At 36.1% G+C, this 72089-nt stretch overlaps 3 protein-coding genes, 5 non-coding genes and 1 pseudogene across 8 annotated transcripts; 6 read left to right on the plus strand and 3 right to left on the minus strand.

Moving 5' to 3' along the window:
• Positions 1-4074: 4074 nt before the first annotated feature.
• Positions 4075-4167, plus strand: LOC148546557 (small nucleolar RNA Z223). The gene has a single exon (XR_015901705.1). It is a non-coding gene; the product is annotated as a small nucleolar RNA Z223 (small nucleolar RNA).
• A 56-nt stretch (positions 4168-4223) lies between these two features.
• LOC148546558 (small nucleolar RNA Z278) lies at positions 4224-4338 on the plus strand. The gene has a single exon (XR_015901790.1). It is a non-coding gene; the product is annotated as a small nucleolar RNA Z278 (small nucleolar RNA).
• Positions 4339-4478: 140 nt separating this feature from the next.
• On the plus strand, positions 4479-4598 carry LOC148546559 (small nucleolar RNA Z278). The gene has a single exon (XR_015901791.1). It is a non-coding gene; the product is annotated as a small nucleolar RNA Z278 (small nucleolar RNA).
• A 20697-nt stretch (positions 4599-25295) lies between these two features.
• Positions 25296-27822, minus strand: LOC107619068 (DNA topoisomerase 6 subunit A-like). Its single transcript, XM_016321275.3, has 2 exons — positions 27156-27822; positions 25296-26222 (listed from the first exon to the last, which is right to left on the minus strand). Exons 1-2 carry the CDS (start codon positions 27745-27747, stop codon positions 25561-25563), a joined length of 1254 nt encoding a protein of 417 aa, XP_016176761.1. The 5' UTR covers positions 27748-27822; the 3' UTR covers positions 25296-25560.
• A 1814-nt stretch (positions 27823-29636) lies between these two features.
• On the plus strand, positions 29637-29709 carry TRNAK-UUU (transfer RNA lysine (anticodon UUU)). Its single transcript has one exon. It is a non-coding gene; the product is annotated as a tRNA-Lys (tRNA).
• A 7709-nt stretch (positions 29710-37418) lies between these two features.
• Positions 37419-39487, minus strand: LOC148546560 (uncharacterized). The gene is made up of 3 exons (XM_088499252.1): positions 39389-39487; positions 39050-39280; positions 37419-37997 (listed from the first exon to the last, which is right to left on the minus strand). The coding sequence occupies exons 1-3, from the start codon at positions 39485-39487 to the stop codon at positions 37419-37421; spliced, it is 909 nt and encodes a 302-aa protein (XP_088355378.1).
• A 6866-nt stretch (positions 39488-46353) lies between these two features.
• Positions 46354-46461, plus strand: LOC148546561 (small nucleolar RNA R71). Its single transcript, XR_015901342.1, has one exon. It is a non-coding gene; the product is annotated as a small nucleolar RNA R71 (small nucleolar RNA).
• Positions 46462-61035: 14574 nt separating this feature from the next.
• Positions 61036-61654, plus strand: LOC107619212 (putative histone H2B.3). Its single transcript, XM_088497767.1, has one exon. The coding sequence runs from the start codon at positions 61107-61109 to the stop codon at positions 61515-61517; it is 411 nt and encodes a 136-aa protein (XP_088353893.1). The 5' UTR covers positions 61036-61106; the 3' UTR covers positions 61518-61654.
• An 8452-nt stretch (positions 61655-70106) lies between these two features.
• Positions 70107-72089, minus strand: part of LOC148546562 (F-box protein SKIP1-like) — a 9599-nt pseudogene continuing 7616 nt past the window's right edge.

A 72089-nucleotide genomic window follows, 5' to 3' on the forward strand; every position in this document is an offset into this window, starting at 1 on the left:
TTTTTCTTAGTGTTCATTCATAATGTTTGCATCAGCATCTGCATTCTGCATTCTGCATTTCAAAAAAAAAATAGGGATGTGACGCGTACGCGTGACCCACGCGTACGCGTCGATGCAAATTTAGCTCTCAGTAAAAAGTTACAGAAAGTTGTGTTGGAGGCGTGCTGGAAGGGTCCCTGACGCACAAGCCCACCCATGCGCACGCGTGGGCGACGCGTACGTGCCACCTGCAGTTTTGCCAATCCACGCGTAAGCATCAGCGACGCGTACGTGTGGATGAAAAATCGGCGTAAGAGAGTGTTTTGAACAGAGAGTTGCACTGGAAGGAGGCTGGTGTCGTGCGTCTGGCACGACGAGATGTCACGCGTACGACCGATGCTTACATGTTGCCTCTTCTTCTACACACCCACGCGTACGCGTGGGCGACGCTCACGCGTCGTGTCGCAGATTCCACTCCTCTCATTTTCTCCCCTTTCTTATTCTCTCCTCCTCCTTTTCCACTCTCTTCTCCTCCCCTCTCATCCTTATTCCCTTTCTTTTATTCTATTTGTTACATTTGCATACTCACATTCATGGCATTCTAACTTTATTGTTTCTTCTCCTTTTCTTTTCTATATTTGTTGTTTTCACTTTGGTGTTCAAATTTTCTTACTCAACTGTTGCATATTTCTTGCATTATTTTGGATGCTTCTTAACTTGTTTGCTATTTAGTTGACATGCCATGTACTTCCATTATTCTCTCACTTGCATGTTGTAGCTACCATGTAGTTGAAAACCTTATTGTTTGGCAATAGCCCACATATACTTTATTTCTTTTCTCTTTCAGGATGGCCACCAGGAAGAGGGAAACGGAAGACTTTTACATGGGGCGACAAACAAGTTCCTACGCACATTCTTTGGAGAAAAAGCGTCAGTTGGAGTACCCGTCCACTTGCACATCTTAGCATGCACCGAGGACGGTGCAATCTTTAAGTGTGGGGAGGTCGATACCGACTTCCGTGGGTTAGTTATTTTCTTCTGAACACTAATGTTTAATTTTCTATGTTAATTTAATTGTTGCATTTGCATGTTTGATTGCATGTTTGTTTGATTTTGTGCATTTAGCTACTACTTGGTTAAAGTAATAAATTTCTTTTCAAGACTCTATTTTATAATATTTCACTAATTTAAATTAAAATTTTTTATTTTTGTTAAACTTGTTTGAGAATTGTAATTTGAAACATAGGTTATAGCTAAGAACACACAACCTGTGAGATTTGAGCTTGATTACATGGTTATATTATTTAACCATAATTTTTATTCTTGTGTGTTTTCTTCTCTATGATTGCAATCCCTGCTTTGTTCTATTTTATATATCCATTGTTTAGTGTATTTACATGCTTGCATATGATTGAGGCCATCATTTGTTATTACCTCACTTATCCCAAATAGCCTACCATTCCAATTACCTCTGTTAGCCACTTTGAGCCTTTTAATCTCCCTTCTATTCTGTATTTTACCACATCACTAGCCTTAAGCGGAAAAACAATTAATTACCTCAAATGAATCTTTGGTTAGCTTAAGTTAGAGATTGTGTATCAATTAAGTGTGGGGAACTGTGGGAACTTGGGTTAATGGGAATGTATTATGTTTCTAATTTATTTGAATATTGGGAATTTGGGTACTACTCATGTAAGACCAGAAAAATTAAAAATCTACGTGCATTGATATGTTATGTTGCTTTTATGATTCAAAAAAAAACCAAAAATATTCAAATAATTAATTAAATAAATAAATAAGGGGACAAAATTACCCCAAATGTTAAGTTTGATAAAAGATCAATGCATATGTGATAAAATTAAAGAAAGGTTGATACATGAGTATGTAATGCAAAAGTGGAAATTTTGGGTAGTTAAGCATGATTTTAGAGTTATATAGAGTGTGTGTGTGTGTGAGTAAGTGAGAGCTTAGGTTACTCAAGGATTCAATTTGTAGCTCACTTAGCCATACATATATTCTCTCCCTTACCTTAGCCCCATTACAACCTTGAAAAGACCTCATGATGTTTGCATTGATACATTAAATATTTGTTGATTGGTTAGATGAAGAACAAAGTTTTAGAAAGCATGACTAGAGAAGAGTAGAGTAAATTAACCCTAGACACTTGAGAGATCAGAGTGCATATACACTTCCTGTGAGGGTTCAATGCTTAATTCTACGTTCCTTGCTTTCATGAGCTACCTTCTTACAAGTTTACTTGCCTTTTATTGTGTGATTTGAATTAGTGAAATCGGATTTATGTTTGTCTTGGAGAACTTGTTCACTTTTAACCAAGTAGGTAGAAGTATTTTTGCATTTAGTTGCATTCATATAGATAGCTTGCATTTCATAATTTCTATCATTCCTCTTCACTGCTTTGTAGCTTCTCTTGAGCTTAGCATGAGGACATGCTAATGTTTAAGTGTGGGGAGATTTGATGCACCACTATTTCGTGGTACATCTTGTGCTTAATTGAGTGGATTTTATCCACTATTCTCACCCTTATTCATTGAATTTGCATGTTTTACATTTTCCTTCCTGATTTTGTGTTATGATTGAAAACATGCTTCTTTGGCCTTAATTTCACTATGTTTAATCCTCTTTTATTATCATTCGATGCCTTGATATGTGTGTTAAGTATTTTCAAGGTTTATAGGGTAGGAATGGCTTAGAGGATGGAAAGGAAGCATACAAAAGTGGAAGGAATATAAGAAACTGAAGGAATTGCTGAGCTGTCCAGCCTGACCTCTTCGTACTAAATCGACCATAACTTGAGCTACAGAGGTCCAAATGAGGCGGTTCCAGTTGCGTTGGAAAGCTAACATCCGGGGCTTCACAAAAATATATAATTTACTATAGTTTCCATGCTGTTAGGCGATGCGCACGCATGAATCATGCGTACGCGTGACCTGGCGAAAGCTCAATCCACGTGTACGCGTGGACTACGCGTATGCGTGACAGAGCGACGTGTTGGACGTATCGGAAATCACTGAGGACAATTTCTGGGCTATTTTTGACCCATTTTTTGGCCCAGAAAACACAGATTATAGGCTATAGAGTGGGGAAATCCATTCATTCATTGATACAACATTCATTATTCATAATTTTAGGTTTTAGATGTAGTTTCTAGAGAGAGAGGCTCTCTCCTCTCTCTAGGTTTTAGGATTTAGGATTTTTTCTTTCAATTTCTCCTTTGGTTCAGGTTCAATATTCTTTTAATTTAGTTTTTCTTCTACTTTTATTTATTCTAGCATTCTAGTTTATTTATTTTCTCAATTTGGTTTATGAACTCCATGTTAGATTTGATTTCTTTATTTAATACAATTAGAGGTATTTCATATTTATGATTTTAATCTAGTTTTTTACATCCTTAGCTTGAATTGATCAATTGGAGACACTTGAGTTATCAAACTCCTTTGTTGATTGATTATTGTGAATTTGCTGGTTGATTTGGATCCCTCTAAAGCCAGTCTTTCCTTAGGAGTTGACTAGGACCTGAGGAATCAAATTGATTGGTCCACTTGACTTTCCTTTATTTAGTAAGGGTTAACAAAGTGGGAGTAAAAGCCAATTCTCATTACAATTGATAAGGATAACTAGGATAGGAAGTCCAGTTCTCATACCTTGCAAGGGTTTTCATGATAATTAGTTTACTTTCTTGTCATTTACATTCCTTGTTAAAACCTTTCAAAAACCCAAAAAGATATTTTTCTCATAACCAATAATAAACACACCTCCCTGCAATTCCTTGAGAGACGATCCGAGGTTTAAATACTTCGGTTTATTTTTGTTGGGTTTACTTAAGTGACAACCAAACTTTTGTACGAAAGAATTCTTTGTTGGTTTAGAAACTATACTTTCAACGAGACTTTATTTGTGAATTTCTTTACTAGTAGAAATTCATTCGTCAACATGCATGCAGTTGTAGTTGATATTCTGAAGGAAGTTGATAAAATACTGTAAGTAATGACTTCTATAGTAATCAATCTTTTTTCCAAACGTTGAGTTCTGATTTAATAAACATTTGATTTTGGGTTTTCTGATTAATGTATTTCTGGTTAGCTATGAGGATAATAATTCAGCTTCAAATGCCAGTTCTGCTTTTGAAAAAATTGTGATTGATGAACCTGTTATATTTCTGAGCCTTTCTGCATTTATTATTTTTTAAGCTATTATTAATGGATGTTAATTGAGTGCCAAACATAGCCTGTGATGATTCAACCCAACTGTTTAAGGTGTTGTGGAGCCAAGACCCTGTTTATAGGGAGAACATACTTGGTGAAGCTATATTCATTTGACTTCAATGGGTTCAACTGAGGCTTTCTTTTGTAAATTAATGTTCCTATTTTGAATTAACCATTTAGCTGTATCCTAATCAAATTGCCTTCACTCGTACTTGAGTTAATTGACTTAGTATTATTATTTTTTTGTTTTGAATCCTATTTTTTAATGTTTCCACTGCCGATGATGTTTTCAACCCAACGTGTTCGAGGTTGTAGTGTATCCAAGTTCCTGTTTTTTTAGGGAGAACCTACTTGGTGTTGCTACAAGTCAATGACATTAAAGACTAAAACTGAGGTTGCTCATCTTTTTTTTTTTTTGAGTTAAAGTATTATTTTTCTCATTGGATTCTTCAAATCTGGGCTAATGAAACCAGAATATCTCTCATTATTTTTCCCTTTATTTGTATCTCATTATAAATATTTTTTTAATTACTTTTCTATATAATTATGCAAGATAATTTTGAGGATGTTGATGAAGATTAAGCTATTTATCATTATGGTTTATTGGCAAAGATGGTGCATTGATTAATGACTTCTATATTAGAAGATTTATTAATGATTTTGTGCAAATTCTACAAATCTTCTAATTATTAAGCCCCTCAAAATTCGCTTTATTAGAAGATTTATTAATGATTTTGTGCCGATTTGCAATGGAGGGCACTAATGGTTGTGGATTGCGGATGTTCGGAAAAAGACATTCTATGTGCTTGACCCCATGAACAAGAACAAATTTGAAATACCTAATTTGAGAATTAAACTCAATAAATTTGTTGTAAGTTATTTAAATATTTCTCTTGTTGATTCAATGTTTATGACGTTTTATTCAAGTCATGATTTGTGTTCGGTTCAGTGAAGTTGCTGATTTTGATTCACCTAATTTTAAGTCACTGTTTTTATCACTTTTAGGGATTAATAATATCCCAGTTAAGGGTTTACACTGGGGCGAAACCCTTAATGAAGGATGGAGATGGAGAAGAAGCTGAGTATATCAGGCTGAATGGTCAACGTACAAGGTATAACTGTTTCTCATCTATAGTGTTATTTTTAATGTGTTTTATTTTGTATACTATTAATTGTATTTTACTTAAATTCTTGCTTAGCTATGATTGTGGTATATACGTCATGAAATGGCTTAAAACAATTGATCCTCAAAAGATCAAAAGCGAGAAGAGGTATCAATATAAAGCTTGGAAACAAGTAAGTAGTTTCTAAATTAATAAAATAAAATTATTTCATTTCTTCTTGAGTTGGCTTCATTTCTTATGTAACTAATTTCTTTCAATTAAAATGTAGGAAGAGATTGATGCTTTCAGGCTTGAATATGATCCAAATATTATCTTCCACAAACTGAACAAAATGAGAGACCAAGTGATTCGGGCATGTGAAGCAATAAGACTCCCGAAGCCATTTGCTACCCTCTCCAACCCTTTTTGTAAATTCACGTCTGAGGATATATATAGTAGTAAATAGGATATACTTTGTTTGACTAGTTATAATTAACATTATTTTGTTTAAAAAAATATTCTTTCAATGTATATATCTGAATATTAATGTAAATCTTAATGTATATATCTAATATTAATATTTATATCTGATTCAATATATATATATATATATATATATCTTTTGGAACTCTCTAGCTACGGTTTTGTTCCAGAATCACAATGAATGAAATCAGGGTGTTTAACAAACATTATGAACCCCAAAAAAATAAATGAACCGAAATTAATACACTTAGTGAACCGAAAACGTGCATATATCAATATAGCAGAGAGATAATTTGAAAAAAATGTATATATCAGTAATAAATTTAGATGCACCTGAAATCTCTGACATAGTACAATAAATTGACTATTCAATAAACAAAAAAAGTGACTATTGAATAAAGAATTTCACAAAAGCTAATATCAAAAACAAAAAAAAAGTTACTATTCAATAAAAACTAACAACAGTAAAAAATTAACCCTCCTATAACTTCAGTGAACCGAAATATGCTCATAGATGAAAGGAAATTTATGTTAATAAAAACTTGTATAATCCTCTCCGGGATAATTCATAACCAGTGCATTGTAAAAGCTTGAACTCGGCTGAATCATTGGTCCACCGTCTAAAAGATTCAACTGCAAAAAGAGAAAATAAATTGTATATTAGCAAAATGCACAAATGAATGTTTGCCTAATCGAAAGCAAATCAATTTTACCTCACTTGGAGCTGGCTTTTTCTTTTTCTTCGTGGCGTTTGAGATCTTTTTTTCAAGTTTGATCCAAGTTTGTTCTTGGGTTAGCCTCTTGTTCTGACACGTGGCGGGCTTTGAAGGTCATTCACATCGCTCAATGTCGCTTTTTCGTGGGATAATGAACTTTTTCCTTTGCTTCTCTCTTGATATTCTTGCATCTCGACAATGACATCTCGGATGCAAATTCGCATATATTGTGCGACTGAAATACCAAATCGTCGAATCTCTTGCTTCTCGGCTCCAGAAGAGGCTCGTCTTGGCTGCTCTTGATGTGTGTGTGCTTTCTATTTATGTTCTTACTCCAGCGCTCCAGTATATATTTTGGTGCCACGTTATCCACTCGCTCGAAGCTTAGAACACTTAGGGAATGGCGACACAGTATGCCCCTTGACTCGAACAACAAGCACTAACACTTTACCTCTCGTGATACTGTATTATAGGTGACTAAAAACTTGTTGAATGTGTAGTTGGACTTTCCCAATTTGCTACCAACTTTCCTTCCCCTGGTGTCGAGAGCCCCACGTCGTTGCGTCATAAGACTAGGTCGTTTGGCTCAAAATCTCTCTTTAGCACTTTGGCGTTGTAACGCAGGGCCATTCTTTGTTTCAACATCATCTCTAACAAGTGGGTCATTTCTCTAGTCTCGTCTACCAAGTCCTTCTCCATGTCTTCCTCAACTCCTCCCAAGAGTAGTCGTGGGCTTGGTTCCCTAATCTCCACGGGTATTATCGCGTCAACCCCATAAGTGAGTCGGAAGGGCGTCTCCCCGGTAGATGACTACTGCGTTGTGCGATAAGACCACAGGACCGACGCTAGCTCGTCTATCCAGGCTCCCTTCTTCTGGTCAAGTCGTTTTTTAAGACTTTGTAGGATGACCTTGTTTGTTGCTTCGACTTGGCCATTAGTTTGGGGGTGCTCGACAGAAGAGAACTTCTGCTTTATCCTTAAACTGGCGAGAAATTTCCCGAACTTTTTGTCAGCAAACTGTGTCTCGTTGTCCGAGATGATGACCTCTGGGATTCTGAATCTGGCTATTACTTGCCTCCACATAAATTTTTGGCAGTTTTCCAAAGATATGCTGGCCAACGGCTCGGCCTCCACCCACTTGGTGTAATAATCGATGGCAACAATTAGGTATTTGACCTGCCCAGGTCTAATCGGAAAGGGTCCTAACAGATCAACGCCCCATTGAGAGAATGGTCGGGAGGCCATCAGTAGGCTAGTTCAGCCGCCGGTGCTTTGTGAAAGTTGGTGTTTTTCTGGCATCTCCTGCATTTCTTCACGAACTCTTTGGAATCCGACATCATTGAGGGCCAATAGTAGCCGGCCCTGACGAGCTTTCGAGCTAAGACCTTTCCTTCGATGTGATGGCCGCAACACCCCTCGTGGACCTCGCTTAACACGTAGTCTGTCTGGTCGGGGCATAGGCACTTCAATAGAGGTGGGTTCAGTCCTTTCTTAAATACCTGGCCCTGTATTATTGTATATTTGGCCGCTTATCTCCTTAGTGCTTTTGCTATCTTATCGTCGTCAGAGAGCTTACCATTTTCCAAGAAATCGGTGATTGGATCCATCCATGAGGGGAAGTCGGTCGCCCGAGTTATATGCAGGGTTACTATTGGTTCCTTCACTAAACCTTGAATCAGAGATCGGTTCCCCACTCCTAGCTTTGTGCTTGCCAGCTTTGATAGGAGATCGGCTCGGGTGTTTCTCTCCCTCGGAACGTGTTGCACCGTGACCTCGTCGAATTTCTCACTCAGCTTTTTGACCTTCTCCAAGTATTTTTGCAGCAATGAGTCCCTGGCCTGATATGTTCCATTAATCTGTGATGTGATAACCTGAGAGTCGATGCATACTTCCACTCTGGTGGCCCCAACCTCTCTTGCCAGGAGTAGGCCACCAAGAAGGGCCTCATATTCTGCTTGATTATTGGACACCGGGAACACGAACTTGACTGATTGCTCGTACACAACTCCAGTTGGGCTTTCTAGCATGATCCCCACTCCCCCGAACGTTTAGTTGGAGGCTCCGTCTACATGGAGTTTCCACCGTGTGCTCGGTGTCTCAGGAGGATTTCCTGTTACCTCTACCAGGAAATCGGCCATTGCTTGGGCCTTGATTGCATGTCTGGGTTCATATTGTGGGTCGTACTGAGACAATTTGATTGCTCAAGTCATCATCCTACCCGCTAGGTCGGATTTTTGTAGTACTTGGCGGATCGCTTGGTCCATCCTGACGATTATCTGGTGTCTTTAGAAGTATTGTCGCAACCTACGGGAGGAGGTCAGGTGCGCATATGTTAGCTTTTCCAACTTACTGTATCTCAACTCTGCCCCTTACAACACCTTGCTCACAAAGTAGACCGGCTGCTGGATCTTTCCCTCTTCCCGTATCAGGATGGTCGTCAAAGCCTCATCAGTTACTGCTAAGTACAAGAACAGCGCCTCACCATTCCTGGGTTTACCGAGGATAGGGGGTGCCGAGATTATACTCTTGAAGTGATTGAAGGCTTTCTCGCACGCCGGGGTCCACTCGAACACTATCCCTTTTTTCATCAAGTTGAAGAACGGAAGAGTTTTGGCAGCCGACGCGTCGAGGAACCAGGATAGCACTGAGTCTTCCCGCTAGTCTCTGCACGTCTTTAACACATCCCAGGCTCGTCATCCGCAAGATTGCTTCACATTTCTATGGGTTGGCTTCCACTCCTCTTTGGATTATCATGAAATCCAAGAATTTCCTGGCTTCCATGGCGAAGGCACACTTGAGAGTGTTAAGCCTCATGTTGTGCCGCCGAAGAGATGCGAACACGGTCTCCGGATCACTAACGAGGTCCTCGGCCTGGGTGGTCTTCACCAGGATGTCGTCTACATACACTTCCATTGTTTTGCCGATAAAACTGGTAAATACCTTTTTCATCAGCCTTTGATATGTAGCTCTTACATTTTTTAGTCCAAACGACATCACCTTGTAGTAGTACGTACCCCCTGGCGTTATGAACGCCATTTTTTCCTCGTCTGGTCGGTGCATTGGTATCTGGTTGTAGCCATAGTATGCGTCCATGAAACTCAGAAATCGATATCCCGCGGCCGCGTCTACTAGAGCATCAATGTTGGGGAGGGGGAAGGAATCCTTGGGGCATGCCTTGTTGAGATCGGAATAGTCTACGCACATTCTCCACTTCCCATTGGCTTTCTTGACCAAGACTACATTTGACATCCAAGTTGAGTAGTCCAGTTCTCGGATGAACCCCGCTTCTAGTAAGTTGGCCGTTTGCCTGGCCACCTCGTCAACTCTTTCCTGGGACATTTTTTTTCTTCTCTGTGCCACCGATTTAGCTTCTGCCTTCACAGTTAGGTGGTGTGACATGAACTGGGGGTCAATCCCCGGCATGTCGTCTGGTGTCCAAGCGAACAGATCGCCGTTTTCTTGAACCATTTCCACCAATGGTTCTTTCAAGTTGTGAGGAAGGTTTCGGTTCAAGAAAGTGAACTTGTCTTCTGAGTCACCAACCCTGAACTTCTCGAGGTCTCCTTCAAGTTCTAGTCTTGGCTTGTCGTTGACCCTGGCGTCTAGATCAGCTAGGAAGACCCCGGATGCCTCTTTGGACTTCTTTCTCAGGGAGAGACTGGCGTTGTCGCACATGACCACCATTTCCAGATCTCTCCTGATGGATCCAACCAACCCATCATCAGCCACAAACTTCATCATCAGTAGCTTGGTACATATTACTGCTCTGAACTCATTGATTGTTTTCCTTTCCAAGATGAGGTGGTAGACCGTGGAGTCCCTTAGAACAACGAACTCCGCCATTACCGACCTCTTCCCTCGACCTCCTCCTATGGAGACTGGCAGGGAGACTATTCCATCAGGCTTGATAAAGTTATCGCCCAAGTCGACCACACCGTGTTGGTGGCTTTTCAGGTCGGTGTCTCGGAGGCCCAGAGCATCAAACACGTTTCGGAACAAGATGTTCGAATCGGCTCCGGTGTCCACGAGGATTCACCTAACCAGACCAGTTCCCACTTTTGCTGTGATCACCATTGGAGGGTTCTCTGGCAAGTCATCGAACCACTGGTCCTCCGGTCCGAATGATATTGACAGGACTCTCCTGGAGGAAGGCGCAGGACTAGACGACGACACAGCCAAGATTTTAGCATCTTTCCTGCATGCCGATTTCGACCTAGGGGCAACGTCTCTCCCGACTACAACGTTCACAATGGTGAGGCCGTGTTCATTGTCCTCCTCGGGCTCTTGCCTTGGTCTCACGGTGCGGCTCCTGTTATTGCCAGGTCGGTCACGATCTTGCCTCCTGGGTTCTCTTATGAGGTGGGAGAACTCTGCCAGCTTACCTTCCCGGATCGCCTGCTCTAGAGCATCCTTCAGGTTGAAACAATCTTGGATTTTATGGTCGAATCCCTTGTGGTAGTCACAGTAGAGGTTTTTGTTTCCTCCAGTTCTATCCTTGAGTTGTCGGGGCTTTGACAAGATGCCTTTGTCGGCTATCTGCTGGTACACCTCGATGATCGGGGCTATCAGGGGAGTGTAGTTAGTGAACTTCCCTACCCGGGGGAACGGCTTGAAGGCTTTAGCTGGCCCTCCGTCCTTGGAGTGCTCCTTAGGCCTTTCCCCGTTTCCGGGCTGATGAGCAGGGTGATAGGCAGGCTACCGCTTGTTGGCTGCCATGACTTGGCTAACTTCCTCATTGTTGATGTACTCCCTAGCCAAATTTTGGATTTCTTGCATCGTCCATACGGGTTTGGTGGTAAGGTGTTTCCTGAAATCTTCGTTCATTAACCCGTTTGTCAAGCACAAGCTGGCCACCGAGTTGGTCAGGCAGTCAATCTCCAGACATTCATCATTGAACCTATCCAGGTACTTCCTGGTCGGTTCCCCGCTTCTCTACGTCACCCTTAGCAAGTTGATCGGGTGCTTAGCTTTAGCAATACGCGTGGTAAACTGAGCCAGAAAGGCGCGGGTTATGTCCACAAAGGTTATCACGGAGCCTTGGGGGAGAGCGTTGAACCAACAAATTGCCGGTCCTGCTAAGGTCACGACCTCATCACCTACACCTTCTAGATTCATCTGGCCTCAAAGGCCGTTAGATGTTCCTAGGGGTCCTGGGTCCCGTCATATCTCATGTCCGTCGGCTTATCGAAATGTTTCAGTAGCAGGACCTCAAGATTGGAGTGGTGGAAAGGGGTTGCCCCCATGATCACAGGGTGTCGTCGCCTCCTCAGTCTTTCTCTGCTATCTTCTTGGTTTTCCTCTTTGGTGTGTCTTCCTGGAGGTCGGGTGTATATTATAGGCTCTTGTCGTCTCCTCGGCACCTCTCTACTTTCCCCTTGGCTTTCTGGCTCGGACCGGGGGGTCGGTGTGCGTCTGGGGCGGTCTCTTCGGGGATTTCTCCCTCTGGTTTCCCCCTCCTTTGAGGAGACCAGGCACGATATTGTCTCGGGGCAAGCTGGTAGCGCTCTCTGCTCGCTAGCTCCCGCTCCAGGTTCTGCACCCTGTGGTGCAACTCCTGCATTATTCGAGCGTTGTCGCTCCCGTCCCTCCGAAGGGACGCCTTTCCTGGGAACGGGTGGGGAGCTCACCTCGCCGAGGGGGGATCGCGTTCGCTCACGGGAGGAAGCCAAGGAGGCTACCCTACTGGTTCGGTGAACCACTTCCTCCCCACGTGGCTCTCCTTCATCATCTCCTTCCACAGGACCTAACAGAAAATCCATTCAGGCCAGGTCCCCACAGATGATGCCAATGTTCAGTAGCTGGGTACCAAACGGGTCAGGTAAAAGGAATGGGCGAGTGAGATGAAGGGGATCTGGAGCTGGTTGGCGAATGGACGGATCTCCCGAGTTGTGGTGATGGAGAGTGGAAGGCTGAGACCTCACGACCCCCCAAGCTGTGGTGTTGGAAAAAAGGGGGGAGCCACCTGCAAAAAGGACTCCGACGCTTAAGTCAGAATCCGTACAAATGGCAGTAAAAGTGAGTGGATAGTGACGTACCGTGGGAGAGGGGTAGGGCCCTCCCCTTTTATACTATGTGTCCTAGAACGGGTCCCACAGGAATGTTGGTACCTTTCACGAAGTTTCCCCTTCCTAGCTGTCATGAGCCCTGCTGGAGGAGAGGGAAGGTCCAGGCGCTTCCCTCGGGTCGGTTGTCAGCAATTCGCCAGGTCGGCCACTCGGGCCGGGATGCTGCATCAAGCGGACTGGGCCGGAGCATAACATATATAAAAATACATCAATTTTTTCATAAAGGAAAGTACTAGGTAAATAATGACTATCTTGAACAATATGAACAATCACCAATCAAATAAAAACACATTACACCTCCAAATTAACCATCTAAATTTTAATATTAAAATAACCATACGTACACCTAATAAAATAAACATTCGATATATCTATTATTCACATTGTTTAATATTTTCATTGTCTACTTATACTTTTCCTTTCATAAATAACCTTTTACAAAATATCTTAAAAGCACTTCTTAACTTGTTTGCTTAATGGAAGTTTATATATTATTCTTCCAACATTAATTAGTGAATAAATTAGTAACAGAAACTTTGACAAGTTGGGCTATGGCTGAATCAAGCGTTGGCGTTAAGAAAAAAAATTTGCCGAATAAAATTATGAGATTGACTTCTAAATTCTGATAATGAATTTGAATCTAGCACATCTGAGAGCACCATTAATTAAATAACATTATCTCCCAATTGGAGGAATTTAATTTAATTAATCACTCCACAATCATTTTTGACAAATTGAGCCAACGCACGTTAACATTTTGACTTTCATCGATTTCCGCTTAATTAAAAAATAATATTTATATAAATATTTGTGTTAAAATTTAAAGGAGGAAATTTTTTTCCAATTTTGGTATTGTTTCAAACTTTCATTGAAAATACTATAAGATTTGAATGAAGTAGTGCAACTCCATTAGAGTTATTGATTAGCATGTGTACTAATTACCTTTTCAATTATGACTTTTGGGACTTCTAATTAAATGTAAATTAAAATGTGATTAAATACAAATTAGTTTAATACAAGAAAAAAATATTTCATGAAGGTGATTGTCGAATAAGCTGAATTTCAAGCTACAAAAAATTGGGTTTAACAGAAGCTAAGCATATACTAATCGTTGGTAATATGTTTTAGATGTAAAGTAACTATACATGGGATTGTGTGTTAGTTTTTAATTAAAGTAATGGTTGTGTGTACCACCCTATTTAGTATTTATCTTGTTCCTTATGAGTTATGACAATACTGAAAGAGACAGGGTAATAGGAGAAATATTTTTCCTCTTTTTAAGTCAAGAAGCTACAAAATAAATGGTAAAAGAAAATCAAACTCTTTTTACTAGTAATAAATTGAAATTAATATCAAATTAAGATGGCATAGAAATAAAAGGTAAAGTAGCCATAAAATGGACAACTAAAAATTAGCAAAAAACCAGTGTCTTATCTAGTTGTTTTTTTTTTTTAAAGTTAAGAGTGAGATTTGAACCATAATTTTTAGATGAGTATAGAGAGATTATATTATTTAAATTATAATTTATTAACATTTTATCTTATTTTTTATGCAAACGAAATACGTTTAATGTATTATTTTATCTGCAAACTAGATACGATATTATTTTTTTAAATTTATCTCAAGGACGAGATACATATATAGAAAACTCATTTATAGTGAGAATGAAATAAGTAATAAAGTGTATAAATATAAAAAAAAATTTGTGGGTGTCTATAACTATAATTAAAATATTTATTTTACTTATTGAAAAGAATTCCAAAACTTGAGTATGTGGTCTGAAAAATAAATTAGTACATTCGAAAGGAAAATATTGAGTTAATTGTTGTCTCTATCCCAATCGCCTTCTGAGTTGTGTTTTCTTGTCACTCGTTTCATTTTAATTTTGATATTGATTTGTCTTATTTTCTTTTTTCGGGAAAAAATAAAACGTGCACTGTTTGAAGATATGAAAACTCGTAGTTGAGGAAGAATGGTGTGCCACGAAGCTTTTTTTTTTTAAATTGCTAGTCCTGTCTACATCATGCTTCAATAATTTAATTAATTAATTAATTAATTTCATACGATTTATTATTATTATTATTATTATTATTATTATTATTATTATTATTATTATTATTAACAATTAGCAATTTCATATGAAATTCAATTTGCAAGTGCCTTTTAATTATGCTTAAGTAATAACTGATAAGCTTCTTCTATTTCATAATAACAACTTGCTAAGCTATAGCCCCCTCCCCCCTCTCTTTTTTTTCAATTCCTATACTAAAATTTAATATGTGATGATCTAAATTAGTTTTAAAAATTTAATTTGATAGTCTAAACTAATTTTATAGATATATTTCATTACGTGTTATTACATTAGTAAAATTACTTTTTATAATTAATACATAAATAATTATATAAAAAATAAATACAATTAAACAATTATATAAAACAATTTATATCAACAATACATAAAAAGTAAACATTATTTTTATTTTGTTTTGAGGAGAGGCAAATGTAAATATTTTTAAATTTAAGGGTGTTTAAGTGAATTATTCACCCGTCATCACTCATGAGTTATGAGAGATGAAAAGAAAAGTTCGAAAGGTATTAGGAAAGAGAAAAAAAAAACTAACATAAACAAAATATTTTAAGTGTTTTTTTTATTTATGAATTTAAGATATATAATAAAGACACGACGAAGTTTATATAGTATATTTTTACTATTTTATCTTTTATATAACCTATTTTAGTTAATATATTTGGATTTTTTGCTTATATAGATATTTAAAACATATTAATTCTTAACTTTAGAAATATCTTTATGTCATTTTGCTTAAGCACCCCTAAAATAGGTTTGACAACCATTTGTAAAATGGTTTAGAAAAAAAAGATTGTTGTATAAGTGTGAGGAAAGTAAATTTATAAAGTGAGAGTGGAACAAATTGAGAGTGATTTTCATATAATTGTTTTTCATTCCTTAAAAAAAAAAAGTTTAACAACAGTAGATTAGATTTAACAAACTTAGGAGGTACAAAATGAATATGATTATTGAAGCAAATGTAAAGACTACTTTCAATTGATTAGATCATTTTATTATTTATTATCGATCAAAATATTTGTCTAATGCACACATCAAATAATAAAAAATATTATAAATAAATATTTGAATTCAACGTATATTAATTAAATATAAAACATATATTTTAGGAGTTTGACATAATTTAAATATGATAAGTAATCATTATATTATTCTACAACGGGTAGTATTCTGGCGTCAAAAATATTGACGTGACGTGTTCTAGTGTCAGTATGTATATCTCTCTCTTCTCAACTTATTTTAGATTTGTAATTTTTTTATAATTATATATATAAATCATCATTTAATGCATAATTAGACTAATTATCAATTGTTAATATTTTCAATCATTCTAATTGTCAATTATTATAATATAATTTTTAATCAAACATAATCAGTAACAATTTGACATTCACTACAAGAAAAACGTTGAGTACCGTCAGATTTAATAAATCTACCCGTAATTAGTTTACCGTCGGTTTGAATTTGACAGTATAAACGATGCTGGAAAATTTTTACTGGCGGATTATTTCATCCGACACTAATTACCAGAAAATTTTGCGTCGGATTTTGTAATTAATGAGACAAAAATAAGCGGTTGGATACTGTCAGAGAACTTTGGCGCCATATTATGTTTTGTGGCACCCAATTACCGTCGGATTATTCCGTCGGTACGCTTTTTTTATTCTTTTTTTTTTTGCACAATTGGCGCACAATTAGTAGTCAAATTAAAATTTTTGTTTACAAAATTAGGACACAAATTCAAAATACCAGAAATCAACTAATGATTTTATTAAATATCAAGGGTCTGAATATAATAAATGGTCAAAAGAAGTAAAATACAATGAAATAGACATAAAATAAATTAAATTCCTAAATCCTACATATCCCAGTAATCATCATCGTCGTCTTCCCCTGCTGAGGCGGCGGACTAAGTGCTGATATCGATGCCACACTAGCAGCGCCGCTACCTCTAGCGTGCATCTGGTCGTTGTATATCACCATCTGGTCTTGCAAATGCTCTAGCCGCTCCATCTTTTCCATCAGCTCCGATATGATGGCAACGGTGTCTCCCACGCATATGCAAGAAGCTTGTTGTACCTTTATTCAGACTGCTGAGCTTGTTGGTGAAGCTCCTATGTGAGCTTCTGCACCTCCTCCCTCAAGTCGACAACTTCTTCGGGATTGGCAGGGCTGGTGGCAAAGGCAGAGGCAGATGAAGCTGCCAATGTGGAGGTCCGGAGGCCGCTGGTGAAGAACAACCCTAATCCATAGACGCAATTCTTGTAGGGCTCAGAAGTAGTCTCACACCAAACCCTATCAAGATCTACGACTGAGGCATCAGAGCTAGGATTGTCCCCACTAAGTTGAGATTGCTAGGTTGCGACCTCCAATCTCTGCGTGTAGTCGTTCTGTGTAACATACGTTGTGATTAGGATGACAGTTAATTGCTTTAAACCGAATATATATTCAAATATAGAATTAATTAAAACTCACATAATGAGCCACAGATAGCTCATCATCAAATCTCTCCTTGTTGGCCTTCAATGTATGGGTATACTTGAAGGTCTCCGCCAATGTCGCCTCACGCTCCAACGACTTAGACTATACATATTGAAACCAACTAATAAAATAAATTAAGTAACAATTAATTCAAGTAATAATTAACAAAGATTAGCAAACTACATACCAGTCTGCTTTTCGTCTTCATGAAAGTCGCCGACCTACGTACCGGTATACTTCGACGACCTCGGCGAAGTCCTATTAGTTCTGTTCGTCAGACGATGACGCTTGAACCCCTCATCAGTACTAAAGTGGACGTTCAGTTCCTTCTTAATATCTGAACGGAGCCAAATCATGAGGCCCCTGACGAACGTCTTGCATCATCTGCTAAAGTCGCCTAACTATCCGGTGGTCGTAGATCTTCCAGATCAAGATATCATATTCCTTATCCCATATAAATTTCTCCCACACAAAGTAATTCAATAACATTAGTTATTTGAAATAAAATACAGTTAAAATACAATTAATTCAACAACATTGGGTTCTTATTACTGCCCACTTCTGAAACCATCGCTCTCTGGTCTCAGTAGGGATCTTCGTGTAGCTCGATCATGGGTTGTCGTACATGGACTTAATCATATTGGAGATCTCCTGTGTACATGCATTGTTATTTGGTACAAACCTATCAATGAAAAACTTAAGATTAGCAAACACATAAAAATATAAAAAACTTAACAAATTCAAAAGAGATTGCAGATAAAAAGTATTAAACTAGAATGTACTCATGCCTGCATGCCATCAGGCCAAATCCTCATCCATATGACGGGCGCTGGTGGAAGTGCATCTGGCTGGGACGTATTAGAGGAATCATCCACCACGGGCTCTATCGTTGGAGTTATAAGGGGCAGAGGGGGCGTAGCAGAAAGAGCTACGTAGTTGGCCTTTGGGACAGTGATAAACTACTGGTCCGTGGGACCCGCCTGTGATGTTACAGGGGTCGACGGAGTAGTCGGGGTAGAGGGCGATGACTGAGAAGTCCTTGGAGTACCGGTGGAAACCCCCTCTACCACAACCATGAGACCCACTCGTGACACCTCTACTACCTGCTATTGTCATATCTTCAAAGAGAATATCAATTAACATAATCAATATATATACAACACAAATTTTTCAACATTTATATTATTTTAAAAATTTTTTTGACATAACCTCTTTGGACATATATCCACTTTTACGGTTTCCACAAATCCAACCAACCTCAATCTACAACATCAGTCATGACTCACAACTCAACTAAATTTACAACAAATCCATCAGAATATATTAATTTATTATACTATTATATACATTTATAAAGACATCATATATTAACTTGTTTATACTGTTGTATACATTTTTGTTTCAGTTATACTCAGAAATTTCAGCAAATAATTGTTATGCATGTTCATCCAATCATCATGAGATTTATTTGGCAATAATGACTTCATAATATATTACTTCATATTTATTTATAATAGTTTTATATTTTTTATGCATGCATATAGATTAACATATTGAATACTCAATTAGAACTAATCTTTTATATTCTCATTAATTTATAGAAGTTATTACATTGCATAAATTTTAAGATACATCTACTAGCACAGATAATATATGATGATTTAGATACAATGTATAATTAATACAATTTCTACAATATTAAATTTATATCTTTAAATATCATAAGCAAGTAAATACTGTAAATTAAACTTAATAGCTGAAATAATATTTGATATATTTCGATTCTTCTAAAATCTCTTTATCTTATTACATGACCTAATCTTCACACGAGATGATAGATTCCATGCTAGCTATAAGATTGGTGTGGTTAGACAATAACTTAATTTAAAGAATCACAAATTGTGTCATTATTTTTGCTGCATTTTTTTTAATAAATTGAGTTTTTTTTTTATCATTTTCGTTCTTAGTATCTATTTTGATTCCTGAATTGCTTTTTTAAGGAAAAAATTCTGTGGTGAATCTTATTTTTTTTTAAAGATATTTGAGTATTAGGTGAATGATTCCAAATGAATTTGACTCATTAATTTTAAAAGTTTCATGCTCATAAATTCTTCTCCAAAATTGATATTCCTCTATTCCGTTTCGGTATATTGATTCAGAATTTTCTCACTCCTGCTATCGATATTTTAATATCTTATTAAATTTAATTTTTTTTCCGTTCTTTTTTCTCTTGGTTTTAGAGTGAAAATAAACATAAAAATAATCTTTTTTAGATTAATATATTTGAATTTTATTCTACTTATTCTCATCATATTTATGTTGCATTGAATTCTTAGTAATGGACTACTTAAAGTAAAAATATATTGGCATGATAAACATGAGATGTTGAATTATGATATTTTATTTCTTGATCGATAGCATGTTTTAGATAGAATTTGTGTTAGTTAATAGAAACAGAAAGAGAATACCTTCAAACTTTAAGAATAAATTGAATGAGAATGGATTTGTAATTAGCAAAATAGCAGGTAAAATTGAAGGCAAACATGATAAGTTGCTAAATGAAGCTGAGGTGATAGCAGCTACTGCAGAAAAATAAGTATTTGTGATATCGAATAGTGTTGGACACAAAAACACAGAGAAGTAAGTATTTGTGATATCGAATAGTGTTGGCCACAAAAACAAGTATTTGTGATACACATATAGTAAATATTCATATTTTAATATTTAGATGATGAACAAGCTCACAAATAATTATTGCTTTCTTAATTTCTACTTACAGTGGAATTGGCAAAGTCTTCTCATTGGACTATCATTCTTGATCTTCCTTCTTATAACCAAGTATATTGTAAGAATTCCGATATTTTCCCTTCATTTAAATTACTCTGTCAAATCCAAAATGAATCTTCCTTCTTATGTTGCATTATTTAAACTATTTCAGGAAACTGTAGTAATTGGCAAAATTTTTGCTCCAATAACAGACTATTCACTGGCTGGTAACAAAGAAATGGTAGCAATGGGGAACAATGAACATTGTTGGTTCAGATTGATTATTTTATGGTGCTTTTTAACCACTGGTTACCATTAACTAACTTTTATGTGTAAACAATATTATAATCTATTTCTCTCTTTTTTATCATAAATTATTTTATCTTCATTTTATTTAGTTCTCTCATTATTTTTTATTTGCAACATTTTTTTCTAAAATTAATTAAAAATAAAATACTTTGGGTAATAAATAAAGTCGTATGCTATAACATATAGTCAAATTTTTTAAACAAATGTATATAGTGACAAAAATGGTTTGAACGAACATGAAAAAAAAAACCTAAATAGCTGTATTGATGAATAATTTGGATGAAAGATATTAATTAGATGTTTTGATTTATCATATATGGATTTACGGTACTGTTTGGTGAGTATCTAAAACGAGCACAACAATTATGTATTTATTGGTTGTGTTACATTTATATAGACCATTAGATTTGATTAGATGAAAATCAAAGGCTAATATAAAAGAAGAGCATTGATGGACTCTAATAAATACAGAATATCCTAATACATAAATAAATATTTTAAATGACAATACTTTAATACACAATACTTTAAATAGTAACAGAATCTTTTATTCTTAAATAATTAAATATAAAACATATAAATACAAAAATATGAGTATTCTTTATTCAATAAGATTAATTATTATGCAAGAAATTTTTATGATATTAAAATCATATTGAAATAAAATTTTAAACTGTAACATAAAAATATAAAATAATTAAAATTTTATTTTATATTACTTGACAAATAATTAGATTATTATATTTAAAATTTATTAACTAACTAATTTTATTAAAGATATTATTATATAATATAATTTTTCATTAAAATATTTTAAAAATATAATTTATTTAAAATATTATATATAATACATGAAAATATTAACTTTTTTATTTTTTTTAATTTAAAAAAAAAGAATAAATAATATAATTCTAAAAACATGCCTATCATATTACATATTTACTTATATTAATAAGACCTAAACTAATCAAGTTTACGTAATTAAAAATATAAAACAATAAATACAAAAAGATAAAAGTATTTTGAAAATATTATGACATTTGTACACTAATTTTTCATATATATATATATATATATATATATATATGGTAAATTCTACTCTATTCTTTATATTTTAACATGTAAATTATCCTTTATGATATGTAACTTTTTAATTAGTTGTTATGTTAACTATGATTAAGCTATTTTGTAATTAAAAAATTATTTAAAAGAATAAATGTATAATTTGATAAAATACTAAAAATTGAATCTTTGCTCTCTGCAACCTCGTTATTTCTCTCTCTGATTGCTCTTCTGTGTTGATTTCAATTTGTAGTGGATCTGCGATTAGTTGAAGAGAGTGTATTTGGTCGTGCTGCTATTTTGTAGTTATCTTTTACTCTTTAGTTCACATAATTTCGTGTCACATATAAATCTTGATTATCAGGATGCATTAATCTATGATTTAGGGTTGTGATAATTATTGCATATATTAAAGTGATGCTTGAATTAGATATGCATTTGATCCATCCGTCTATTAGAATTTAAATTGGACTATATCAATTAGATCAAAGCCGTTCTTTGGAATGGCTATGGATCATTGGATCGTACACAAGATCCGTTGTATTAGATATTCAAAGGATACTTGCATCTTTACTCTCCGTCCTGCTTCGAGTTACAGTGTGCCTTCAACGCACTTTGAGTGATGAAGGAACAGTGGAAGGGAGGAAATATACTTCAGTCAACAGAGAAGGTGTTTTTCAATAGAAGGGTAGAACGAATTTAAGTAATAATAATTTGATAAAAGAATATAAATTTATTTTTTAATATTTACAAAAATTATATAATTATCCATCTTAAAAAAAATTAATTATAAAATGGTCCTACTTTAGTTAAGATGTTAACTCTTATTGAGTTAAATTAACTCAAATTAAAATTAAACATCTAATTAAAATGTGTCACGTCATAGAGGCTAATTTACATGTTGTTTTAGAGGGGTTGGGTAGAATTCACCTATATATATATAAATTTGGTCGAATTAAAGAATAAAAAATTTAACTAAAACAATAAAAAAATACTTAGAAATAATAAAAATAAAAAATAATCTTATTATAAATATATAATTTTAAATATTATATATGTGAAACTTTAAATGTTAATTTTAATAAATAAAAAATATTTATTTTTTATATTTATATATTTTATATTTTTAATTATGTAAGTTTGATTAGTTTAGGTCTTACTCATATAAATAAATATATAATGTGGTAGGCATGTATTTAGAATTATATTATTTTTATTCTATTTTCCTAAAAAAATAAAAAAAAATAAAAAAGGTTAATATTTTCAAGTATTATATATAATATTTTAAATAAATTATATTTTCAAAATATTTTGATGAAAAATTATTTTATATAATAATATCTTTAACAAAATTATTTAATTAATAACTTTTGAATATAATAATCTAATTATTTGTCAAGTAATATAAAATAAAATTTTAATTATTTTATATTTTTATATTACAGTTTAAAATTTTATTTTAATATAATTTTTTAAGATTATAAAATTTTTTTGCATAATAATTAATTTTATTGAATAAAAAATACTCATATTTTTGTATTTATATGTTTTATATTTAATTATTTAAGAATAAAAGATTTTGTTACCATTTAAAGTATTGTGTATTAAAGTATTGTCATTTAAAGTATTTATTTATGTATTAGGATATTCTGTATTTATTCAAGTCCATTAATGCTCTTCTTTCATATTAGCCTTTGATTTTCATCTAATCAAATCTAATGGTCTATATAAATGTGGCGTATTCAATAAGCACATAATAATTGTACTCGTTTTAGACATACCCATATTTGGTTAAAAAAAAATTAAAAAATCAAAACTTATTTTATCTAATATTCATTAATTATTTATCTTATTTAACATTCTTTAATTATTGTAATAATTAATGAATATTAAATAGACAAGTTCTGATTTTTTTTTTTCCTAACATTATTGATGCATTCATATCGTGAATTAGAAGTATCACCATTGCAAGGGCCATGCACCTTTTTTCCTTCATTGAAGTAGTATAATCAAGATGAGTTGAAAGACACAATGTTGAGTATTCATTTATACTGCCACCAGATCTGTAGCATATTTTGGTCAAGCATGTAATATTGGCAGATAATGCTTCTAAGCAGTTGATTAAGCAAAAACAAAAAAAAAGAGGAGTTGATTATGCAACCGCATAAATCTAAATGTTGTTCAAGTAGAAGCAATCATATATTATTATAATGAAGCATCACTTATTTAATTCAGTTGTCATGAAAATTTACCGTGAAAATTGTATTATTAAATTCATTTTACTCGTTCCCGTGCGTCGCACGGGTTTATTCACTAGTAGTGATTCATAAGGCACATTTTCGCATGTGTATTGAGTTTGACTAAAGTATTTCGCCCACAAAAAAAAATAAATATTTTTGTTGGTTTAATGATTTGTTCCCATTATTATAATTTCAAGAGCATGTTTAGAGCACCTCCAATGGTGAGTTTCTCTTTGACTTTTTTCTGACATATAGGAACTCTAACCATTGGAGGAGAGAAGGAGTGAGTTTCCGCACAAGGATCAAAGTAAGGGAGTCCCTCTAAGAAGGGACTCAAATTAACCAATAATAACTTGTCATTTGGCAAGTTATTATAAAAAAATAATAATATAAAATCTGAAATAATTAAATAATTAAATAATAATTAAATTAGTAATAATTATAATAAAAATTATATTAAATAATTATATTTTTATTTAATTAATAATTTATATTAATTATTTATATTATAATTAATATTGAATATTATTTATATTATTATATTAAATTATAATTAATTAAATTTACTTACATTAAAAAATAAATTTAATTTTATACCTTATAAAATAATTTTTAGTTGAGTTGGTTATTTTTATTTTTAAAATTTAAAATGCTAATGATATTATTAAAATTAGCAGTTGTAAACACAAAACTATAAATTAGTATAATCTCGAATTATATATTGTGTATTATTATTATATATGAATTTATTTAATATTAATATCTTTTAATAATGAATTATTTTTAAATTTATAAATTTAAATAATATTATTGAAAAAAATTAATTATATTAATTTTAAGTATTTTAATTAATTAATTAAGTGGGACCACAATAGGGACTAAAGTTAGTTCCTCCTAATGGAGAAGAGATAGATGCTTTGAGTTTCTATTTATTGTTTATGATGCAAAAGCTGATGTGGAATTACTTTTTATGACAGGTGGGCCATAAACAGGAATTGGGATGAGTTCCCTACTGAAGATGGTCTTAATGGAGAAGAGAGAGATGCTTTGAGTTCCTATTTACCGTTTATGACGCAAAAGCTGATGTGGAGTTACTTTTTATGACAGGTAAGCCATAAATAGGGATTGAGATGAGTTTCCTACTGGATGGTCTTACATACAGTTTACGTTTCCCCAATAAAGACTTTCACCAAAATTTGAATTTCTTTGCACGGTTATTTCTCTTATAAAAGTTTGAAGCTCTGAAGAAGTTTCTTACTATTTTGCCAATAGAGTTACAATATTAATTTTGAAAGATAAGATGGCATTCAATTGAAAATTAAATTAATCTAATTGAGTTAATTAAAATGAGAGATCGAATTGAACCATACATGAAATTTGAGAGACCAAGCTAAGTCTTTATTCTTTTCATTTCTATTATAATCTTGCCATGACAAATCCCCCAAGCATGCTTGATTTTTTAAAATGGCTTTAAAAAAGAACAGTGTTGAATACATGGGCTTATGTATTATTGATTGTAAAAGTGAATTATGTATTGACTCAATCAATCATGCATTTATATATATAGAAGGTGATAGTCTAACTAACTAATATGGCTAATTCAAGTCCTAACTAACTTGTTAAGCTATAACAGACTGTACAAAACTACAAGTATATGCTATAGCTAATAAACAAAAGAGCAATTTTGTTATAATAAATCAACTCCCAGTATAATGCTTCCTATCAATCCATCATAATCAAACCGAGTTAGTTGTTTTAATATGCAGTATTTTTCCAGTTGCATGTCTTTTTAACATTTTCAATATTTTGAAGTTGCATTAGTACTCATTTTTACAGTCCTACAAAACAATACGATGTTTCGGTTCAGAATTAACCAAGATAAAGAGAAACTCTAGCATTTCAAATGCGGAAGTCGGGAGATCAAAGCCACAAAGTCGATCTAAAAATCAGAGCATTAATAAATACTACTGCATCACTAAACTGTTGGAGCAGGTGGTGACATAGTCAGCATCTTAGACAATAAACATTGCTCTTAGGTTGTGAAACGTCATAGCCAATCCTTCTGCTGCAATTTCAAAGGCAAATAAACCTCAGATAGATACTGAAAGCCGAAGGTGCTCAGGGCCTGAATTTCAGCCTTCTGCTTAGTCTTCACCATTAATGTCAATTCCTCAACCCAACCAGGATTTTTCTTCACAAAATCCTCCTCCAACAAGTCCTTTCCAGTCTTAATATCCTGCTCAGTCATCGGCAACCTACATTGCTCGGGTATCTTGTACTTGTCCAAATCACTAGGCCTAACCCCGAGCCACTTTATGTCAGGGGTTGTCAGGTTGGCACTGTCGTAGGACATATTCTTTGACCCACATCCATAGACAGAGAGAATCTTCAACCCATACGGATCACTGTCTACAAGTGCAAGCACTGGCAGCTTCAACTCCATCTTCATCTTCTTCAGGAACAGCCTTGTAGCAACATCAGGTTGCCCTTTTGCAGTCACGATTATACAAGGAAACCGGTTGTAGAATCTATCCTCGGCCAATCTCATATAAGCAGCATCCTTCTCCACCAACAGAATGAACAAAGCATCACTCTGCATATCCCCAACTCGATCAATATTTGGTGGAATGGCCTTCCCACCCATACCCATCTTTGTGCAATCAATCATGTCCCCATTGTCGCTAAAGATCAGCCTCCCGACAACAACACCTTTGGTTGATAAACATCACAAGAAACAAGCGAAAATAAGAATTGGAAAAATTTTACTAGGCAATGAAATGTGCATATAACAAGCCATTTATACAAACATGAGTAGTAAATCACACATGCATCTATATCTAAGCCTAATAATCAAATCACCCAAAGAGGTAAATAATTGCTAGCTAATCACATGAACTAATCTGATTACATGGGAGCAACCAATTACTTAGTCAGGTGCATTTTGTAACTAACTAGAAGAGTCAGCTAAAATTGCCAGAGTAACTAATCACCTAACTACTCACAAAGGATCAATCAAGATGATAAACAACCAAGATTCCAGCATAATGAGTTTGAATATATAAAAAGTGATAAAAATTTACATACTGCATGAACTCTAGAAATTAAGGTGGCCAGAAGGAGACCAAAAATATGGAACATGCCTTTAAACGAGGAGCAAGCCTAACACCACATCTTAAACTAAGACTCTTAAGATAATTTCAAATATATAGTCCCTTGTACCAAATCTATACTACCACGTTAAACTTCGTCATTAAAATTTAAACGTCTAACTTTACACTCCCCAAGTCATACAAACCCGAAAAGGCCCATAGCGAGATGCAGATGCAACATTGCAATCACAACCACCATAATTGACATGTGACTCTCAATCACACAATTACATCAACGTGGCAACAGTTTTTATTTCAAGTTTCATGCACAAAATTTCATGCCTTGCAATTGGAAAATTTACTCAACCATTTCAAATTTAGATTTTTATCAACAATTGACAAGTTGACTCCTACCAAATTAATAAAAATACACACTTCACATAGTCAATTGCGCTTTATAATTGAGAGTATCCACATTGCAACCACCAAAATTTCTACAACGAACAGCAACTGCAACTGCAATTTAAGACACTGTGATCTATTAAGGCAATACCTTTCTCGGCTGCAACCACATTGAGGCTGGATCGTGTGCATCCGAGCATACAGGACACGTCATCAAGAACCGTATCGGACTGGATCTGATCCTGAAACAACTTAACATCCGTGTAGAACAGATCACGCTTCGTGACATGAATCCCCTTAATGCAAAGCTGGTGAACCAGCTGCAATATGCGGGCAGTTATTGCGGACTTCCTAACCGTCGAGATATTCGCAAAAGGACGAAGTGAACTCTTGTCCTTGAGGACAATTCGGTCAAGCTCCGGGACGTAAAACTGGTTGGTGGCAGAGCGGGAGGGGACGTCGAAGGCGAAGCCGTTGCCGGAGAGGATAGAGTGGGCGATGCGGAGGACGAGGGACTCGATGATGGACTGAACGGAAGACAGGCTGAGATCGGAGACTTCACGGCAGGAGAAAGGGAGGGAGAGGTCTTGGAGGGTTAGGGCTTTGGAGGAAGAGGAAGAGGAGGAGGAAGAGGTGGAGAAGTCTTTCAGGATTTGGAGGATGGTGGAGTCTGGTTTAAGCTTGTTCTTGAAAGGGAGGTCGTCGGTGTTGGTTCGACGGCGCTTCTTGCTGCTCTCTGCCATGGATGGGAGGTGGGGAGTGATGGGGCAAAGTGTGGGCGGGAAATGGAAGTCGATGACTACACTGATTTTGACGGTGGCTGGGGACAGTATTTGTGGACTAAATCTCTGTTTTGGTCCCTGAAATTCACACTATTACTTATTTTGGTTATTGTAATTTAAAATTATCTATATTAGTCCTCTAAATTTAAGTTTGGATATTAATATAGTCTTTCGACTCTTTTCGGCGATGATTAGGCAAATAGAAGGCTGAGATGTCACTTTTCTTTCCACGCTAGATGATGAGTAAACGACATAGTTTATTTTTGGTGTCCAAACAAATCTAAAATATCGTTGCTTTGTATATGAATGGAGAAGAAATGATGAAGATCCAAAATAAAGTATTTTTTTTTCTACCTCCATTATTTTTCATTTTTGACTTGTTTGGGCGCCAAGAGTAAACGATGTCATTTACTCATCATCCAACATGGCAGGGAGGGTGCCATCTTAGCATTTCGTTTGCCTAATCATCGTCGGAAAGAGTCGAGGGACCATGTTGGTGCCCAGACTTGAATCTAGAGGAATAGTATAGGTAATTTTGAATTTCGAGGACCAAATTGAATAATTACGTGAATCTTAGGGGCAAAAATAAAAATTTGTGCAAAACTGCATAATGAAAATAGTATAGTTATCAAAACCGAATCGGTAATTGACTCGGTCATACAACCGGGTTACTGGTTCAATCGATAAGTCACTAATTTACCCGGTTGATCCGATCATAATTAAATAAAAATGTAAAATTATAAAAATAAAATTAAAATCAAAAGTATATGTTTTCACAAACATATTAATAACAATCAAGCATTAATTCTTAGACATAATTAAAGTACAAAAAGAGACAATTAACTAGTTACTAATATAAAATACTTTCTCAGTTTAAAGAACAAGAGAGAACAAAATATAACACAATCAATAATCAAATCCAAGAGGTGATCTGAAACTCGGCATCTATATCTTTATAGGATAAATTTAAAACTTGACCAACATTTCCTTCATTTTGATTTGCATCTATATCTACATTTGTATATCTTTCGCAAATCAAAACCAAGAATAATTCATAATAATACAAACAAAAAGTATGGAAACAACAGTTTAATTGAACAATTTTATTCTAAATTGCAAAGAACATGAGCCTCATTTTCAACAACAAATTCAACTATAATTATTTTCAACAACAAAAAATTTAGCTAAGCGATTATTTCAGCAAGACAACAACTGATTTAATTTTCAGTGAACGAATCCAACTGGGTGATGAATTTTAGCAAAAAAAATTTAACTAAGTGATTATTTAGCAAAACAACACCAAATTCAAGGCTCAATTAGTAACATTCAAGATTTTCCAACAAATAAACTTAAGCTAAGTGATTATTTCGACAAGACCATGACAAATTCAACAAACTCAATAACAAATTTCACCTACAAATTCAACTTTCAGCAACAAAATCAAAGCGCAGTGATGCAGCAACGGGAATTTGTTATAACTCACCAAATCGGGTTACGCGAAGGAAGCTGATGGCAAGACTCGAAGCAAGAAGACGACAACGAAGACCAGCCCGCTGGGACCTACAGCCTCTGCTGCCGGCGACTCTTATCGAAATTGCATATAGAAAGAGATTCGTCTTGAAAGCCAGACAGACAATTTCTATGTTCACAGGCGCTTCCCGTCTTCATTGAGATTGGGTTGGTGTTCAGTGTACTAAGGTACAAGATCGAAAAGAATGCTGATTATTGATACAAAATTTTGCGAGAAAAGGTCTAAAACATCAACGCCCATTTGGCCGGAAAAATGTTTCTCTTTTCTCTGCATCAATCAGACTTTGTTTCACTCGTTTACTACTTGATTTCTTTTTTTGAGGTAAATAGCTCAGTTGGTAGACCATTGGGCTTTTAACCTAATGGTCGCAGGTTCAAGTCCTGCTATACCTAAACCTACCTTACTACAAAGGATAGAAGATAGAAAATAATTTCAAGTGGAGTTATGTCAAAAGGACCAACGAAGATGAAGAAGAAAAAGGGGGTGCAGGAAAAGCACGCGCTTGAGTGCAAGACAATGACGAGACAGAGAATAGAAACGGCCCCACGCATAAAAAAGAGGGGGCATTTGCCCCCACAAAGATTTTTCAAAAAAACTAATACTTACACTTTTATATAACATATATATATATATATATATATAACTTATTATATTATGTTTATTTTTATTTTAAAGTAAAATATAAATATTTTTTTTGTATTTTATATTTAAAAAACATTTTATTAAATTTAATTTAGTATAAAAAATAAATAAATAAACTCAAAATATAGTGATAATTAACTTTATTATATTAGTTAATTAATTGCTAATTATATTAAAATTTAATTTTTTAATTAAATATCACTTAAATTATTAGTAATTTTTTTTAAATTATTTAAGATAAAAAATATGTTATTTATATGTTAATATACTGTAATTATTTTGGTTAAAAAATTTATTTATACCATAAAGATTATAATAAGTAGATTTTGACAATTAAATATGAGATAATAAAAAGTAAAATAATTGTTTAAAAAAATATAAAAAAATAATATTTAGTCATGTTAAAATAAAAAAAGTAGTTATAAATTATTTTTTTGTTATTTTGAATATTATACTGTATTTATGAAATTATATTTTTATTATTTTAAATATTATAATAAGTGATTGTATATATATTTTTAGTTCTTATCAATATGTATAGATAGTTCTCATTTAAAATTTTAAATATATCTAAACCAATTTGGATTGGTCAAGTGATAGCTTAGTTGTCCGCTTAAGTAAGTATTGGGAGTTTGAATTTCATCTCGTATGTGTAGCATGCAATTCATTGCTGGTCAATTGCAGACTGTTAAATAGAACCCAAATTAACGATGAATTAGTCCTTAACTTATTGGGTATCGTGGAAAGCCAAAAAAAATTCTATACCTAAATTTTATTATATTTTTGCTCCCACTATTAAATTTTTCTGGGTCCGTCACTAACAGAGAGCGACGACGAAGACCAGTCCCGAGACCTGCTGCTTTTGCGGCGGCGACAACAGAGAGCGACAACGATGACTGAGTGTGAAGCGATGAATGAGAGACCAAGAGAGAGGTGACAGACCGGAGACGACAAGTGAGAGACTGGAGATGAGAGCTTGAACTCGTGGGAGAGAGACGAGAGTAACAAGAAACTGAGAAAGAAAGTCGAGAGCAAGGTTCTAAAAACCGGACCGGTCATCAAACCGCTCTAGTCACTGATTTACTGGTTTACTGTTCCAACCGGTCTAATTGTGGTTCAACCAGAAAAATCGTTCCATAATAAAATAATAAATAAATTATAAATAAATATCCTAAATATCTTTGAAATTTAAAATCCTACATAAAATATGACCAACTAAATGTAATTAATCATCAAAATATGCAATGACTTGCTGCAAATTTGTTGATAATTAACATAATTATACTTCCATTAAAAATAGTTGGATTGAATTATAATGCACAATTTAAAGATAGACAATATTGTCTTAATGTAGCTAAGTCAAAAAGTAAAACAAAAAATGATAGTGTTGCATAATAAACACACAATAGAGCCTGAAACAAACACACAACGGAGGCTCAAACAAAAACACAACAAAGCCTGAAACAAAGAAAATCCAACATGGAGGAGGGGTAGCAAGTCGGTGGAGATCAAGAATAAGGACAGTGCAACCAAACAAAGAACAAAATAATGAAAATAGAATTTTTTTTTTTTTATATAACAGAACAATCAAAACATGAATCATACAATCACTAATTGCAAATGTTTTCTTCATAAGAAGAAAACAATGAAAACATGAAGCATATAATAAATAGGCAAAAGTTAGAACAGTGAAAAATGAAGAAAGATTAATAGTTTTCAACCTAATTTTAACAAAGCTCATCACAATGATTAATAACAAAATAGGCAGTGTAAATTCAAGAAACTTTAATAAAATTTAACACAGACCGTAAAGCAATAATAGAGTTATCAATTTAAAATTTATCATCAAATACAATCAGTGAGCAAAACCAGTCAACCAAATACTGACTGGGCATTCTGGGAAAAAAAAATCAAACGAACATTTAAATCACAGCAAAAAAGATTTGTTCTGGATGTCACGCGCCTCCATCTCTTCATCCCCTTCTTGTGATTTGATTTGCTTTGCTTCCATCTTCTTCCCTCTCCTGTATTCAATGATTTGGCTTGGTCTACACGTAATCCAGGAGTATATCTAGTACTTCTGGATTCCACGAAGCTATGACCATCTCTTTGTTGCATTCTTTTTTGCTGTGTCCTATGATCCCACAGTTCATACAGTAACTATCTTGAAGGCGCTCATATTTAAACTGAACCCAGACATTGGGGAGGTTCTCCCTGCCATATAGAAACCTGTGGGTAAAGGCTTGAGAATATCCACGACTATCCTTACCTCAGGAAAGTTTTCATGAGCACATGGTTCTTCATGGGGTCTTCCACATCTATAACAATCCCCATCATATCTCTAATGATTCTGCCAGTTTCTCTGTTCATGTTCTCCATGGGTAGCCCATGTATCTGGACCCAAAATTCCATGTATTGGTGGCTGACTTTAGATATTGATTCATGTTGTGACCATAGTTGGAGATTTAGAAGATGGCCTTTTATGCTCCACGGTCCCCCTTTCAAAATTTACAGACCTTTTCACATATCCTTGAGGCTTTTCAGTACTTTGTTGCGTCCCACTTCAGAGATAGAAACTCCTTCTGGGTTCCCCCAGATTCCCAGAATGACATTTTTGCTACTTCTACGAGGGATTTCTTTGTTTGATAGTGATTGTTTTCCTTCTATCAGCTCCCTTCCAAAGCTGGATATGCGTTGTGACATCTTGTGTAATTTTTGTGCAGTGACACTAGTGGATATGTGTGTGGTTGTTGGCTAATGGTTAGCGATGTAAACTAGTTTGGAAAGAAGAGATGAAAATGTGATCAAAGATGTTGGGTTGTAAGGTGGAGGTAGAAAGTAGTTAAGATTCTATATGATTTTAATATAACTGCGTTTATGGTTGCTCCTATTGAAGTTTTTCCCTATTAGAGTGTTTTGTCAATTTTTAGAAAATCAATGGTGGTTCGATATCTAGTGATTTTGGAGCGAAACCTACTCCTCTGTGCGAGTACCAGTTTTCTAGAAGTGCATCAAAGTGTCTTCGATTAGACTAAATTTAAAATTTAAAATAAAATAAATTTAAGAATTGACAAATAAAGTTCAGAAATTAAAGTTTTGTAAACTAAATCAATAATTTTCAAAGAAACTAAAGATAAACAATAAATGGCCTTCGTTTGAAGCAAATGAATTCCACATGTAAAATTTAAACGCAGAAAGGTAAATTGAACAATAAAATAAAGAACACTTAATAGATAAAATCAATTGAAATGTTAAATTTACAAGAAAATAAATTAAAAGAATAAAGAAGGTGGAAGGAACCCTACAGAAAAGTTACTTGATTGCAGACTCAGGAATTCCCTGGGATGTGAGTATGCTTGAGTGTTTTTCTGAGTAAAAGTTCCAACCCCTTTTCACTAAAATTTCCTGGTATTTATAAGCTAACCTTACATAACGGTAAATTAAAATTACATTAATTACAATTAATTATAATTAAAATAAATTACAATTTTGAAACACAACCGCCCTTGGTAACTGTTCCCGCTACACGATTATAGATATTCTCCATGTGATTAATTATCCACTAACCTTCTCACTTCTTTGACCACTCGACTAAATCTTCGAAAGTCCTTCAAATCGAATCTCCCTCTCGACTCAGCTTCTTCAATTTCGACAAAGCAATTGGAAACGATTTCCGCATCATCTATTCCCAAACTTAGCCTCCTAGACACATTTTCTCGAAACCCATACTTGATATTTTTTTATTTGACTCTTTCTGATAGAAAATAATTTTTTCGATCAACAAATTGCCCCCTTGGATTAATGTGGTTTCCTTTGATATTATTATCGAAAAACAAAGCACTTAATCCAAAAATGTCAGTTTTCAAATTAATAATAATTGTCATTTAAACCTTCCATTATCACCAGTCCACTCGACACGTCTCCCAAGAGTCACGCCCTCTCTCTCCACCATTACATCTTCCTCAAGAAGTTACATCTTTTTGTATTTTCTCTACAATAATGGTTACATTAACACTTTAAATCCACCGTTCTTACCTTCAGTCAATTTTCCTGAATTCCATCATTCTCCAAACTTTCTTTACAACCCTGAATCTCTTCGCAAAACTCTTCAATCTGAGAATGGCTGGCTCTTCCTCACAAATCACCTCTTCTGACAAAGGTAAAGGCCATACATCAATACTACCACCTCCACCAGCTCTTCGCATTCTCAATCAGATCGATGATGATATCATTGATGATCCTCACATTCAAACTAGTGATAATAGGATTTTAATTCCTTTCACAATCAGAACTGATATACATTGCTTCCTCGGACCAATTGAGTCGCTGAAAAAGGTGAACAAGAAGTCTCTTTCTTTCCCCAGTGCTGAAGGGGAAGATTTGCTAATAAACCAATCTTTCAACATTTCTCATTTTATCAACTAAAAGACGTTCAGGAACAACCCAAAAATCAACCCATGAGGATATGACTTTACAGCCTGGTACCGACGTCTCGAACCCACCAAAAGTGCCAGTTGGGGAGCTCTAAGGATTCACGAACTGCTGAGACTCTCTCATTTTTCTTTAACCACACATCCTTGGATGATCAGGGCTGTTACATGCTTCTAGAATAGAACCACCAATAATTTCCACCTTCCTTGTGGAATGATTGGAATGTCTCTTCTCGACGTAGCCGCAATCACTGGACTTCCCATCAATTTACCAGATTATACTTCTGAAATGCAACCTAAACGTCAATACAACGTCGTTCTGAGCAGCTCTTACAGTGAGTTCATTGCCCACAACATGGGTAGAGAAGGTACCAGGATCACCGATAATGAACATGTAGCTTTCCTATTCTACTGGTTAAATGCAATTCTATTTTGTTCTCGTAGCGTTTAAATGTCAAAACTTTACCTCTCTTTGGCCATAGTTCTCCACGAAGGTAAAATTTTCAACCTGGTTAAGCTTCTCTTGGGGCACATCTTCGAGGAACTTGGCCAATTTGTTTGTGACCTACGAGATAACAAATTAATAATTGTAGGAGGCCATAAGGCTTCTTCAGTTATGGCTCAACGCCATCTTTGAGAACTTCATGACCAAACCTGAGAGTGGTCATACTGACAAGTAATATATTGAAGGGTTTCGATTATCTGCATACAAACCTAATTTCCCAAATGCACAATCAGATGAGGATAGGTTTTGGGCTATTTTTGCCCTTTTTCATTCTTGTAAAAATTTTGAGAATGAACAACTGAATTTCACTCCTTTCTTACGCCGCAATCGAGGCCCTGCCTGGTTAGACCGTTTGCTCTTTCCAAACTCATATGAAGGAGGTGAACTTGCCAAACGAAGTTGGGCACACCTACTAGCTGTTCAAGTAATCCCCACAGGATTATCTTTACAGAAAAAAGAAAAATTCAAAATAACTTTGTATGCTCCTCACCTGTCCGCCAGACAATTAGGATTTTCACAAGCCATTCCCAAACCTCAGTCTCGAAATGATGACCCTTTCTGTCACTTCCTTCTGACTACCTAAGAAGACTTCGATTCTTGCCTTGCCATGAATCAACAGCGCAGGGATCGTTTTAGTTTCATGGAGTATGAACACAGTTCTTATATTACCAAATCATGTGTTGAATGGTGGGCTGCATATTATGCAAGGTACACTCGTACCTTAGAAGATATTTAACAAACTGCAATCTAAACTACCCCTATTACTGAGAGTTCTCCAAAAAGAACTCAGAAAAGGAAAGCCGAAACTGCTCGACCACCACCAGCAAAAAGCAGGAAAACTCCCACTAAAACTTCTCGAAAGGTAACTTTATAATTCCTTTCTTTATTTAAAACATATTTCAACTTTTGTCTTTTAAATCACACTTAATTCTGGATTTCTTATCAGTTGATACTGCTTTCATCAACTGAGAGTTCTGAGAAAATCAAACTGGCCAACAAAGACACTCCTGCTGTCTCTTCCCAATCAGAAGATGTAGCCGATTCTGATTCTAGCCCCCAATTGATCCGCAGGACCAAAACTTCTCAGGTAATACGATCGTCACTACAAACCTTACCTATTTTAATGTAAAATTCAAATTCACAAATGTGTACCTTTTTTGTTTTAGCCTGCCCACGTCACTCACTTAGTCACTTCTGCTGAAGAACTTAACCCATTAATTTTGCCACAGCAACACGGTCAAGAACAGTCAACGTCACACGACTCGATTCAATTTTCAAGATCCAGAGTAATTCCAGCCACTTTTCCACCTTCTTCTCACACAACCCAAATAGTGGATCCAACAACCAATCCTTTGCAACATTCTCCAGCAGAAACTCAAAGGATTGAATCGACTTCATCAGACCATCAGGTTATTCTTTCCGAAAAGAATCTAATAGTTCCTGACTCTGATTCTGCTTCCAAAGCTGCTGACACTACCAATTCAGACTCTTCCAAATCCAAGGTTTCAGAAACTCCACCATAATTGCAACCAACACCTTCAGATTTAGCACAACTTCAGACTCCTCCGGGACTAAAACCAAGCACATCAATCATCCCGACGACTCCATCTAGTGCTACCTTGGACGACTTAACTTCTATTTTGAATAAAATCATCCAGGAAACCAAAGTACCAATACCTGTTCCAGTCATCCCAAGTCCAGTTTATACAAGACCTCCAATCGAATTGGATCCTGATACTCGGGAACAACTTCGATCGCTCATCAAGCTCTTGGATCATCCTCCTGCCACATGGGTTAATGACCCAATTCTTAATCAACTTTTAACCTCTCTTTTAAGCTCCTCTTTTAAACTTCCAACCAACATTCCCAATTTTGATTTAATTCAAGGATTCAAACAACTCATCGAAGAAAGTGTCGCATTCCATTTTCAATTCCAGGAAATTGAAAATCGAGAAGCCACAGTCGTATCCAAAATTGAAAATCACCAAGCAACTACTCAACCAATCAAAGCTGCTCGTGATGAGTTTGATTTAAAGATTGCCCGTGCTATTTTTGTCCAAGCCTTTCATGACCAAGAAGAAGCAAGGCTTGAAGCGGAATTGGTTCTAATTCAAGAATAACTCACCATTCTTCGCCAAAATCGGACCACCTTGGCTAGACCTTTGGTTGCGGCTCGGCAAGAACAACACCTCCTTATCCAACAACTTGTCTCGATTGACACTGAGCGAGAGAAAGTCGAACAACAGATTGAGGAGATCCAAACTGACAAATCTAAACAAATTGGGATACTCACAACTCTGGAAAAATAAAAGGACAAAACTGCGCTCTGTTCTGGCTAAATTATTGGCGCCTTAAACTTTTCTTTATTTTGTAATGACTTTGGTCTCTTTTAAACTTTATGCATGCTGAATTTTCTATGTTTGCCAACAATAGAAAAAATTTAAATATTTTTCATTAATCGAGCTAATCACCTTTCCTGACTCGATATCTTTAATTCGATAAGCGTTTCCAGAATATGTCCCTATTACTTGAAAGGGACCTTCCCAACTATGGGACCACTTACCAAGAAATCTCGATTTTTTTCCATTGGTAAAATAACTTTCAAAACCAATTCGCCTTTTTGAAAAGATTTCTTAGAAATTCGACAATTATAACTTCGAGCAATACTCTCTTTCTGTCGAATTATATTCTCTAGTGCTAAAATTCTCTCTGAATCTAACTCATTTAACTCGTCAAATATTGCGTTCCAATAATCATCGATCGGAAAATCATTTTGTTTCGATACCCTCAAGGTATTCAAATTAATTTCCGATGGTAATACTGCATAATGGCCATACATCAATTTATAAGGTGAGGTTCCTGTCGAACCTTTTGGTGAATTTCGATAAGCCCATAATACCTGACTTAAAGTCTCATGCCATGTTCGAGGCCTATTCCCAATATGCTTTTTAATCAAGCCTATCAATATCTTGTTTGCTGCTTCAACTTGGTCGTTAGCTTGTGCATAATAAGGAGTCGAAGTGACCATATTAATATTCCTCGAGGCTGCAAAGTTTTTAATTCTTTGACCGGTAAACATAGTTCCTTGGTCAGTACTTAATGTCTGAGGAATTCCAAATCGATGGATAATATTTTCCTCGACAAATCAATTATCTCACTTTGACCAACCTCTACCAACGGAATAGCCTCAACTCATTTTGTGAAATAATCAATAGCCACCAAAATAAATTTATGTCGTTTTGAAGAAGGAGGGTGAATCAACCCAATTAAATCCAAAGCCCAACCTCTAAACGGCCATGGCTTTATTATCGAATGTAATTCGGCCGCTGGAATTTGTTGTATCAAACCATGTTTCTGACATTCTTGACACGCCTTTGCATAATCAATACAATCTTTTATCATAGATGGCCAAAACACCTGATTACGATATAACACCCATCTCATTTTCCTTCCTGCTTGATGAGTACCACAAATTCCATTATGAACTTCACCCAAAGCAATTTTCTGATCTTTTCGTCCCAAACACCTCAGTAAACTTTTATCGACCCCTTTTTTGTACAACTCATCAGCTAATAAAACAAAGTTTATTGCCTGTAACTTTATTTTTCTATCAACTGCAGTATTGGGATCTTTCAAATACTAAGCAATATGCTTTTTCCAATCAGAATCCTCCCATTCATCCATACACAACACTTCTCTTTCAATTGCTGGCACTAAAATTTGATGGATACTAGAAAATTTTCTAATAGTTTTCGGGCTAACCCGATATCTTGAAGCAATTTGGGCCAATTCATTAGCAATTTCATTATGAATTCTAGGGATATGTACTAAAGAAACCTTCTGAAAAGAAGTTAACATCTCCCAAGCAGTTACTAAATATTTCTGTAACGTTTCATTGTTATATTTAAACTCCTTTGACAACTGCTTTAAAACCAATTGTGAGTCTCCAAGAATTTGAACTTCTAAAGCCCCTTTGTCGATTAAAATTTCGAGACCTAAAATTAAAGCCTCATATTCAGCGACATTATTAGAGCAAGGATACTTTAATTCAAACAAAAATTCTGATGGAACACCCTCAGGTGAAATAATAAGGATTCTAACCCCTGCACCATCTTTGTGCTTAGATCCATCAAAATATAATTTCTAATAATTGACCTCTATATCAACAATATTTGCCCCCTGGTCATTCAGACCTTTCGAATTATCCACAAGAAAGTCTGCAATGACCTGTCCTTTAACAGCTTTCGCTGGGACATATTGCAAATCGAATTCTGTTAATGCTAACATCCATTTCCCTAAACGCCCCCTTAACATAGGGAAACTAAGCATATATTTAACAACATCAGTCTGCGCTATCACCTTTATCGATTTAGCCACCATATAACACTTTCATTTCATACAAGCAAGATATAATGACAAACATAATTTTTCAGTCGGTGAATACCTTGTTTTGATATTAGTTAAGACTCGACTAAGGTAATAAACTGCGCGTACATGCCCATTTTCATCATCTTGGGCTAACATACATCCAATCGAATTCTCAGATGCTGCAATATATAATTTTAAAGGCTCGAATGGACGAACATTCGCCATAATTGGGGCCTTGGCCAAATAAGTTTTGATCGAGTCGAATGCTAACTGATGGTCTGTAGTCCATTCAAATTTCGAACCAATCTTTAATTTTACTAGAGGCGCAAATACCCTAGTTCGATCTGAAATATTCGAAATGAACCTTCGAAGATAATTAATTTTTTCCAAAAACGATTGTACTTCTTTTTTCGATTTGGGTGCAGACAAAGCTAATATTGCATCTGCTTTATTCTTATCAATAGCAATCCCCTTCTTATGAACGATAAAGCCTAAGAAATTTCCTGCCGATACACTGGTGCACGAAATTGTGATGTCCAGGCTCAAACAATCCCCGGCAACGTGAGCAACTTGGTGCTCTGATCTCAATACATAATTGTCACAACTTCGATACAACTAACCAGCAAGTGCACTGGGTCGTCCAAGTAATACCTTACGTGAGTAAGGGTCGAATCCCACGGAGATTGTTGGTATGAAGCAAGCTATGGTCACCTTGTAAATCTCAGTCAGGCATATATAAAGTGATAATGGTGTTTTCGAATATTATATAATAAAATAGGGATAGAGATACTTATGTAAATCATTGGTAGGAATTTCAGATAAGCGAATGGAGATGCTTTTCGTTCCTCTGAACCTCTGCTTTCCTGCTATCTTCATCCAATCAGTCTTACTCCTTTCCATGGCTGGCTTTATGCAAGGGCATCACCGTTGTCAGTGGCTACATCCCCTCCTCTCAGTGAATAATATGCTCACGCACCCTGTCACGGCACGGCTATTCATCTGTCGGTTCCCGATCATGCTGGAATAGGATTCACCCTCCTTTTGCGTCTGTCACTAACGCCCAGCACTCGCGAGTTTGAAGCTCGTCACAGTCATTCAATCATTGAATCCTACTCAGAATACCACAGACAAGGTTTAGACCTTCCAGATTCTCTTGAATGCCGCCATTATTCTAGCTTACGCCACGAAGATTCTGGTTAGGAGATCTAAGAGATACTCATTCTAGCTTATTTCATGTAGAACAGAAGTGTTTGTCAGGCACGCGTTCATAAGGGAGAAGGATGATGAGCGTCACACATAATCATCACCTTCATCACGTTCTTGGGTGCGAATGGATATCTTAGAAGAGAAATAAGAAGAATTGAATAGAAAACAGTAGTACTTTGCATTAATCTTTGAGGAACAGCAGAGCTCCACACCTTAATCTATGGGGTGTAGAAACTCTACCGTATGAAAATACATAAATGAAGGTCCAGGCATGGCCGAGATGGCCAGCCCCCTTGATCTAAGAACAATGCGTTCAAAGATGATCCTAAGATCCTAAGATGATCAAAAGATGGTCAAAAAGACGTCTAATACAATAGTAAGAGGTCCTATTTATAATAAACTAGTCACTAGGGTTTACATGAGTAAGTAATTGATGAATAAATCCACTTCCGGGGCCCACTTGGTGTGTGTTTGGGCTGAGCCTGAGTGTTGCACGTGCAGAGGCCATTTGTGGAGTTGAACGCCAGTTTCTGTGCCAGTTTGGGCGTTCAACTCTGGTTTTGGATCCTTTTCTGGCGCTGGACGCCAGGTTTGGGCAGAAGGCTGGCGTTGAACGCCAGTTTACATCATCAATTCTTGGCCAAAGTATGGACTATTATACATTGCTGGAAAGCCCTGGATGTCTACTTTCCAACGCAATTGAAAGCGCGCCATTTCGAGTTCTGTAGCTCCAGAAAATCCACTTTGAGTGCAGGGAGGTCAGAATCCAACAGCATCAGCAGTCCTTTTTCAACCTCTGAATCTGATTTCTGCTCAAGTCCCTCAATTTCAGCCAGAAAACACCTGAAATCACAGAAAAACACACAAACTCATAGTAAAGTCCAGAAATGTGAATTTAACATAAAAACTAATGAAAACATCCCTAAAAGTAACTAGATCCTACTAAAAACATACTAAAAACAATGTCAAAAAGCGTATAAATTATCCGCTCATCACAACACCAAACTTAAATTGTTGCTTGTCCCCAAGCAACTGAAAATCAAATAGGATAAAAAGAAGAGAATATACTATAAATTCCAAACTATCAATGAAACAGAGCTTCAATCATATGAGCGGGACTTATAGCTTTTTGCCTCTTGAATAGTTTTGGCATCTCACTTTATCCATTGAGGTTCAGAATGATTGGCATCTATAGGAACTTCAGATTTCGAATAGTGTTATTGACTCTCCTAGTTCAGTATGATGATTCTTGAACACAACTTCTTTATGAGTCTTGGCCGTGGCCCTAAGCACTTTGTTTTCCAGTATTACCACCGGATACATAAATGCCACAGACACATAATTGGGTGAACCTTTTCAGATTGTGACTCAGCTTTGCTAGAGTCCCCAATTAGAGGTGTCCAGGGTTCTTAAGCACACTCTTCTTTTGCTTTGGACCTTGACTTTAACCGCTCAGTCTCAAGTTTTCACTTGACACCTACACGCCACAAGCACATGGTTAGGGACAGCTTGGTTTAGCCGCTTAGACCAGGATTTTATTCCTTTAGGCCCTCCTATCCACTGATGCTCAAAGCCTTGGGATCCTTTTTATTTGCCCTTGCCTTTTGCTTTTAAGGGTTATTGGCTTTTTCTGCTTGCTTTTTCTTTTTCTTTCTACATTTTTTTTTCGCCTATTTTTTTTCTTTTTTTTCTTTTTTTCTGCAAGCTTTGTTCTTTGCTGCTTTTTCTTGCTTCAAGAATCATTTTTATGATTTTTCAGATTATCAAATAACATGTCTCCTAGTCATCATTCTTTCAAGAGCCAACATATTTAACATTCTTAAACAACAACTTCAAAAGACATATGCACTGTTCAAGCGTACATTCAGAAAACAAGAAGCATTGTCACCACATCAATATAATTAAGCTAAGTTCAAGGATAAATTCGAAACTCATGTACTTCTTGTTCTTTTGAATTAAAACATTTTTCATTTAAGAGAGGTGATGGATTCATAGGACATTTATAACTTTAAGACATAGTTACTACTACTAATGATCATGTAATGAAGACACAAACTTAGATAAGCACATAACATAGAAAACGAAAAACAGAGAAAGCAAGAACAAGGAATGAATCCACCTTAGTGATGGTGGCGTTTCCTTCTTGAGGAACCAATGATGTCCTTGAGCTCTTCTATGTCTCTTCCTTGTCTTTGTTGCTCCTCCCTTATTGCTTTTTGATCTTCTCTTATTTCATGAAGCATGATGGAGTGCTCTTGATGTTCCACCCTTAGTTGTCCCATATTGGAACTCAATTCTCCTAGGGAGGTGTTGATTTGCTCCCTATAGTTTTGTGGAGGAAAGTGCATTTGAGGCGTTTCCGGAATCTCATGGTGATGAGCTTCATACGCCTCTTGAGCTCCATGAATGGGCTCTCTTGCTTGCTCCATCTTTTTCTTAGTGATGGGCTTCTCTTCCTTAATAGGAATGTCTCCTTCTATGAAAGCTCCAGCTGAGTAACATAGATGGCAAATGAGGTGAGGGAAGGCTAACCTTGCCATAGTGGAGGACTTGTCAGCCACCTTGTAGAGTTCTTGAGGTGTAATCTCATGAACTTCCACCTCTTCTCCAATCATGATGCTATGGATCATGATGGCCCGGTCTATAGTAACTTCAGACCGGTTGCTAGTGGGAATGATTGAGCATTGAATAAACTCCAACCATCCTCTAGCTATAGGCTTGAGGTCCAATCTTCTTAGTTGAACCGGCTTGCCTTTGGAGTCAATCTTCCATTGAGCTCCTTCTACACATATGTCCATAAGGATTTGGTCCAACCTTTGATCAAAGTTGACTCTCCTTGTGTAGGGGCGTGCGTTCTCTTCCATGTATGGCAAGTTGAACGCCAACCTCACATTCTCCGGACTAAAATCTAAGTATTTCCCCCGAACCATTGTAACATAGTTCTTTGGATCCGGGTTCTTACTTTGATCATGGTTCTTGGTGATCCATGCATTGGCATAGAACTCTTGAACCATTAGGATGCCGACTTGTTGGATGGGATTTGTTAGAACTTCCCAACCTCTTCTTTGAATTTCGTGTCGGATCTCCGGATACTCATTTCTTTTGAGTTTAAAAGGGACCTCAGGGATCACCTTCTTCTTGGCCACAACATCATAGAAGTGGTCTTGATGGGCTTTGGAGATGAACCTGTCCATCTCCCATGACTCGGATGTGGAAGCTTTTGTCTTCCCTTTCCCTCTTCTAGAGGATTCTCCGGTCTTAGGTGCCATCAATGGTAATGGAAAAACAAAAAAGCTATGCTTTTACCACACCAAACTTAGAATATTGCTCGCCCTCGAGCAATAAACAAAAGAATAGAAGAAGAAGAAGAAGAAATATGGAGAGGGAGAGGGAGATGTGGTTTCGGCCAAGGAGAGTGTAGAGGGGTGTGTTGTGTGAATTTGGTGAAGAATGGAGGTCTTGATATAGGGAATGGAGGGGGGTTAAGGTTCGGCCATATGGGTGGGTTTGGGTGGGAAATTGGTTTTGAATTTTGAAGGTAGGTGGAGTTTATGAGGTAGGTTTATTGGGAAGAGTGGGTGGATGTGAGTGATGAAGGTTTAGTGGGGAAGAGAGCTTGAGGTGATTGGTGAGGGGTTTCTAGGGAAGAGTGTTTATGGGGTTGTGTGAAAGAGAGTGGTGAGAAGAAGTGAGTGGAGGTAGGTGGGGATCCTGTGGGGTCCACAGATCCTGATTGGATCCTGTGGGGTCCACAGATCCTGAGGTGTTCAAGGCATTTACATCCCTGCACCATTAGGCATGTAAAAATGCCTTTGTACCCAACTCTGGGCGTTCAGCGCCAGGTTGGTGGCCATTTTGGGCGTTCAACGCCCATTTGTGTGCCATTTCTGGTGTTGAACGCCAGAACCATGCCTGTTCTGGCGTTCAGCGCCCAGAAGCTGCCTATTTTGGGCGTTCAGCGCCAGAACCATGCTCTGTTCTGGCGCTGAACGCCAGACAGATGCTCCTCCAGGGTGTGATTTTTCTTCTGCTGTTTTTGATTCCGTTTTCAATTTTTCTATTTATTTTGTGACTCCACATGATCATGAACCTAAGAAAACATGAAAAACAATGAAAATAAAAGTTAGATAAACAATGGGTTGCCTCCCAACAAGCGCTTCTTTAATGTCAATAGCTTGACAGTGGGCTCTCATGGAGCCTTACAGATGTGCAGAGCTTTGTTGAGACTCTCCAACACCAAACTTAGAGTTTGGATATGGGAGTTCAACACCAAACTTAGAGTTTGGTTGTGGCCTCCCAACACCAAACTTAGAGTTTGACTATGGGGGCTCTGGTTGACTCTGCTTTGAGAGAAGCTTTTCAAGCTTCCTCTCCATGGTTGCAGAGGGAGATCCTTGAGTTTTGAATACAAGGGAGTTCTCATTCCATTGAAGGACTATTTCACCTCTGTCAACATCAATCACAGCTCTTGCTGTGGCCAGGAAAGGTCTTCCTAGGATGATGGATTCATCCTCTTCCTTTCCAGTATCCAGGACTATGAAATCAGTAGGTATGTAAAGGCCCTCAACCTTTACTAATACATCTTCTACTTGTCCATAAGCCTGTCTTCTTGAGCTGTCTGCCATCTCTAGTGAGATTTTAGCAGCTTGCACCCCATAGATTCCCAGTTTCTCTATTACAGAAAGGGGCATGAGGTTTATTCCTGAACCAAGGTCACACAGAGCCTTAAAGATCATGGTGCCTATGGTACAGGGTATTATGAACTTTCCAGGATCCTGTCTCTTCTGAGGCAATGTCAGTTGATCCAGATCACTTAGTTCATTGATGAACAAGGGAGGTTCAACTTCCCAAGTATCAATGCCAAATAATTTGGCATTCAGCTTCATGATTGTACCAAGAAACTTGGCAGTTTGCTCTTCAGTAACATCCTCATTCTCTTCAGAAGAGGAATACTCATCAGAGCTCATGAAGGGTATAAGGAGGTTCAATGGAATCTCTATGGTCTCTAGATGAGTCTCAGATTCCTTTGGTTCCTCAGAGGGAAGCTCCTTATTGACCACTGGACGTCCCAGGGGGTCTTCCTCCTTGGGATTCACGTCCTCTCCTCTCCTCACAGGTTCGGCCATGGCGCTTATGTCAATGGCCTTGCACTCTCCTTTTGGGTTCTCTTCTGTATTGCTTGGGAGAGTACTAGGAGGGATTTCAGTGATCCTTTTACTCAGCTGGCCCATTTGTGCTTCCAGATTTCTAATGGAAGACCTTGTTTCATTCATGAAACTTACAGTGGCCTTAGATAGATCAGAGACTAGATTTGCTAAATTAGAAGCATTTTGTTCAGAGTTCTCTGTCTGTTGCTGAGTTGATGATGGAAAAGGCTTGCTATTGCTAAACCTGTTTCTTCCACCATTATTAAAGCCTTGTTGGGGCTTTTGATCCTTCCATGAGAAATTTGGATGATTTCTCCATGTTGAGTTATAGGTGTTTCCATAAGGTTCACCTAAGTAATTTACCTCTGCTATTGCAGGGTTCTCAGGATCATAGGCTTCTTCTTCAGGAGAAGCCTCTTGAGTACTGTTGGATGCAGCTTGCATTCCATGCAGACTCTGAGAGATCATATTGACTTGCTGAGTCAATATTTTGTTCTGAGCCAATATGGCATTCAGAGTATCAACTTCAAGAACTCCCTTCTTCATAGGCGTCCCATTACTCACAGGATTCCTCTCAGAAGTGTACATGAACTGGTTATTAGCAACCATGTCAATGAGTTCTTGAGCTTCTGCAGGCGTTTTCTTTAGGTGAATGGATCCACCTGCAGAAGTGTCCAGTGACATCTTTGATAGCTCAGATAAACCATCATAGAATATATCCGGGATGGTCCATTCTGAAAGCATGTCAGAAGAACACTTTTTGGTCAACTGTTTGTATCTTTCCCAAGCTTCATAGAAGGATTCACCTTCTTTCTGTCTGAAGGTTTGAACATCAGCTCTAAGCTTGCTCAGCTTTTGAGGAGGAAAGTACTTGGCTAAGAAAGCCGTGACCAGCTTATCCCAAGAGTTCAGGCTGTCTTTGGGTTGAGAATCCAACCATAATCTAGCTCTGTCTCTTACAGCAAAAGGGAAAAGCATGAGCCTGTAGACTTCAGGATCTACTCCATTAGTCTTAACAGTATCACATATCTGCAAGAATTCAGTTAAGAACTGAAAAGGATCTTCAGATGGAAGTCCATGAAACTTGCAGTTCTGCTGCATCAGAGAAACTAATTGAGGTTTCAGCTCAAAATTGTTTGCTCCAATAGCAGGAATGGAGATGCTTCTTCCATGTAAATTGGAATTAGGTGCAGTGAAGTCACCAAGCATCTTCCTTATATTATTATTATTTTCGGCTGCCATCTCCTTTTCCTGTTCGAAAATTTCTAAAAGGTTATCTCTGGATTGTTGTATTTTAGCTTCTCTTAATTTTTTTCTTCAGAGTCCTTTCAGGTTCTGGATCTGCTTTAACAAGAATGTTCTTGTCCTTGCTCCTGCTCATATGACAAAGAAGAAGGCACAGAAAAATAATAATAATAATGGAGATCCTTTATATCACAGTATAAGGATCCCTGTGTGAGTAGAAGAAGAGGGGGAGATAAAGGATGTGATGTAAAGGAAGAAACACAACTGTACGGATGGAAGAGATGTGAGATGAGATGTTAGGATATGAATGAATAAATAGAATAGGATGGGGGAGGGATAATTTTCGAAAATTATTTTGAAAAAGAGTTAGTGATTTTTGAAAAATGGTTTTTTTTTTAAAATTGTTAGTAATTTTCGAAAATTTTTGAAATCAAAAATAAAAAATAAAAATAATTAGTTAATTAAAAAGAAATTTTTGAAAAAGAGGGAAGATATTTTCGAAAATTAGAGAGAGAGAGTTAGTTAGGTAGTTTTGAAAAAGTTAAGAAACAAACAAAAAGTTAGTTAGTTAGTTGAAACAAATTTTGAAAAGATAAGAAGTTAGGAAGTTAGACAAGATATTTTGAAAAGATTTTTTTGAAAAAGATAAGATAAGAAGATATTTTTGAAAAGATATGATAGGAATTAGTTTTTGAAAAAGATTTGATTTTTAAAATCAGAATTAATGACTTGATTCATAAGAAATCACAAGATATGATTCTAGAACTCAAAGTTTGAATCTTTCTTAACAAGCAAGTAACAAACTTCAAATTTTTGAATCAAAACATTAATTGGTGATGTTATTTTCGAAAATTTGATATAAAAATAAGAAAAAGATTTTTGAAAAATATTTTTGAAATTTTCGAAAATAACTAATAATTTTGAAAAAGATTTGATTTTTGAAAAAGATAAGATTTTCAAATTGAAAATTTGATTTGACTCATGAGAAACAATTTGATTTTAAAAATTTTTGAAAAAGTCAATCCAAATTTTCGAATTTGATGAGAGAAAAAGGGAAAGATATTTTTTTGATTTTTGAATTTTTATGATGAGAGAGAAAAACACTAAAAGGATGCAATGCATGAAATTTTTAGATCAAAACAATGAATGCATGCAAGAATGCTATGAATGTCAAGATGAACACCAAGAACACTATGAAGATCATGATGAACATCAAGAACATATTTTTGAAAAATTTTTAATGCAAAGAAAACATGCAAGACACCAAACTTAGAATTCTTTAATGCTTAGACACTAAGAATTCAAGAATGCATATGATAAACATGAAAAAACACAAAACAAAAAATCATCAAGATCAAACAAGAAGACTTACCAAGAACAACTTGAAGATCATGAAGAACACTATGAATGCATGATATTTTCGAAAAATGCAGGATGCATATGCAAGTGATACCAAACTTATGATATGACTCAAGACTCAAACAAGAAACACAAAAATATTTTTTATTTTTATGATTTTCTAAATTTTTTTGGATTTTTTTTTTCGAAAATTATTTGAAAAAGGAAAATAAGGATTCCAAAATTTTTAATATGAATTCCAGGAATCTTGCCATATTAGTCTAAAGCTTCAGTCCAGGAATTAGACATGGCTCACTAGCCAGCCAAGCTTTCAATGAAAGCTCCGGTCCAGAACACTAGACATGGCCAATGGCCAGCCAAGCTTCAGCAGGTGATCATGGATCAGCAGCAGGTGGATGAGCAACAACTAAATTGCTCTTGATAACAAATTGCAAGCCTCAGTCCAAATGAATTTAGACATGGCTTTACAGCCAGCCAGGCTTCACATGCTTCATGAAACACTAGAATTCATTCTTAAAAATTTTGAATAAATTTTTGAAAACATTTTTATTTTTTTTTTTCGAAAACAAAAGATAAATTTTTTTCTTTGAAAATATTTTTGAAAGATTTTTGAAAAGAAAACGAAAAGAAAGTTACCTAATCTGAGCAACAAGATGAACCGTCAGTTGTCCAAACTCAAACAATCCCCGGCAATGGCGCCAAAAACTTGGTGCACGAAATTGTGATGTCCAGGCTCAAACAATCCCCGGCAACGTGAGCAACTTGGTGCTCTGATCTCAATACATAATTGTCACAACTTCGATACAACTAACCAGCAAGTGCACTGGGTCGTCCAAGTAATACCTTACGTGAGTAAGGGTCGAATCCCACGGAGATTGTTGGTATGAAGCAAGCTATGGTCACCTTGCAAATCTCAGTCAGGCAGATATAAAGTGATAATGGTGTTTTCGAATATTATATAATAAAATAGGGATAGAGATACTTATGTAAATCATTGGTAGGAATTTCAGATAAGCGAATGGAGATGCTTTTCATTCCTCTGAACCTCTGCTTTCCTGCTATCTTCATCCAATCAGTCTTACTCCTTTCCATGGCTGGCTTTATGCAAGGGCATCACCGTTGTCAGTGGCTACATCCCCTCCTCTCAGTGAATAATATGCTCACGTACCCTGTCACGGCACGGCTATTCATCTGTCGGTTCCCGATCATGCTGGAATAGGATTCACCCTCCTTTTGCGTCTGTCACTAACGCCCAGCACTCGCGAGTTTGAAGCTCGTCACAGTCATTCAATCATTGAATCCTACTCAGAATACCACAGACAAGGTTTAGACCTTCCGGATTCTCTTGAATGCCGCCATCATTCTAGCTTACGCCACGAAGATTCTGGTTAGGAGATCTAAGAGATACTCATTCTAGCTTATTTCATGTAGAACAGAAGTGTTTGTCAGGCACGCGTTCATAAGGGAGAAGGATGATGAGCGTCACACATAATCATCACCTTCATCACGTTCTTGGGTGCGAATGGATATCTTAGAAGAGAAATAAGAAGAATTGAATAGAAAATAGTAGTACTTTGCATTAATCTTTGAGGAACAGCAGAGCTCCATACCTTAATCTATGGAGTGTAGAAACTCTACCGTATGAAAATACATAAGTGAAGGTCCAGGCATGGCCGAGATGGCCAGCCCCCTTGATCTAAGAACAATGCGTTCAAAGATGATCCTAAGATCCTAAGATGATCAAAAGATGGTCAAAAAGACGTCTAATACAATAGTAAGAGGTCCTATTTATAATAAACTAGTCACTAGGGTTTACATGAGTAAGTAATTGATGAATAAATCCACTTCCGGGGCCCACTTGGTGTGTGTTTGGGCTGAGCCTGAGTGTTGCACGTGCAGAGGCTATTTGTGGAGTTGAACGCCAGTTTCTGTGCCAGTTTGGGCGTTCAACTCTGGTTTTGGATCCTTTTCTGGCGCTGGACGCCAGGTTTGGGCAGAAGGCTGGCGTTGAACACCAGTTTACGTCGTCAATTCTTGGCCAAAGTATGGACTATTATATATTGCTGGAAAGCCCTGGATGTCTACTTTCCAACGCAATTGGAAGCGCGCCATTTCGAGTTCTGTAGCTCCAGAAAATCTACTTTGAGTGCAGGGAGGTCAGAATCCAACAGCATCAGCAGTCCTTTTTCAACCTCTGAATCTGATTTCTGCTCAAGTCCCTCAATTTCAGCTAGAAAATACCTGAAATCACAGAAAAATACACAAACTCATAGTAAAGTCCAGAAATGTGAATTTAACATAAAAACTAATGAAAACATCCCTAAAAGTAACTAGATCCTACTAAAAACATACTAAAAACAATGTCAAAAAGCGTATAAATTATTCGCTCATCATACACCAAAAGCACACTTTAAAGGATTCATTTTCAATCCTTTTTTTCTCATAGTCAAAAATGCTTTTTTTAAATGGTCTATATGTTGATTTACAGAAATGGATTTGACCATTACATCATCAATATACACTTTTATAAATTTTCCAATAAACTCATGGAAAATGGCATTCATTGCTCGTTGATATGTCGCTCCAACATTTTTTAAACCAAAAGGCATAACCACCTATTCATATGTACCTAACGCCCCAGGACAACGGAAAGCAGTTTTGGCCATATCATCCTCCGCAATAAAAATTTGGTTATATCCAGAATAACCGTCCATGAAGCTTAGGATTTCGTTTCCTGCTGCAGAATCGATTAACATATCTGCAATTGGCATGAAATACTCATCCTTTGGAGTAGCATTGTTCAAATCTCGAAAATTGATACACACCCTCAATTTTCCATTTTTCTTCATTACTGGAACTATATTCGACACCCACTCTACATAACGAGCGGTTCGAATAAATTTGGCTTTAATCAAGCATTCTATCTCTCTTCCTTAATTTTCACATTGATTTCAGGAGCAAAACGTCTAGGGATTTGTTTCACAGGTTGAGAATTGGGTTTTAATGCTAATCGATGTTCTACTAATGATCGATCAAGACTAGGCATTTCATGGTAGTCCCACGCAAAACAATCCTTAAACTCATGTAACAAATCGATAAGATTAGTTCGAAAAGGATCAATAAGATCTTTACAAATATATGTAATTCGAACATCATCATGAGTACCCAAATTAACTTCTTCTAAAGGATCTTGAGATTCAAATCCCTTATAATGATCATCTTCAGTTGTACATTTTTCAAATCCCAAAGGTTCCAAATCATAAATACAATCAAAAGTAAAATCAATAACATCACGAGAGAGAGTAGATACTTGATCTTTGATTGAATCATCATAACTTTTATTCTCTAAATAATGAGCCTCTGCTATTAAATCGGCAGTCCGACTCATATTGTTAATTTCATTACAAGTAATAAAAAGATCATTACTACATTCGACTAGAGGTGTCGAATCAAACACATTACTAGTAACAAATCTATCAATCCTATCTAATTCAACTTTATCAGAAGAATCATCTTTATTCTCTAAAATTTGGAAATTATTTAAATAATTATGCAAAGTTACCAGGTAATCGGAAACTTCCTCAACCTGGTCCATGGTTCAGTCTTCAAGATCCTCAAGAAGAACAATCCCAACCCGTCGGCTCAAAAGGCATATCTGGGTGGCGCAACTTCACCGAAAGTCCTTCAGGAGTCAAATAACAACCTTCACAATTGTAAGGATTCAAAGATTGATCAACATTTAAAGGGTTCAATTTTTGATTATATATCCTAAAATCGACATGCATTTGCTCGACATATAAACTCAAATCTGCCTTGACAATTTCAGGCTTGCCCTCTTTAGTCCATAGAAGCACGCTCTGATGCACTGTAGATGGCACATCACCCACTCCATGAATCCAATCCCTTCCAAGTAAGGCATTATAACTAGCCTTCGACGGGACCACCACGAATACAGAGTGTCTTTCTGAAGACCCCACCTTCACTGTCAAAGTAACTAACCCTTTTGCTGGTGTGGAATTTCCACTAAAGTCAGTTACAGCGATATTTGTAGGGACCAACTCTTCAAAATGTTTCCCTACTTTTCCCAGCATCCTTTCAGGTAAGAGACTTATCGCTACTCCACCATCAATCAACACCTTATTTGTTTTAAAACCATTCACAACAGCAACAATGTGAAGGGGATGCAAATGAAACATCTGCCTCTCAGTTGGACGAGCAAAGAAACCTGGCTCGTCTTCTATACGTATGAAAGAAAAAGCTTCTTCATCCTCTTGATCGTAATTCTCATCTGGATTACCTTCACATTCCCCAAGGTACTCGGTAGGGATTATCGAAATCGTCCCCACCATGTCATCATCTCCTTCGTCAAAGTATTCCTCATCGACATCAACATCTTTATGTTTATCTACCCCAGAAGACTGAGCAACTGCCTTTCCTTTGGCCATCTTAGTTGGCGATGGAATCTCCTTAGGATAAGTCTCACCATCAGAAGGAAAGACAATTCGGAAATACACCGAAGGAGTTGCCTCCTTGCTTGCTTCCTTCCCTGTATCAATCTGAAGTTTTTTTTATTTTGATTGAAACTTCTCCTTCCTCCTCTTCCTCTTGGGTATCCTCTGGCTCGCCCTCGAAAAGCTGCATATTGATTTTGAGACGACGCTCTATGTCCCCATTGAGGATTGCATCGATATAAGGGATCACGCCTTTGAAACTCTTGACAGTTTCTGATCCACTGAACACCAATAGCCTGAGATCGGCTCAAAGATGTATTCACATCATGTAGAGGAATTTTCGAACTAGAACCTTTTACACGTTGAATTGGTTGTCTCTGACGTGCTTGTTCCTCCCTGTGGGCTAATTCTTTCTTCATTCTTTCCTTTTCAAAGATTGCCGCCGCTTCAGCATCAAAGACAGCGTTACACCGTGGACATAGTGATACGTTCCGGTCTTTGATTTTTTGCTGAACCAAGAAGTCCAACAAACCATCCCCCGTTCTGGGGTACACAGCTCTTACTTTTGACTCGAAATCATCAAGAGTCACATCAAAATCATAAGGCATCCCCACCATATTCACTTCAAAGCAAGGTTCCACATAACTGGCATCAGTTTCGAAGGGATCTACATCGACCTTCATTTCCTTTTTGCCATCATCAAATTTCAAACGTCCTTCCATTATTGCCTCCTGAATCAAATCCCTGAAACGAACACAACTGTTAGTCGAATGACTTGTTGCTTGATGGAATTTACAATAAGGCTTTCCTTTCAAATCCTTCAAGGAAAGTAAAGTTCTACCCTCAGGAAAAACCAATTGTTTATCTTTAAGCAACACATAAAAAATCTGATCAGATTTCGAGATATCGAAACTATATTTCTTTCCACTTTTAAATTTTGAATCATTCGAATTTTCACTACCAGGGAGTTTTTTCAACAAAGAACAAACATATGGAGGGCCTTTCTTAAGTTCGGCCAAATCGACTTCTGTTTCAAAATCGATTTCCTCCTCTGAGGACTCCATGGTTACATAAGCAACTTTCTCCTTTCGAATAAACGGTTTACTTTTCAACCTCTATTCGGTTCTATGTTTTTCTTTCTCCTTTTTCATTAACTCAGTTTGCCGAACCTTTTCATCCAAATGAGCCAAATCAGGAATATGCACATTAAGCAACTTTCTGCGCATATGGAATCCTAACCCCATAGTTGCTATTTTCACTATCTCATTCTCAGGCAATGTGACATGACACCTACTTCTAGCATTTTTGAAACGTATTAAATAATCATCAATGGTTTCACCATCTTCACGTTTCAAAGCTACTAAATCGGTAACTGCTACATTCATTTCCCCTCGATAAAACTAAGCGTGAAAAGCAATTTCCAACTGATTCCATGTTGTAATCGAATTTGGTCTAAGATTCGAAAACCATGTAAATGCATTCTTCGTCAATGACGACGGAAAAATTTCATTTTCAAATTTTCATAATTTGCTAAATTTCCAATTTCAACCAGATATCGAGCAACATGTTCAGTTGTTGATTCTCCAACTTCTCCAGCAAATTTTGTAGTTATTTTCGGATTCTTTACCCCTCTTGGCACTTCAGCCATTTGAACTACTTGGGGAAAAGCCGAAACAAAATGTGGTTGATTCATAAAACCAACATTCAATCTGACCCGATTTAACACTTCTTCTACAATTCGGGTGACCTGATAACGATCATCACGCAATCCATATAAAACATTATTAGCATTCTCATGTCGATGAACTATGCGAGGATTTTCTCGATTTGGAACATGATTTTCATTTTGAAAAATATTTTCCATCCCCTCATTAGTTCCTCGAGCATTATGCCTTTCACCTTCATCATAATCGACGATTCGAGCAATCCTCTCGACTTGTCTAGCAAGATGCTTGAATCTCGATTCATGATTGGCCATTATAGGATTCAGAATTGTAGTCATTTACTGAGTTAATAAATTAACCAAGTCATGATGACTTTCCTCCACTTGTTGTCGATACGCTGCCATTGAACTTGCAGCATTCAAAGTGGAGCCCACTTGATACTCACGAGAATACTCAGAGTGTTGTTGTGGATTTTGCATAATATTTACTCCATTTGCATTCCCAAAACGAATAGGCGGGACAAACCCGCTCACCGGTGGGGTGTAACCAGCAGGAAGACCATAAGGGGGCCAACCAGCGGTTAATGGAGGTTGAAACGGTGCCGCAGGGTCCCGTGGATGAATATTACGTCCCACATTTCCAGTTTGAATAGTTGTGACAACTATGCTTTCAGTTCCAATTGCACCTTCCGAACGTGAAGACACGTCGGCCTGTTGCATGGATACCGGTATGCTATCATTGGTGGACGAACCACCATTCACAATTGACAATTCATCAACCATGTGAATGATCTTCCCACTTCGTAATCGCATACACTAGGAAACTTGTGGAAAACCACTATTTTAACACACTTCGATTTAAAACTGTCCCACCAGGCGTGCCAATTTGTTTTGTCGATTTTTAGCAAATTGATGGTGGTTCGATATCTAGTGATCTGGGAGCGAAACATACTCCTCTATGCGAGTACCAGTTTTCTAGAAGTGCATCAAAGTGTCTTCGATTAGACTAAATTTGAAATTTAAAATAAAATAAATTTAAGAATTGACAAATAAAGTTCAGAAATTAAAGTTTTGTAAACTAAATCAATAATTTTCAAAGAAATTAAAGATAAACAATAAATGGCCTTCGTTTGAAGCAAATGACTTCCACATGTAAAATTTAAACGCAGAAAGGTAAATTGAACAATAAAATAAAGAACACTTAATAGATAAAATCAATTGAAATATTAAATTTACAAGAAAATAAATTAAAAGAATAAAGAAGGTGGAAGGAACCCTACAGAAAAGTTACTTGATTGCAGACTCAGGAATTCCCTGGGATGTGAGTATGCTTGAGTGTTTTTCTGAGTAAAAGTTCCAACCCTTTTCACTGAAATTTCCTAGTATTTATAAGCTAACCTTACATACGGTTAGGGTTGTTCATAAAAAAACCAAAATGTGGTTAACCGGTTAAAAAACCATAACCACATTTTGGTTAACCAGTTTAATAAAACAATTTTAAAAACCATATCCATATTTTTTAGAATTGGTTAACCAAAATCAAATTTAAAAAACCGGCTTTTAACCGGTTGACCAAAACCAAAACCAAATTAAAATCAAAACCTAATTTCAAAACCAAATTACATACTCTTTCTCTCTCTCTCTCTCTCTCTCTCTCTCTCTCTCTCTCTCCCTTCCTCTCCCTTTCTCTCTCTCTCTCTCTCTCTTTCTCTCCTTTCTCTCTCTCTCTCTTTTTATCTCTCTTTTTCCCTATTCTCCCTCCTCTCTCTCTCTCTCTCTCTCTCTCTCTCATTTTCCTCTTTCTCTTCCTCCTCTTTGTCCTCTTCTTTTCTCTCTCCCCATCCTCTCTCTCTATTCTCTGTCCCCTTCTCTCTCTTCTTTTTCCCCCCTATTTCTCTCCCTTTTCCCTCTCTTTTCCCTTTCCTTCCCCCCCCTCTCTCTCTCTCTCTCCCTTCTCTCTCTCACTCATTTTTCTCTTTATCTCCTTTCTCCTTTCCCTCTCTCTCCGCTTCTCTCTCTCTCTCTTTCTCTCCTCCTCTCTCTTCCTTATCTCTCTCTCCCCCCTATTCCTCCCCTCTCTCTCCCTCTCTCTCTCTTTCTCTTTCTCTCTCTCTCTGTCTCTCTCTCTCCACCTCGTCTCTCTTTCTCTCCCCTTCCCTCTTTCTCTCTCTCCCTCTCTCCTTCTCTCTCTATCTCTCTCTCTCCGCTCTCTCACTTCCTCTCTCTCTCTCTCTCCTTGCCCTTTTTCTCCCCCTCCCTTCTCTCTCTTCCTCTCTCTCCTCCCCTTCCTCTCTCTAATCATCTCTCCCCTTTTTCTATCTCTCCCCTCCTATCTCTCTCTCTCTCTCCTCTCTTTCTCTCTCTACCATATCTCTCCTTTCTCCTCTCTTTTTCCTTCTCTCTCTCTTTCTCTCTCTCTCTCTCTCCCCTCTCCTTCCTCTCTCTCTCCTTTACCTCCCCTCTCTTTCTCTCTCTCGCTCATCTCTCTTTCCTTTTTTCTTTCTCTCTCTCCTCCTCTTTCTCTCTTCCTTTTATCTCCTTCTCCTCTTTTTTTTCTTTCTCTCTCTTTTCTCTTTCTCTTTAAACCTTCTCTCAATCTCTATCCATCTTCTATCTCTTTTCTCCTCTTCTCTCTAATGCGAGAGAGAAGAGAGAGAGGAGGCGAAGATATAGGAGGAGAAAAAAAAAGGAGAGAGATAAGAAGAGAGAAGAAGGATAAGAGAGAGAGAAGAAGAGAGAGAAAGATGACAAAGAGGGAGAAAGAGAGAGGGGAGAGAGAGGATGGGGAGAGAAGGAGAGAGAGAGACAGAAAAAGAGAAGGAGAGAGAGAAAAAAGAGGACGGGAGAGAGAAGGAGAGAGGGAGAGGAGGGGAGAGAGCATGGGGAGAGGGAGAGAGAGAGCATGGGGAGAGAGAGGGAGAGAAGGATAGAGAGAAAGAAAGGGGAGGGGGAGAAAGAGGGGAAGGGGAGAGAGAGATAGATAGATAGATAGAGAGGAGGGGGAGAGAGAGAAAAGAAAGAGAAGAGGAGAGAGAAAAATGGGAGAGAGCGAAAAGAAAGAGAAGAGGAGAGAGAGGAAGAGAAAGAGAAGGGAGGGGGAGAAAGAGGGGAAGGGGAGAAAGAGAGAGAGAGAAGGAAGAGAGAAGAGGAGGGGGAGAGAAAAGGAGAGAAATGGAAAGAAGGAGACAAGAAAAAGTTACTCGTATCATTTAAAAAGAAAATTATTTATATTAGAAAAAATTATTTATAGAAAATACTAAAAAGAGATAAGAAAGAAAAAGGAACGAAAGCAATGGAAGGGATTTCATTATTTACAAATGTTACTCGTATCATTTAGAAAGAAAAAAATTAGATTAAAAAAATTTAATTAAAAAAGGTTTAAAAATTTGGGTTTTTGTACGTAAATATATTATTTTTTGTGTAAAAATCTATTTTTACATGTAAAAACCAATTTTATGGTATAAAAACCAATTTTTTTAGTATAAAAACCGGTTTTTTTGTACAAAAATCAATTTTTTGTGTAAAAATTTAGGTTTTTTTATGTAAAAACCAATTTTATGGTATAAAAACCAGTTTTTTAGTACAAAATCGGTTTTTTTTTGTACAAAAACTGGTTTTTTAGTACAAAAATCGTTTTTTTTATATATAAAAATCGGTTATTTTTTAAAAATCAGTTTTTATTTTAATATTTTAACCGGTTAAAAATTGATTTTGAATTTCACTAACCGGTTAATAACCGATTTCATCATGTAAAACCAATTTGGTTAATTAACCAATACTATATTTTTGGTTAACCAAAAAACTGGTTTAGTTTTTGGATTAACCAAACCATGAACACCCCTAATAACGGTAAATTAAAATCAAGGTTGCGAGAACTGAACCGGTCATTGAACCGGTCAAGTTACTGGTTCAATGGTTCAATGGTCCAACCGTAGTTGAACCGTGATCGAACCGGTTTTGTTATATAAAATAAAATTATTAAAAATATAATATAAATCTTTTAAAATTTAAATTCAATCATTCATATAATAATAAAATTTAAAATTTCATAACCTACCCACTAACTAAACTATATCTCATCTCATCATTAAAATTCTACATTCAAATTCAAAAATCACAATTTATAACTAAAAGAAATCATGGCATAAATACTATATCCATATTCAATCAACAATCACCAACAATCAATAATAATATCAATAATTACTTAATTAGACAAAGCTCACTCAATTAATGTCAAATTACTAATTAGAAATAGCTATAAACCAATCTCAACAGTAACAATTTATCAAGGTGTGCAAAACAAAATATTCCCTGCCCCTTAAAATCTAACTTCATGTTTCAGCCACTACAGCAATTACAGTAAAATAAAACTTCGGCCATTACAGCAATTACAACAAATTTCAGAATTACAGCAATTCAAAATCCAAAATTATATCAACTCTGTTCAGCATTATAAAATTATACCAAAATTCAATTCAGCATTCAAAATCCAGTATCTGAAATTATATCAAAATTAGGAGGATTATTAGAAGAATACATTACAGAATATAGAATTTCACAATGAGATCACTAATTTTCAGCCATTAACAGAAAATAAATTCAAAAGAAAAATTCAAGTTCCTTCATAAATCAAAGAACGAAACAGAAAATAATGTTAGAATTAATGTGCCAAATATTCGACACATCATGAAGACAGAAGTAATGTTCTGAAAAACGGTTTTGAAATTCTATTCAGCATTCAGAGTTACAGCAATTCTATAGCAGAGCAGAGCATAATTCTTAAATTCAACATACATCAAATTTATTCTCAAATTCAACGTACAACAAATTTATTCACATTTGATTGATCATATAAAAAAAAAGAAGAACAGAAGTCGCGAGTGACCCGCGACGGTGAGTTGCCCGCGACGTTGAGTGACCTGCGATGGTGAGTGACCGCGACGGTGAGTGGCCCTAGCTCGGGGAGTGGGAGTGTTCTTGGATTAGCAGATTAGGGATTAGGGTATGGTAAAGTGGCTGGCTGAATTCATCAATTCAACACGCGTTTTTCACCTTTTTTTTTTTTTTAAACAAAACGGCGCCGTTTCATTATTAGGAGAGAAAATCGGCCCGATTCGCCCGGTTTACCAGTTAATCACCGGTTCAATCGGTTTTTAAACCGGTTTTTTGCAGGATGGTTCTATTGGTGAACCGAACCGACTAGGTGACCGATTTTTGGTTAATTCGGTTGAACCGGTCGGTCCGATCCGGTTTTCAGAACATTGATTAAAATTACATTAATTACAATTAATTATAATTAAAATAAATCACAATTTTGAAACATAACCGCCCTTAGTAACTGTTCCCGCTACACGATTATAGATATTCCCCCTGTGATTAATTATCCACTAATCTTCTCATTTGACCACTCGACTAAATTTTCGAAAGTCCTTCAAATCGAATCTCCCTCTCGACTCAGGTTCTTCGATTTCGACAAAATAATTGGAAACGATTTCCATGTCATCTACTCCCAAACTTAGCCTTCTAGACACATTTTCTCGAAACCCATACTTAGATATTTTTCGATTTGACTTTTTCTGATCGAAAATAATTTTTTCGATCAACATAGAGTAACCCTGTAGTGATACTTTCCTGTAGAGAGAAAAGGTAGTCTCCTATAGAGAGAAATTCCAGACACCTTCCTTCCACTTCAACCTTCCTGAGATATTCTTTTACCTGTAAAGTTGCTATCTTATAGTTGGCATTTTTCTTGGGATTATATCCCGTTGTTTTACCAAAAAAATAACCATTTTTATTAAAATTTAGAATTTAGAACAGTTAAAATTTAGAATTTGTCTATACTAAGGAAAGAATAATATAATCCTTTAAAAACGATTTGATTAAGTGAAATATTGAGCATTCTTATTTTCAATTAATTAAGTATCAAAATCAACTCATTCTCAAACATAATCTCAGCACATACCATAAAACAACAGATAATATAGGAAAAACAATGATGTTGAAATAGCATTGACAATAATTTGATTGTTTATTAAATGGTGTTTATTGCAAAAAAAAAAAAAAATGTGGAAGTAACATTGCCAGGAATTTGAAATCGGCAAGAAATTGGTTCTGCTTCCCGACCTACGAATTTTCGGTTGTTTTATATAGTTTTCTTTCTTTTCTCTAAGAATATTGTTTATTAATTATTTTTGTTGTTTCGTTAGGAAATCTCATCCTTATCTCATGCTATGGCCGTTAGATCATCTTCATACTTTTGTATCATCCATGGAAACTACATGTCTTTGATAGGAGATTTCATTTTCTTTTTGGACTGGAAACTAATTTCACCATACTTTTTGTAGGCCATTTTAAGATTTTAAATAGATGGGCTTCTCACAGGAGCTAAACGCCCATGGTAAACCAAAAATAAGGGAATCCAAATCAGCCTAAGTTATGAGACCAAATATTGAAAGTAGCCCAAGCCTTTTTTCAGAACACTCTGTGCTAGTGTTACCGTTGTGTGTTGAGTCTTGTGATTAACAAAAAAAAAAAGCAAGCGAAAGAAAAAAATAATCTCGAAACTCGACTTTCGAAAAATCTCCCTCCAAAATCGCTAACTATCCACGTCATCGATCCGTGCACACCACAAACTAACCAATCACATTCCACCATCCACTCCTATATAAGCCCCGTACTCCTTCTCCTCCTTCCGCCAAACGCAAGCACAAATTCACCCTCTATCTACCTTCGCACTCAAAAGTTTGTTATTGTTACTCTCATTTTCAGCCATGGCAAAGGGCGAAAAGAAACCGGCGGAGAAGAAGCCAGCGGAGAAGGCACCGGCGGAGAAAACCAAGGCGGAGAAGAAGATCCCGAAGGACGCGTCCTCCGGCGATAAGAAGAAGAAGAAGAAGGCGAAGAGCGTTGAGACCTACAAGATCTACATTTTCAAGGTTCTGAAGCAAGTTCATCCTGACATCGGAATCTCTAGCAAGGCCATGGGGATTATGAACAGTTTCATCAACGACATTTTCGAGAAGCTCGCTCAAGAATCTTCTAGACTCGCGAGGTATAACAAGAAACCAACCATTACTTCGAGGGAGATTCAAACCGCTGTGAGACTCGTGCTTCCCGGTGAACTTGCCAAGCATGCCGTTTCGGAAGGGACTAAAGCTGTCACTAAGTTTACAAGTTCTTGATTTTGGAGAAAAATTTGGATTAGGGTTTGGATGGGTTGTAAAGGGATGAAAACGCATTTTGTGAAGTCGTTTTGGTTTGATGTTTTGTTAGACGGTGGTTTTTATTAATGGATATTAAGCTTATTCATTTTGCCCTATATTTCCTGTATTTTTATTTATTTTAATTCTATATTTTGCACGGGTTTTTTTTGGTAACAACTTCAATTAGCTCGTTCATTTGTTCTGTCTATGATGAATTTAAAATGTTAATTGACACTTATGTAGTATGCTTTAGTATTTCCAAAAGCGTATATCTAACACATAATGTTATTTTCAATTGAGGGGTTTTCACAAGAAAATTTATTAAATTTAGATTTTTAATTTGGTTGTTATACATTTATTAACAAAATTTAAAGATATCATTCTAAACATCTGTTTTAATAAGTTAGTTAAATCTTATTTAAAATATTATACGACTTAATTTTTTTTTTTTGGGTCATGGAATACGACTTAAATTGAAAAGGGCCATTCTTATTTCTTGGAGACATTTCTGCTTATTTGTAACACTTTTTTATTTATTAAACGTTGGCTTGTATCTTGGGCTAATGGCTGACAGCAGCGTCGGAAGAATCTGGCCCAATGCTGGTTTCTATGGCAAAGCAAAACCGGTTGTATTTAATATTTTTGTTTTTTAAATGAAAGGAAAAATCAATTTTTATATACATAATATTTTGAAGTTTGATAGTTGCAACTGAGTTAATTTGTTGGGCCAATGGCCTATTCATAGCGAACCATTGTACTCTACTTAATATTGGGATTTTTTATGATCGAGTAACTAGATTATACCTTTGTTTTTAGAATTTAATTTTGATACACTGTTAGTGTAAAGTAATTTTACACATGTATCTAATTATGTAATGTCACAATAAAAATAACTATCTTTCACATTGATCGTGTGAATGATCATCCAAAGGAACAAATGTGATTGTGTAAAACGCTTTACGCTGTCAATGCATCAAAATTAAACTCTTATTTTTATGGAAGAAAACTTTTATTCGTAGATATAGTCATTCGACGATTATAAATAACTGAATCAACATTAGTTCTACATCTGAAAAGAAGTTAAATATCCATTATTTTGAATTATAAACTGGGGGGAGGTATAAGGTTTGATTACAAAAAAATTTAATAGGTAAAAATTGAAATATTATAATTTTTTTCTTTTTTAAAACCAAATAGATGTGTTGCAACATAAAAGGATACTTTTTTTTCTCAATATAGATATGAATATTTTTTTTATCTTGTAAATATCTCTATGGACATAGCTTTCCTCTAAAAATCTTTCTCTTTAATTTGAAAATCTAAAATCAAAACATCCATAAAAAGAGACATTACAAAAGGAGATGAAATAAACCATTAGAGGATTAGTGAACTAAATCTCTAAAACAGAGATTGAAAACAGAAACAAAAATGGAAACAAAAATAAGGGGTAAGGGAAAAGGACGGAAGAGAGTGGAAGAGCATATTAGAAAAGAAAAAGGTAGAACTATTGAAGTGGTAGGTGGAGGGAGAGAACGGGCGAGATAAGAAAAGGGAAGAAGAAGAAAAGTGTCAAGACGAAAAAATAATCATTTATACCTATGAATTTTGTGAATACTAACAAAAATATCCATCAAATAAGGAAAATAATTTTATACTCGTGAAAAATGGGTTCCGTGTGACAAAAATATCTAAATCCCTGTGAAGCACAGACACAGACACGGATACGGGATGACATGACACAGGACACGGCGACACCAATTCTAAAAGGTTGTCGGAGACGGGAACACACATATATAAATAATATATTCATTAATATTAAACCAATAACTATTTTAAAAAAAATAACCATATGATATACATTTCTTCCTAAAGTGTATAGGTATTCAAAAGATAAAATCATAAACTCTTATGTCTTAATAGAGTTAGTAAGAGTATTGTACATCACATATACACAAAAAAGTTATCTAAATTCATACTATTTATCTATCATATATGGTTGATATCTTTATCATTAGAAAAAGTTACTCTTTCCAACTTCGGTTCATCTAGAGAAAGGTGAGCAACTTCAAGACACCATTTTCTTCAACAATTGGTGAAAAACATCTCCGGCAATATCTTACATCATAGTTTTTCCTTTATTGTATTGTGAAATTTTTCTTGAAAGAAGACGAAGATTAGTGTGGACAAACACTAAATTTTCTGCACGTTTAGACTTCAACTTATTTTTTTTAGGGAATGGATAAAGGAATAAGTGCTCCAATTCCTTTCACAACAAAAAGATGAAGATGGTTTCCCTAATAGCCTAAGAGCAATTGGTTGAAGAAGTTTTTCTTTACCACCATGAATTAGCCACCAAGATTTTGCATCAACTATGCCTCTATCATTCAAGGAGTCATAATCATCAAAGACACCTCTACCATCAGAAAAGCTTGCAAATTCAATACTCACTTTTCTCCTCTCTTCTTCATTAGAAAAATACCTCTTCAAGCATTTAACTCTCTCATTAGTGATCTCAATATCTTGATGAGGAGAAACTCGTGTAGGATATTCTCTCAACCATTGATGACTATAATACCTATATAATTTGTAGTTAAGAAGAAATTAGTAATAATTCAATTATCTTTACTTATAAATAAAAGTTATAATTATAAATTATAAATGTGAAGGGTTAGGTTACTTTGGGTTCAATGAATGTGCTAAATAATGAAGGGGTATACTATTTTTTGTCCATCTTTAAACTAATATTGAGTGCACAATATTGTAGAAGAATGATGATTCTTGTTCATCTTTTTTTTTCATAGAGATATATAGCACTCTTTACATTTTTGATAATTGAATCCTACATCTCATTAATCAAATGAAGAGTAGGTGCATACTTCTTAAAACATTATAAATAGGATTTGTGAAAGAAAGAATATAATCAATTTTTTGCCACCAATTTTCACTCAAAATCTTTTCTGTAACAATCTTACCTTTGCCAATATTATCTTCTTTGTATGAAGACCACTTTTCACTTATAACCATCTCTTTGAGTCCTTACTTTAACAACTTAAATATTTTGAGCATCACAGTAGTGGAGCCAAATCGAGTAGGAACAACATTAAAATTTGTGTTTGAAAGAGAGAGTGAAACTGAGAGACTGAGACTCGGAGACAGAGATTAGAAAATCTCAATATTATGTTTGGTGTAAAAGTGGATGTCTCAATATCCTATTTGGTTTTAGATAGAAATTGAGACTAAAATATTTGAAATTACAAAATTACCCCTAAATTTAAAATAAAACCCTAACCCAAATCTTGTTTCAATTTCCATCCCCTTTTCCCTGAGCTCTAATCGAGAAGTCAAGGAATCATCTGGTCAATCTCACTGCCGGTAGCAGCGCCAACAATCTTGTCAAGCAAGGTGCATCGCAGTGTCTCTAACGCTTGTCAATCACGCCACCAGTTACTCATGAGGGTCGGGTTGTTGTGTCGTTCCTCGCCTCTGCGTCTGCCTCGCCACTGCCACTGCCGTTCTGCTCTGTGCTTTTCCTCGGAGCTGTGCCTATGCTCTCCTTCTTTCTCTCTCTACCGTCGCCGTTCTACTTAGGTAGGTACAAAACCTTGTTATTTTTCCTTATTTGCTAGTTAATATTTTTGAAGATTAAAGTTGATAATTTGATATAGCATTTGTTGAGTTAATACTCAAAATAGCCCCTGAAATTTAACCCTCGATTTAATTTAGCCCTCAAAGTTTTGATTGACTCTAATTGTACCCTGAAATTTTGACCCGCGCCTCAATTTGGCCCTTCCGTCGTTTTTCGTCACTGGAGAGCTCACCTGACAAATTTGGTTGACACCTGGCACTATCAAAACGACATCGTTTAACTCTTGGCGCCCAAATTGTTTAGAAACGATGTCATTTGACATGAGAAAGGGGTTAATACCAAAACCCAAACGTTAACCACTTGAAAATGAAACCCCCAACTGACCCTCCTTCTTCCTCTTCCTCCCCTCGTATACGTACCCTTAGAGAAGAACCATGGGTGTCGCTGCAACTAAATCTTGAAGCTTTTCTTACTTGTTTCACCTCTCATTGTGTAGACTAATTGCCTGGGAATCACCATCTCTTCAAAAACAGGTTAGTAACAAAATCGTTGCTCTCAACATATGATGCTTTATTTTTTGCAAAATGTTGCATGAGGTTTGTTCTTTATTTTTTTCGCTCTATTTCATCAGTGAAACTTTGGCGGACTTTGGTTGATTACAGTTGTTGATGATGGTAGAGTTCTTGTAGCTAGGGTTTAATTTTTTTTTATGTATGTGGTTGTGATCAATTGAATCCTATAATTTTTTGTAACGCAGTCATTGATTCTTCATATTCCATTTTAAAATAACAATCTTACTCTTTCATATCCCATTTTAATTGAGAATTGATTCTATTATTTTTTGCAAAATATTAGCTTTTAATTTGACATTCTAGCTGCGCAGTTCTGGTTAGTTTGTTTATTTGTTCTTTTTAATTGATTTTTCATTGAAAAACTATGTAATTTTAATAGTAGACTCATGTTGTATGTCATTCAATATGTTCTTGTTACCTTTTGATCATTTTAAATCTAATAGATACAATAATCTATGCGGTGAAATTTATGAGATGTGGTATAGAACAACCGATCAACTTTTTGTATATCTTTGAGAAATTGCATTGATCTATGAAAATACATGTGAGATTTGGTGAGGTGACTGGAAATGCTCCATTAGCACCACATATTGCTGTTGATGATGCACAAGATTCAGAGATTATACTCACCCAACCCACTTATTCACAGTCAGAAAATCAAGAACAAGTAGTGATTGGTTTCTAATATTTGATGAACTGTTGACTAGTTTGTAACCGTTTATCATACATGGTTAAATATTTTTTTGGATCCAATTGATTGATGTTATTTGGTTATCTTCGAGATACTCTTGTGATTTGGGAAAATTAGGGCTGCTAGGTTTTATTTGAAATTTTTAGGGGTTAAATTGATGCCTTCAAATATTTCGCCACTTCATCTAACTGCTTTGCTGCCAGGTGTCAACCAAAATTGCTAGGGCTTTTCGGTGACGGAAAATGACGGAAAGGCCAACTTGAGGCACGAGTCAAAATTTCAGGGTACAATTAGAGTCAATTAAAATCTTGGGGGCTAAATTGAGTCGGGATCAAATTTCAGGGGTCATTTTGAGTATTAACTCAGCATTTATTTATAATTATTCTGATTTTAAGTAATTAGTTAGAATTTGCCCTCATACTGATTCGCCCTCACCAAACAAAGGCTCAAAGTATTGTGATGTAAGGTATAGGACAGTGCATAGTGAAGTGTCAGTAGAATCTATAATCTTTTGAATTTAGTTATTTTGTTGCATTGGAATGAGTAAAGTGAAACTGATTATAGATCCTAAGCTTGTCAGAATTGAAAATCATAATTACAGAAAGAGAAAGAGAGAGTGAGAAACTGAGTGTTGGTTATGGCTGCTACAATATAAGATAGTCCAAGAAGTCCACAGACCAAGCTTGGAATGAGAGTTGTGTGATATTTTTTTCAGTATTTTGATCATCCAAGATGTTGATGCTTATCTCTACTTAGTAGTTTAGTTAAAATAGATTGAAAGTGATTTTTTTTACTTTTTAATGTTTTCAGAAATTGAGATAAAATCAGATGTTATCTTAGCTGAAGCAGTTGAAATACTAGTAGAACACAAAGTGAAAAAAAATTCTTTTTATTCTCTTAAAAATGTAGTCTTAAATTTTTACCACATCAGAAAAGTGGAAACAAAATTCTTCTTTAAAATTCATAATTAATCATTCAAATGATTGAGTGAAATGTTGGTTTATTGTGAGCTACTCGTTGATCAATTCTAACCTTGAAGAACTGCTGCGAAAATTGCAGGTTCATTAGCTAAAGAGTCTAATAAAGAAAGTGATTAGAAGAGATGAAGTGTCAAGCATATTATTTTAAAAGCTTCATTTCGCTCAGGTTCAACCCTTTTTCTATGCACCATCTGCTTCAGCATCTTCTGGATCGTTGCACTTGCTCTGAGGTTGCGATTGTAGTGTGTGAAAGGCAAGTTAATAAGAATCGACCACATTCCTTTGATCATTGTATGGAAAGAACATAGGAACTGGTCCCTTTGCTTTCCAAGCTCAAGACCAAACAAAAGAGAGTGATATTATGATACTGAAAATATTAGCATATTTTTTTTTATTTAGTCTTTGTAATTTATATGTTTTTAATTCTAGTGATTTTTTCAAATTCTAGTACTTGAATTGTATTGTATTAGTCATAGCAGATATGTGTAAGGAGAAACTAAGTTGAATTATTCCCTATGTAATCATTGATATGTAAATCTCTTGTAAATGTCTTAATATATGAATATGAATAAAACTTTTGGTTCGAGCAATTGCACATTTCCATTTTTTAGCTTATAATTCCTTGTAAGACTTGCAAATATTTATCATCCAGGACTTGAGAAATAAAGTACATTATCATTTTTAGTTCTTATTGCTAAGAAATAAAATTAGTGGATTAGGACTTGAGAAATCATCGTAAATTCTTATTGCTAAGAAACAGAATCAGTGGAGCATGACTTGAGAAATCATCGTAGCTTCTTATTGCTAATTTTTTGGTGACTAAACAAACAAAGAAACAAAGAAAAAAAAAGACGATTATCCTAAATCAACAACCATAAGATGCTGAAGCTCATCACAAGGTTCCGACCAAATAACATGAGTTGGATTGGTCTTGGCCGCATATCTCACCAGCCAAAATTCCAAGGTAGTACCTTCAAATGAATCAATAAGCAAAGGATCCAACATTTGCCAAATGCATCTTGATTTCTCACAGTCCCTAAGACAATGCTCCATTGTTTCCAGATCTGCATTGCATCTCGAACATCTGTCCGAATCAGTTAAATGACGCTTGAACCGGAATGCATTTGTCGGAAGCGCATTTTGTAAACCCAGCCACATCATCATCTTTATCTTCTTTAGCAAATTAGAGCGCCAAATCCACCCACAGTTACTATTTTTGATCGAATTCACTTTCTTTGTCAGGAGCTAACGATAACCTTCTCGAGAACTATAGGCTTTTAGCAATGCGGGCCACCAGATCCATCTGGGCTCCGATTCTGATATTAGAGGAGGCCCAAGGCTGTGAAGAAACTATTTGACCTCATAAGAAATTGGCGTTGCAAGCTTATCCCCCTCCCAAGTACCATTGCCCCACAAATCAGTAAGAGAAAAATTTGTTTCAAATATGTGAACATAAGACGTAAGCTCACATAGTTTGCCAAGTGGACACCACTCATCATACCAAATCGATTGTTGCATATTTTTCACATTCCATCGAAATCCTTCTTTTAAGATATCATAAGCCTTTAGAATATTCCTCCAAGTAGTTGAGGCATGGTGACAACGATTGCTGCCCATGTCCTTGGAGTTCCGGAGGTATTTGTGAGTTAGAACCTGCACCCACAACTTGTTCCTATTATTCAAACAATCCCAAATTAACTTGCCAAGAAGAGCTATGTTTGCATAGAGAGTATCTCTAACACCCAAGCCACCTGCCTTTTTAGGAGTTATAGCAATATCCCACTTGATCAAAGGCAACCCTCTCCCATTTGCTTGACCCTTCCATAAGAACTGACGCATCAAAGAATTACTCTTGTTGCACGCATACTTCCGAAGAAGGAAAACTTGCATATTGTAAACCGGAATAGAAGCCATCACCGCATTCACAAGACAAAGTCTGCCCGCCTTGTTAGCACCCCTTCCAACTAGCAAGCTTTCTCTAAATCTTGTCAATGACCTCCTGCACCATCTTCCTAGAAGGCCTATCATGGCCAATATTAACTCCCAAATATCTTCCCAGATCTTGGCAAAATCGGATACTAGAGAACCCTTGAAAGCACCTCTTTTCTTCTCGCTGAAACATTCTTGGAACATTGAGCCTTAGATTTATGGATATCAGTGGCGGAGCCACGTTATAGAGAAGGGGGGCAATGCCCCCCTCCAAAATAAATAATATGTATGTATAAGTTTCAATTTTTTAATTCAGTTTTTTTTTTATTTTTAATTTTCCTTTCTTCTTAATTTATATTTTTCATGTTGGCCCTCCCAAAAAAATTTCTAGCTCCGCCCCTGATGGATATTCACCTTCAGCCCCGACGCTTGAGTAAACATATCCAGAGTCTTCATAGCCTCTGTCACCTGAGTTTTTGTGGCTTTACAGAAAAGTAATAGATCATCAGCAAACATCAAGTGAGAGATTTTTGGGCCATGTCTCTTATTGCTAATATAAAAGAAAAGTAATACCGTTTTGACTATCTAATTAATACCAAAACATTGTTAATCCTAAATCATTCTAACTAAGTTTTAAAATAGGTTTAATTACTCTGTTGGTCCCTATAGTTTCGCGAATTTTTCAATTAGGTTCCTACACTTTTTTTCCTTTTAATTGGGTCCCTGTACCTATTTTTTTTTCAATTAGATCCCTACTGACGGTAAACGTTACAAAAACGTTAAGAATATGTGATTTGACCATTATGACCCTCACTTAAAGAAATCCAAGAACTCAAGGTTTGAACATCTTTCACATATCAAACTAAGGCCTTTAGCTGATAATTTAGAGAACCTAATCTCCAGAGAGGGATCAAGCCAATTCATGAGATTCCTCTTGAGAACCTTAAGATTGGGGCAATTTTTTCCAACCAATGCCAATGAAACATGGGATATTTCATAACAGTAGCTGACATCAAGCTCCCTAAGCTTTGGACACCTCAAAGCTATTCTAGAGATAGAGTCATCAGTAACATGAGGACAGCTCCTGATCGACAACACCTCAAGATTTGGGCAACTGAAACGCAGTTCAATCATATTCAAAGCAGGCAAGCAGCAAGAACCAACGTAAGGCTTCACATGTTGAACTAGAAACTTGAAACCACCATATAAGAAACTATTGAAAATAGTAAATTACAGCATGCCGAATTTCAAGTTTCCAACAATCAAATCATAAATCCACACGGAACAATTAAAAGCACAAAAATTTGAACCTCCAAATACAAAATAACGAGAAAGAGAAAAAGGGGGGTGGAAAACAGAAGTATGCATACGGTTACCATTATCCATGACTCTCCAAACGAAAAAACAATTGAAGGAAATGGGAATCCAAATTGAGAGGCAAGTTCGCACCTTTCGGCGACCAAAGCGAGAGAGCGATCGGAGCAGTGACGAACGCGGATCTCGGTGAGAGATCCATGGCTCCATCGGACGATGGAAGAAAGCATGGAATCGATCTTACGCTCGAAATCAGGGGCCCACCAGGTGGGAAGCTCGGGGGGAGGGTCGAATTAGGGGTCGAGGTTGAAGATAGTGTGAAGAGAAGGGTCCTTGAAGGCACGGAGCCATGACTTGCAGACAAGCATGGTGCCTCGCCATCGGTCCTGGATGGTGAGTCGGGAGAAGATGTTGGTGAGGCACTCGTGAGTCAACTCGGCCCAGTCTGGTCCTCCTGACTCGCTGTTTTGTTCTTCTGCAGTGAATGTGAACGAGTTTCTTCTCTAAGTTTGGGAGAAGAGAGAGAACGAACAGTTGCTAAGTGTGGAAGGGTAAAATGGTATTTCAGATAAATGTGAGTGAAAGAGAATTAGGGATTACACATAAAGTTACAGAATCTTTAAATTAGGAATGGAATATTTCGTTAAATTTAACTGTTTGGTCACGATAGGGACTTAATTGAAAAAAAATAGGTGCAAGGACCCAATTAAAAGGAAAAAAAAGTGTAGGGACCTAATTAAAAAATTTGCGAAACTATAGGGACCAACAGAGTAATTAAACCTTCAAAATATTATACTAAACCACATAACAAATTTCATAAACATATCACAACTTCAGACAATAACCACTCATCCTAAAAGATAATGGATTGCACAAGAGTACTCTTCTAAGAATATGTGAAGACCTAGAAGTGATCACATAGATGCAAATTTTTAGAAAACTTCAATACGACTTGCACCACCTCATCCTCACTAAACCCAAGCTGTTCAAGCTTCTCACCGATCTTAAACTTCCCGTTCACACCGACGAAAGCATCAGCAATTACTTGGGTATTGTTTGCTTGGGCAGCGCTGGATTGCTAGATATGCTCAGCCATCCTCTCTAGAACATCAGTTTGTTTCTTCTTCCTACCAGAATGCCTTGTGCTACCTGTACCAGATTCAGAGTGTGAAGCTTGTCCTTGCCCTCCTTGCCCTCCGTCGATGTTTGTATTTGAAGACATTTCAGAGTCATCCAATCCTTGAGTCTGGTCTTCAATTTCTTCATTAACTTGTTCCTCTGCATCAAAACCACTAACTGCACCTGCCCCCGTGTCTTTGTCATTTTTGAATATACCTTCCAGCCGGTGAAACAAAGGGAATAACTTTCCAAGAGTATAGAATTTAGTCAGGTGTGCCTACGACAAAAAAAAGTTATAGTCAGTATACACTCTACAGTGACAAATCATTCAACTTGAGTTAAATTCACACACGGCTTTTA

Source organism: Arachis ipaensis, chromosome B9 (assembly GCF_059453495.1).
Source record: "Arachis ipaensis isolate K30076 ecotype BB chromosome B9, ASM5945349v1, whole genome shotgun sequence".
NCBI lineage: Eukaryota > Viridiplantae > Streptophyta > Magnoliopsida > Fabales > Fabaceae > Arachis > Arachis ipaensis.

What these genes read in the sequence shown, in the direction of transcription:
- LOC107619068 (XM_016321275.3), bottom strand. Translation starts at nt 27,747, where the DNA reads ATGGCAGAGAGCAGCAAGAAGCGCCGTCGAACCAACACCGACGACCTC. An exon ending in TGTGGTTGCAGCCGAGAAAG is followed by an intron (nt 26,223 to 27,155) that starts GTATTGCCTTAA and finishes TATCAACCAAAG; the next exon opens with GTGTTGTTGTCGGGAGGCTG.
- LOC148546560 (XM_088499252.1), bottom strand. Translation starts at nt 39,487, where the DNA reads ATGGCGAATGTTCGTCCATTCGAGCCTTTAAAATTATATATTGCAGCA. An exon ending in AAGATGATGAAAATGGGCAT is followed by an intron (nt 39,281 to 39,388) that starts GTACGCGCAGTT and finishes ATGAAATGAAAG; the next exon opens with TGTTATATGGTGGCTAAATC. An exon ending in CAAATATTGTTGATATAGAG is followed by an intron (nt 37,998 to 39,049) that starts GTCAATTATTAG and finishes GGAATTCCTCAG; the next exon opens with ACATTAAGTACTGACCAAGG.
- LOC107619212 (XM_088497767.1), top strand. Translation starts at nt 61,107, where the DNA reads ATGGCAAAGGGCGAAAAGAAACCGGCGGAGAAGAAGCCAGCGGAGAAG.